Source organism: Protopterus annectens, chromosome 2.part0, assembly GCF_019279795.1.
Source record: "Protopterus annectens isolate FY-2018-M chromosome 2.part0, PAN1.0, whole genome shotgun sequence".
Classification (NCBI taxonomy): domain Eukaryota; kingdom Metazoa; phylum Chordata; order Ceratodontiformes; family Protopteridae; genus Protopterus; species Protopterus annectens.
In genome coordinates, this window is record NC_056728.1 from 496567811 (window position 1) to 496639899 (window position 72089).

Sequence of the window (72089 nt, forward strand, 5' to 3'; positions counted from 1 at the left end):
AAAAAGATATTCTGACACAGGAAGTGTGGACCAATAATGGAATGTATACACTTAGATTAAAGTGTGAATTACAGTGTAGGAAGGTATGGACCACAAACAAGGTAGGATCTGGATAGAGCAGGTGAGGAATAAACCGAAGGGGAGACTATAAGTCAGGATATGAAAATATAGACGTATACTCACAGAATTGGTAAACAGCAAGTATCTAAGTTCTGAAATGTGTACAAGCAGTCATCTTAGTTGGTAAAGTTGGTGTTTATGTTTCATAGTGTGCTGGAAGCTGTTAATGTTTTACTGCAGCACATCTCCTGGGCAATGGCCAGATAGAAGCAATTTTGTGAAGGATGCATGGGGATATGTAGCTTCATGCCCCCCTTCTCAATGCCCACAGTATTGGGAGAGGTTACAGCAGTTGCCTCATTTTGCTTGTCACAATGGTGCAACTAGAGAGCTGTGAGTGGTGTTATAAGTGCAGGATGAGACTGATATGGGTACAGGAAGAGACTGACACAGGTACAGGATGAGCGTGACATGGGTACAGGAATTCTAAAGACATATATACGTACAAGTGCAGTATATTCAAGCAGAGCTGCAAATTGTAGCATTGAATCATGGTCAACTTACTACATCATAATTTCTGCAGACTAATAGTGCACCATAGAATACCACCGCTGTATTAGTAGGTAGGCAGTTCAATCAAATACCTCTACACACAATCGTACAGATTCATTATATCAAGGCAACAGTTACAACTGCAGAAGTTGGCTATGAAGATATGATTACAGCATGTTTTAACAACTTCACTTATAAAACAGTGACTGTGCAGCATTAAATATCTATCTATCTATCTATCTATCTATCTATCTATCTATCTATCTATCTATCTATCTATCTATCTTGTTACATTTCATTCTTCTTCTTCTTTTTCTTTCGGCTGTTCCCGTTAGGGGTCGCCACAGCAGATCATCTGTTTCCATTTCTTCCTGTCCTCTGCATCTTGCTCTGTCACACCAACCACCTGCATGTCTTCTCTCACCACATCCATAAACCTTATCTTAGGTCTTCCTCTTTTCCTCTTACCTGGCAGCTCCATCCTTAGCATCCTTTTCCCAATGTACCCAGCATCTTTCCTCAGCACATGTCCAAACCACCGCAATCTTTCCTCTCTGGCTTTGTCTCTAAACAGTCCAACCTAGGCTGACCCTCTAGTATACTTATTCCTAATCCTGTCCACCCTTGTCACACCCAATGCAAATCCAGCTCAAACTCCTGCCTTTTTGTCAATGCCACTGTCTCCAACCCATATAACATAGCTGGCTTCACTACTGTCTTGTAGACCTTCCCTGTCACTCTTACTGGTACTTGTCTGTCACAAATCACTCCTGACACTCTTCTCCACCAACTCCACCCTGCCTGTACTCTTTTCTTCACCTCTCTTCCACACTCTCCATTACTCTGAACTGGTGATCCCAAGTATTTAAACTCATCCACCTTCATACCTCTACTCCTTGTATCCTCACCATTCCTCTATACTCTCTCTCATTCACACACATATATTCTGTCATAGTCCTACTGATCTTCATTCCTTTCCTCTCTAAAGCATATCTCCACCTCTCCAGGGTCTCCTCAACCTGTACCCTACTCTCACTACAGATCACAATGTCATCTGCAAACATCATAGTCCATGGGGACTCCTGTCTGATCTTGTCTGTCAACCTGTCCATCACCATTGCAAATAAGAAAGGGCTCAGAGCTGATTCTTGATGTAATCCCACCTCCACCTTAAATACATCTGTCACTCCCACTGCAGACCTCACCATTGTCACATTACCCTTGTACATATTCTGTACCACTCTTACATACTTCTCTGCCACTCCCGACTTCCTCATACAATAATACAACTCCTCTCTAGGCACCCTGTCATATGCTTTCTCTAAGTCCACAAAGATACAATGCAACTCCTTCTGACCTTCTCTGTGCTTCTCCATCAGTACTCTCAGAGCAAACATCGCATCTGTAGTACTCTTTCCTGGCATGAAACCTTACTGCTGATCACTAATCATTACCTCCCTTCTTAACCTAGCTTCCACTACTTTTTCCCATAACTTCAAGATGTGGCTGATCAATGTTATCCCTCTGCAGTTACTACAGATATGCACATCACCCTTATTCTTAAAAATCAGTACCAAAACACTTTTTCTCCACTCCTCAGGCATCCTCTCACTTTCCAAGATTTCATTAAACAATCTGGTTAAAAACTACACTGCCATTTTGCCTAAACACCTCCTTGCTTCCACAGGTATGTCATCTGGACCAACAGCCTTTCCAGTCTTCATCCTCTCCATAGCTATCCTTACTTCCTCCTTGCTAATCTGTTGCACTTCCTGATTCACTATTCCCACATCATCCAACCTTCTCTTTCTTTCAGTCTCTTCATTCATCAGCCCCTCAAAGTACTCTTTCCATCTCCTCAACACACTCTCCTCACTTGTGAGTATATTTCCCTCATTATCCTTTATCACCCTTACCTGCTGCATATCTTTCCTAGCTTGGTCCATCTGTCTAGCCAATCGGTACAGGTCCTTTTCTCCCTCCTTAGTGTCCAACCTTTCATACAAGTCTCCATATGCCTTATCCTTAGCCTTTGCCACCTCTCACTTTGCCATGCACCTCATCTCCTTATACTCCTGTCTACTTTCTTCATCTCTCTGACAATCCCACTTCTTCTTTGCCTACCTCTTTCTCTGTATACTCTCCTGTACTTCCTCATTCAACCACCAGGACTCCTTGTCCTCCTTCCTCTGTCCAGATGTCACACCAAGCACCTTTCTAGCCATCTCCCTTACTTGATCTGCTGTAGTTACCCAGCTATTCGGTAACTCTTCACTGCCACCCAGTGCCTGTCTTAACTCTTCCCTGAACTCCACCTCAGAATCACCCTTTTTTAATTTACACCATTTGATCCTTGGTGCTGCCCTCACACTCCTCCTCCTCTTCTTGATCACCAATGTCATCATACAGACCAACATTCTATGCTGCCTAACTACACTTTCACCTGTCGCCACTTTACAGTCTCCAGTCTCCTTCAAACTGGTCCTCCTGCATAGGATATAATTCACCTGTGTGCATCTTCCTCCACTCTTGTATGTCGCCATATGTTCCTCCCTCTTGTTAAAATACATATTCACCACAGCCATGTCCATCCTTTTCATAAAAATCCATTACCATACCATCTGACCTTCTGCATTCCTCTCCTTAACACCATATCTACCCATCACATCCTCATCCCCTCTGTTCCCTTCACTAACATGCCCATTCTATCTATAAACTAAAAAATCATGCAGCTTTATCTGTAGCTATACATGGCTACACTGGATATCTGTTTAATGTACACATAATCAGAAATCAGACATCACTGAAGGAAATGTTAGTTACTTTGGTCACTACAAATCTAATGTAATATGTGAGTACAAAAGGGGGAGTTCCCAGAAGCCAGATATCAAATACTATGAATTATTGATTAAATTCAGTGGCAGCACACTGTATTCAAACATAATCACTTCTCTAATCCACAGCAGGTTCCCATTATCACTTCTCATTGTCATGTTTGAGGTATTGTTCATTGTGTGAAAGTAACTCATAACAAGAAAGAAGTTAACAGTAAGTAAGATTTTCATTATAAAGATCACTGCTGCAGTATTAATTATAATGTATGAGACTTGAGCTGCAGTGGGATATCTGATCATCTAGCCTATCTTCCAGACCTTTTGGATGTCCGTTGCATAGAACTACCTTTTCCTGCAACTTAGAAGATATAAGTTTAGTCTGGGTATGGAAAGTATAAAGCAAAATCCCAAAAAAGTATACTCCTTGTAGCTGCAGGATGATAAAAAGGACTGATGTCTGAATGCTTTTGTGGCAATAAATATATAAATAAACAAATAAATGAATAATAAAGGTGGTGTGGATGCCTTACTCCTCTGCATCGTACTTTTAGCAGATTGCTTGATTTTACTAATTTGAATATTATATCTATGAGTTGCAAATCTTTCCAAGGCTGATGTCATCACCAACAAGAGTACTTGTGGCTAGCAGATACCATGGAAGGATTTTCACCTTCAGTGCTGTATCCTACCTTGGGCATTCACGTCAAATATCCAAGTATAAGTTCTGTGCTTCTGTCAATAAAAAGAATGTTTTCAAAGAACTTGAACTTTCAGTGATTTTATAGAGCATAAAAAAGCTTTTTGCCTTAAGACAAAAAGCAACCATCCCTGAAGCAGAGGGGTAGCTGCCTTCTGCTAGAGTAAGCAGAGATTCTAAGCCAACAAAGAAAGTGAATTAAAAGAGCAGTATTTTACAGTACGTCATTCTGTAGTAAATAAAAGCCATTGTCTTATTCCTGTTTGTTGATGTTCCTTCAGAGGTCATCAGCTGGATACAAGCATCTCAGTTGCACCTACTTCCTACAGAAAATGGTGCTGTCTCACAGCTAGACAGGTATTCCCAGACATCAGCAGGACAGTATGCTCTCTGTGCTTTGAGGAATCACTTTCTCTCAGTAGATATCCTTATTATTTTTGTACAGGAAACTTACAGCCCAGGTGGAAAAATTATTTTTCTTTTCTTTTCTACAAAGAAAATCTAAACAGGTCGATCTTCCCAAGTTGCATCTTGCAGGCTTGATGCCTGCAGTGCCTGTCCTCCTGATGCCTGCAATGTCTTTCCTCCTGATGCCTGCATTGTCTAGCCTCCTAATACCTGCAGTGCCAATATTCCTGATGCCTGCAATGCCAATACTTCTGACATTTGCAGTGCCCGTCTTCCTGATACCTGCAATGCTTGTCCTTCTGATGCCTGCCTTGCCCTTGTCTGTTTTGTTATAATTATTTCATTGAGGTGTATGTGGTGGCATGGCAGAGTATTCCTGCTTCCTCCTCTACTGTTGGGTGATCCTTCTTCTTCTGGAGTGGCAACCCCCCTTAAAAGAGAAAGGAAAAACTATCACCTGACTATGACAAATACCAGGAGGAAGACTTTGCCTATTTAACACAGATCACTTCATTACATTGATGGTGATGAACCCTTATCCTTAGGCTCCCCAGAGTGGATGTCTCTTTTATAGAAATCCTGAATTTAATGTAGTTTGATTTTGGGGGACAAGGAAATTTTTGATTGTCACAAGCACTTCTTGGGCTTACTGAGTTTTAATGAACCTAGGCTGATTTACCCTAGTATTCTCCAATGATCCTATGGAATATCTATCTAACTATCTGAAATAACTTGACTGCTCTGAGTTGTTGAAAGGCTGAATATCTTTATAATATATGTTTATTGATCTACCATTATTTATTCATATTTGTTAATTTGTTAACAATGGTACAGGGTCGACTCAACAAAGGAGCGCTGTCTGATTAAGCGACTTGCTCAGATTCACACAATAGGAGCATGGAGGATAAGGAAATAATGCTGTGGACTCCAAGAAGCATCTTGTGAACAGCTCATTGTGTTAAACCTCTGTGGTAACTGCAGACCAAGTTTTATGAGTAGATGTGTCTTTTTTCTCTTTTTAATGTGGGTGGTATTCATAGTCCCATGGTTTATAGCTGTACAATTCATATCTGCCAAAAGCATGACTATACCTATATGCAAATACACTGAGTGCCAGCTGAGTGTGGTGACTAAGACAAAGTGAAAGACTGCACAGAGAGCACTCATGTTTTATAACAGCTTAAAATGGGAAAAAATGGTTTAGTTATGTATAATCCATCCATTAAAGTGTAAAGGTTTAACTGATTTCTGCTATTTTTGGAAGTTGTGGGCAACAGCAGGAATGCGAAATTCCAGTTGAACCAATTGTCAAGTAGTTAAGGCAAATGACACTCATTGCAGCAATGCAGAATGAATTAAAAAAGATAAAGGGATATATATGGGTGTCTTTATATGGACACCTTGATTGTTTATAAGGTTTGAAAAGGGAAGACAGGACAGCTAGAAAATGGGGACATAGTACATAAGGGACACACAGAAGGAAGACATTAAGAGGGTTGTACTGCCAGGATGTGAGAGAGCAGGGGTACTATGTTTTTGTAAGGGGTCTCCCCCTCTCCATTTTTCAAATTTGTTTGCATGTGAGAGGGAAGTTGGTGAAGGAAGGAAGTAGGGAAGAGAGTGTAGGAGAGAGGATTAGGGAAGGAGGGAGGTGAAGAGGAGTGGAACAATCCTTACCCTGGTTTGGAGGACATTTAATATTTCCACTACCTAATGGACATGCACTGGAATTCCTCAGTGATGTGGAGGCAGAGGCCTTCTGTGGCTTGGTGGTTGGAACCAACTGGGGTCTTGAACTCATTGAAGGAGGGCCTACATGGGCTGAATGCACCTCTCCACTGTCCGCTCAACCACATCCTTGACCAGGTCTTGAAGTTCAGATCTTTCATGGCTTTCCAAGCTGTGCTGCATCAAGATGCCTACAGGACTGGAGCCATTACTTTGATCCTGTGAGGAAATCTCTGGATAGCAGAAAGTGATGGAGAATGTTCCCTGATCTGGGGGTATATGGTCCAGCTGCTCCTGGAATCTCTGGACCTGTGGAAAAGGGAACATAAAAAGGAGAGAAAGAAAACAATAAATGGAAAATAACACATAAATTAAAAAGAAGAGATAAAGACACAGAAAATGGAGACAATAAATGCACTCACAATTTGTTATTACATCAGTATATCTTTTATTTTATTACCTATATATCTAAATGTATATGTTATTGACAGTGCCTACTAGGCATCTAATAAGCATCTAATAAGCAGGTATAATAAATGTAACGTTAACATATTTTACACTGAGTAAAGATTCTGTAAAATGATATTTGCATTGACTGCACTGAAAAGGCAATTGCTTTTACAGTATTTCAGCAATTCTACTTTTTTTTTTATAACAGAATGACTTTTGTTTAAAAAGGACAGGCTACCTTAATTTTATTTGCTACAGAATGGAACTCAAAATGCATTGCATAATCCTACATAATGATTTTATAAGCAGTAATAACTTTTACATACTCATGAACACTATTAGTGAACCTAGAAAGACTCTTTCGGGCTTGTGCATGATAGCAGGCTATCTCCTCTTCAGCTATAGAAAGAAGAAGAAAGGGGATCCATAGCTGTTTCCTTATCATATATCTGTGTGCATAGCTGTTTAAGACAATTTTTTATTGTTTGTTTTCAATCAGATATGATAAGTTTAGTAAACAGCACAGCAGGCCTTGATACAACAAATGCAAAGTGCTGTCAGTGATAAGTGATTTCTATGTATTCATTGACAATATTTTTATTTCCTAAAACTGTAAAAGATGTGTTCAGTCTATATAAATATGTTAAATCTTAAGCTTCAATGGTATGTTACTAGTAAATGTTAAATTTGGTACTATCTATGTAAATTTGCATTATGCCTGAATGCTATGTTACTAGTCAATGTTAAGTTTAGTACTATCTATGTAAATTTGAATGCTTCTGTATACACCTTATATTTTGCTTAAAATTTAACTGTGGCGTTTTTCTCCCCTGGGCCTCTGCTGAAAATGGACATGCATCCAGTCAGACTTTCCTGGTCAACAAATGCAAAATAAATAAATATAAATAAATATTACTTCTTCTTAAGTTTGTTTTATACAACTAAATGCTGCAGAACGCAAAGAATGCTTATGGTTGATACATATTCTACTGACTCCAGATCATCTGATGGGGTGGGGTAAAAGCTTACCTGGTGTTGTATTGCTATATATTTTGATACAAGCATCAAAATTTAACAAGAAGCTAGTTACTTTAACTGTTGTAATCTGCACCATGCCTTGTGGAGATTGCCTAAATGTTCCTGATTTAATATCACCAACATTAGCAGTAAGACAGAAAGTTCCTGCTTTGTGCTAAAATTATTTGGACAGTTCAGAATGCAAAATTTGTATGCAGGTCATCCATTTGATGGTTTGTCCCCTACCACCACTCTGCCTAGGGTTTGGTGCAAGGAATACAACTTCATTTAGCCCTAGAGGACTAGTGGCATTAACTCTAAGTTGCCACATTAGTTCCTTGTACTCAAGGAACAACTCACATGGGCCACCTCTCTCATTAACTTCAACCTGTTCAAGTACAGTAAACTTAAAACTATGGTTAAGAAAGTTAAGGTGTTTAACAAGGGCATTGTTGATGTTATCTTTGTTAATGTCATATACGTGCTGGTATATATGTGACCTAAAGGCATTCTTGGTTTTACCTATATAATATCTATGACATTCCTGGCACAAAGCAATATACACCACGAGTTCATATTAAAAACACGAATGCTTACTTACCCGAACACCTAAACGCTGACACATATTTCGCGAACCGCAAATACACACCACAAAATTCAAAAACTCGAAATATCATACTTGTACCATCCCACCACCTGCTACATACTACCTTCACAAAAAAACTAAATAAACCACATACATACACTTACCAAAACCCTACTTCTAACCCTAAACTAAACCCTACTTCTAACCCTACACTAAATCTTACATATACCACCATGCATACAATTAACTTAACCCGCACCTTAACCCTAAGGTCCGTAACTATCGCACAATTACCTTAAAAAGCTATACCCAAACAAACTAAATAATCCACACACAAAAAAATGTACTATAGTGCATACTAAAATGTGCTTACTTGATAATTGCTTAAAAGTAAGTTGATAAGTTACTATAGTCCCGGAACCCAAAGCATAAAAAGAGTATACTGTAATGGATGTAAAACAATTGTACAATATAATTTAATAAATATCCATGTATCACTACATAAAACAAGTAAGAATTAAAAAACATAATAGTTGCATAGTACTAAGGATGTTATGCTGCAACCACAATAAGTAATTAATAAAACTAGCCACAAAAAATGTGTTCATCTATCTTAGTAGGCTCTTCAACTTTAAAATACACTTTATTGAATAATTTTTGTTTAAGCCAGGTTGGTGGCAAGCTTTTGTACGAAGTTGCCACACCAATTCTAGCCTCTCCAATAAAAGTGCATCTGGGCCTCCCCTTACATCGAGAGGAATGCCATCAATAACCCTGAATTTAAAGGTATGGTTTGTATATACTCCAATATGTCTAGCCAATGCATTCACTTGGTTGTTTCTTCTGATGTTATACAAGTGTTCGTATATTCTCTCCTGCAATTTTCTATCAGTTTTTCCTATATAGAACGTGGAGCATGCCTGACATTGTGCTAGATAAACTACCCCTTTCGAGTTACAATTATATTTGTTCTTTATACAATCATTTTTTCCTTTTATAGAAAAGTTTTGGCCTACCTCTATATATGTGCAATAGTTGCACATGCCACATTTATGCATTCCCTGGCTTCTTAAACTGTGCTTTCGGTTAGTTACCTCCAACATAGTTTTAAGATTCCTTCCTCTTTTAAAAACTACTTTGGGTGTACATTTTAATTTGCTTGATATAGTTGTGTCTAAACTAATAAACTCCCAGTTTAATAATCTCTATAATGCTGTAAATGTCAATACTGTATGTTGTAATGAATCTAATTATGTCCCCCTGCTTGTTTAACTTAGGTTCCATTCCATTAGACAAATTTTTTGAGGTTTGTCTACTATCTATACTCAATATAGGTTTGTAAATACCTCTCAATCTTTTTCGTGCACTAATTCCCTGACCATACTTCTAGGATATCCTCTTTTTATAAACATACTTTCCAACGTTTCACATTCTAGTATGAATTCACTATTACGGGATACCATCCTTGCAGCTCGTACCAGCTGTCCCTTGACTACAGATCGTTTTTGTGAAGGAGGATGCCAACTAGTATAGTACAAAAATGAATTAGAATATGTGTCCTTTCTAAAAATTGAAGCTGAAAAACAGTGATTTTCATAATCCTTTCTCAGGTCAACATCCAAATATGATATCCTTTTAGAACTGAAACAGTAAGTAAATTTCAAAAAAATAGTCATGCTGTTCAAGTACTCAATCAAGTTTAATGCTTCAACCTCACCCCCTTTAAGCAAGACAAAAATGTCATCCAAAAAATGAGTGTAGAAAAGGATGGCATCATTAAATTGTGAATTTTTATACACATACTCCTTCTCCCAATAGGCCAAAACTAAGTTCGAGAAACTAGCTCCAACTGGGGACCCTATAGCTACCCTCACTTTTTGCAAGAAAAACTTCTTGTCAAAAGTTATGTAATTATTTGATAATATAATATCCAGAAGTTCACCAATCAGGTGTATTTCAGTCTGGGGCCCCAAGTTCCTTCAATAAGAAGCTAACCCATTCGATCCCCTCTATGTGGGGAATAGAAGTATACAAATCTTGTTCATTTTTAGTTAAAAAATTCAATTCTTCCTGGAATTCCAACTTTTGGATGTTTGCCAAAAAACTCCAGGAGTTCTTGCAGACCTGTGGTTGTTTAACCGCATATTTTTAGTATGCTATCCACGTATTTAGCGCAAGCATACGTTATGCTGCCTCTCGCATCTACAAGTGGTTGCATGGGGGGTTAAGGCACATTTGTGTATTTGGTATTCTGGGGGCTGGCATACTTAAATAATTGAAGGTAGGCAAATCAGTTCTTGCTTCAATGAACCATTTATCTACGATAGATTTCAATCTATTGTATGCACTGTTTAATTCATTCACTGACACTTCCTCATATGTTGTACTGTCAAGTACCCTACCCATTCTTAAGCTGTAATCATCTATATCCATTATTACTAGTCCCCCTCTCTTGTCTGGCTGCATTACTCTAACAGCAGCCCCCTCTAAAAGTGCACGGGCCTATCTTTCACTTTTAGTCACATTAAATTGATTCGGTTGCTAATAAGTCTTTACATGATTGTATATGTCTAATTCACATACACGCTCAAAAATTGCTAAAGTTGGACATAAAGGTGGGTTATATGTACTGGCAATGTAGAATGTGTAAGGTTCTTGTGGTCTATCGCTAAAAAGTATTTGTAAATTAAGTTTTCGTACAAACAAATTTAAATCTATCAAAATGTCCTCAGCAACTGCTTTTCTAGTCAGAACAAATGTTAGTCCTTTGGCTAGGACATCTGCCAATGTTGTACCAAATGTCAATGCTAGAAAAATTAAATATTTTAAAGTCACCTTCACTGTTGTACATTATTCTCTGTTTTCCTGTAATCGTTCTCCTCATTTCCCTCGTGGGGCTCGACCGTTCCTGTTGTAATTGTTGTAGTATACACATGGTAAACCCTGCCTCAGATTGCACCCTGAGGCCTGATTCTGAAAATTTACTTCCGATTGTAGGTTAGCCATTACTCTTGGTTGTTCCACATTCCCTCGACCTGCATGATTTGATGTACTGTTTGATATGCTGCTCCCCCCAGTACTCATCTGACTGTTGTTTCTGCGTCTTCCCTGTCCACATAGCACTCGCTAGTGATATTGGTTTGTTGTGGTAAAAGCAGTCCTCCCCTTCCATGGTCTCCATCAGTCACTGCTCCTGTTTGAGATCCAGGTGGTTTAGGATAGGCAAGACTAGCAGCATACACATCCCTATCCCGTGTTGTGTTTTATGTAGTGATACATGGATTTTTATTAAATTATATTGTACAATTGTTTTGCATCCCTTACAGTATACTCTTTTTATGCTTTGGGGTCCAAGACTATAGCAACTTATTAACTTACTTTTTTAAGAGTTATATTTGAGCCCCCGTAGCGTTGTTATTTTCCCATTTCTTTGTTTGTATGTATATGTCTGTCTCCCAGATTGGAACAGTATTGCAGGTGCATTTATAGGGCATTTTAAGCAATTATCAAGTAAGCACATTTTAGTATACTCTATAGTACATTTTTTAAAACATTCAATTTAATGTCCTTTTTGTTGTACAATTCTATATTTATATACAACTTGATAGTTTGTACAACACCGAGTTTACATGGCGCTGTACGCTTTACTTCTTATTATCGAGTTTAAGCATATATGCTGTTTTAGAATTTGTGGAATAATATTGAAGCATATGGGTAATATTCATCGTTAGAATATGGAAGTTTTGCTTTTAATTGAAAACAAACCTGTCAATGAGGTTTTTAACCCTTTGGAATTATTGTGTTGATTGGGTTGGTGATTGGGAGTCACGTGTGTTTAAAGTTTGATTTAAATACTCCGGAGTCTTTTTTAGATTTATCTGAGGAAGTCTTTGTATGAACGGAGATGAAAAGCACTTTACAATAAACTTGTGTCTTTTTTACAAAGTTTGGAGTGGTGTTTGAAGGTCCATACTACATCTGTGGTTGTACCTATCACTTGTAGGTAAGTACAGAACTACCTACAACAAGTGGTGCATCTACACAATTGCTACTGAGAGTGCCTTTATAACAGGCATATAGTAGAAAATTACTGCTGTATGGTGTAAGCAACAACCAGGTCAGACAGTGGAAACACACAGTGTTTCATTTTTTATTAAGTGTAGTGCACAGATGGTGCAGTGTTCCATGACAGCATGTATTCTGTATATATGTGTGTAATTAATACCTGTACGAATGTCCTGTGACAATCAGAGTACATGGTCATAGTGTGGTTATACACTGCACTAGTATCTCACAAACTATATTTACCCGGCTGTTGTTATCAGCATACATATGTAAAACACACAGTGATGCCTTTGAGGTAATCTGGGCAGTCTCCTATGTTTTCCACCGGTTCTTTCATGGATTGGGCTGGTGACAGCAAATGGAGAGAATACAACTTTGGTGAGGAAGAGGAGAATGCCATTTTCGTCCAGGAACTGTGACAGCATGACATGAGATGACACCTGAGGGCAAAAATGGAAGCAAAACAGAGCGTGACAGAGAGGGTTTAGGAAAATGTCTCAAGATGCACTCTACCAAGGCTGCATATTCTTTCAATTCTTGCTCATAATTTTCATGGATGGGCTATTTTGAGATATAGCTAAGGCTGGGAGGATGCTTAAACTGATAAGTCTAAAGACTGCATCTGTATTTTCTGCAGCTAATATTCTTCTTCTGGGTTCATCTGATTGATCACCAATGTGCATTTAAGCAGTTCACTGATGAGTCTGAATTAGGCAAGATGAAAAATCATCATCACCAAATCAAAAACCATAGTCATAAAATTTACATTATTCTCCAAAAAAAAAAGGGGATTGTCCCATTGATGTAGGGGAACCAGCTGTAGTACCTTGGGTTGTTGTTCACTAGTGATGATAAAGGAGACTATCAGAGTGGCAAGCAGGGTGGGGCACCAGCTGTAGTCTTATGAACACTGACCTGAGCTATGGTGGCAAATAGCAAACTGAGTTTTTGTACAAAGGTCTTGCTTTACTAATCATTTTGCATCTTCATTCCCATCTATGTTAACAATAAGCTTTAGGAAATAAATAGAAAAAAAAACAAGATTGTTAGAATAAGTGACAGAAAACATGGTTTCTCTGCAGGATCAATTGACAACATCTATGACAGTGAGAGAGAGAGAGCAATGGAGTAAAGCTGCAAGAAGTGACAACTGGGCTGGTTTGGGCATCTTATAGGGGTATCGTTTGGGAAATTTTCATTGGAATTGTTCTGGACATGGTCCAGTTAGAAGAGACCCTGAGTCAAACCCAGGATGTTTATGAAGGACTGTATCTATTGAATGGCTGGGAACATAGAAGGACCTCCCCAGATGAGTTGCAGTCTGTGACAAGGAAAGGACGTTTGATCTATCTTGCTTTATCTGCTGCCATGGGATGTGATGGGGAAATAAATGAGATTGTGAAATATGCTTTTCAATTTACCAGCTAATAAACTAGGAATTGTTGTCATTCTGCTTTTGCACCAGTTTAAAAAGTGAAACTGAGCAACAATCATATCTTTAAAAGAGAAAAAGTACATTAATGTTTTAGTGAAACAAAAGTTCATTGTTATTGGGTATATTAAAAAATCTTTAACAAACTGTGCCGTGCCCTGAAATTTAAAGAATAAATATCTAAAATTAAGATACAAAAGCTTCCTATGCAGCTCAGTTTAAGAATCATAGCACATATATTTTTACTGATCTGCATAAGATTGTTTCTAAGATATGCTAAGCTGTATTTTGCATGACATAAAGGACTTTGCTGCAATAGGCTACAGTATATGCATCGACAAATCATGATAATGTACGTATTTTAAGTTGGTAAGAACTCGGAGTACCTGTTCTCGTTATTTTCTGCAGTTTGCCCCGTGTTTTGTACTCTGCACATATTCTGCACACTTGACTAACTTCTTGTTATAGTGTGCTCTTCAAGAATTTAAAGTGCGTATTATCAACACTGAATTACTTTCAGGGGCACTTGTGTGGTCATTCCGGGTATTTGAAACATCCAAAGCATTTGTAAGTTTGCCATCTTTTTTATTTATGATGCCGATGAATAAAGAATGCATTATCTGTATGCAGCTATTGCTACCCTTATTACTGTAGCAATTTATATTTGAACAGTCTGTTCCTAAGAAGAGCTTTTCATTGTGGCTTTCATGTTTAGGCTTTTAAAGTGAATAGCAGTAGTTTCCTCGATTTATATGAGTCTTTTGAGTAACTGTATTTTCAGCATTTTATTAGTCATTGATGCAGCAAAGTATATCACTGCTATTATGGCAGTGATTCCTACAGTATACATTTTATAGGGGCTTATTTCTTCAGGATATTAGGGATTTTTGCAATTAATGTTTCACATGCTTCATAGATACTAGAATTCAGTTTTTTTGTGATCTGTCATACCTATATTACTAAGAGGTTGTATATTATGATGATCAAAGTCTGAAGGTCAAAGGCTGAATATGTAAGATTCTTTAAGTAATCAGATGCAGCCTCATATAACTTTTTTATCTGTATGCTACAAACGTAATGAACTAAATACATTAACCTTTAAAATGTTTGGGGTATTTTCAACATCACAATTATTAAGTTACTAAGCCTTAAATATTTTTATTCTAGTTACTCTATGGTAGTCAAACTAAAGCAAGTGGCACCAAATTTAAAGTAACGGTGTATGTCTTAAATGTTATTGTTTTTTTTTTTAAATATCAAATTAATATTTATATAAACTATGGTAGTTACATACCATAGGAATAAAATTTAGCAATATTAAAAATATGAAAGAAGACGCTTAAAATAAGCTAACAATTGGAGACAGGTAGCAAATTCACGCAGACTGGTCGAACAGAAACTATACAGCACTTTTCTTTTGTGCCATTATTTAAAAGTTAGTGTTTTGCAGCTTTATAGTTATGCCAGTAGTACAGTTACCTTCACAGTCTTGATCCCAAGTAGTAAGTCAAACTTGTTTTATTATATGTGGACTTAGGTTCATAGGTTCAAAGGTTGTTACTAAGCTTATGGACAGTGGGCCATTGAGAATATTAACCAATTCACCCAACTAGTGGCATGAGTATGCCGGTTATCCTGGTTAAAAGATCATTATTGCAAACTCCAAGAATAAATTTAAAGGTAGACATCCAAACATCTCCGCTTGTTGTGAAATAACCTGTTCAGAATTAAAGAAGACATGGATGTACATCTTATAACTATATGTTTCAAGATTAACCCTTTTATTACTGAATGTTTCCAAGCTACTATTTTTTGTTATTTTTGATCCCTATATATATATATATATATATATATATATATATATATATATATATAAGGTACTGAATCTTCAAAATAGCTTGCTGTACTCACATGAAATTTTCAGAGAATGATTCAAGGGCATGATCTCTCATTAAATTGTGCTGCTAACTTCAGTGTCAAAGAAAACATGAATATGAATATAGTTATGTGCATAATAATTACACTGGAAAGTCCAGTAGAGGACGTGTCTGTGTTTCATCTGAACCAACACCAGAGTTCTGTTCTAGATTTTTTCACTGTCAGGCAATAGAGAGAAATGTCTTTTCTGGCATTAGGAGTCATGGTCTTCTATAAGTATTTCAATTGGTTCCTTTCACCCCAATGCTGCTTCTAAATGCAAAACAGACAAAGGCAAGTTTTGTTTTAATAGTATCACATCAGCCATTGTAAATGTGGTTCAGTATTTTGAGAAAAATATCAGTGATACAACCGATTCCACTACATCTGTACAGTAAGTTATTAACACAACACAAGGGCACAATCCTTTATTCAATCTTACATCTCTCAGTTCAACAGCTCTGGGGACCACAAACTATTTTATCATAAGTATATAATTTCTACTGAGATATTTTTTCTATATTTAAAAGGAGCTGAGAGGCCTAATACCCAAAAATCATACTGTCTCAAGTGGACACAATTCTCCCATTGATTTCACAAGGAAACAATTGATTTAGCTTCCAGCTTAATACTGTTTAAGTACATACTCCAACCATTTGTGCTTATTTGCTTAGCAGACTGCCAATAGTCACTAATGCATCTGTGAAACAGTTTTTCAAATATTTTTTGTATTTTTGACCACCAAGCCATCCAGTGGCTCCTGTGTGTGACTTTAAATTTGTCACTGAGTGCTTAGGGTTCATTCCACTGGGTCAGCAGCTAAGATTATAGCCTTATTCAAGAATGTAACCATGCAAAGTATTAGTAGGCCTGCTACCTGAACATGTGTTCACACAATCTCTCCATATTATAAAAATGCTGTGCAGTCTAGAGGTAACGCAGGATTTGTTTGTACATCTTTATATACATATATACACATATACATACACACACACACACACACACACACACACACACACACACACACACACACACACACACACACACACACACACACATATATATATATATATATATATATATATATATATATATATATATGTATATATATATGGGTCTACTTGAAAACACCGACACTCCAAAACACCGACAACGAGAACACCGAGACCGGAAGATCGACAACTGAGACGACCGACAGTTTAAAAGCCCGACGCTGAGAAAACCGACATGTTAAGGTAAGTGTGCGATAGTGACAGACTTTAGGGTTAGGGGTGGGTTAAGTGAGTTAGGTTTAGGGTGCGGGTAAGGTAAGTGTACAATAGTGACAGACTTTAGGGTTAGGGGTGGGCTAAGTAAGTTAGGGTTAGAGCGCGGGTTAGGTGAGTGTGCGATAGTGACGGACCTTAGGGTTAGTGTTTGGGTTAAGGTTAGTGCATAGATAGTTGTGTATGTAAGGTTTAGTGTAGGTTTGTAAGGTTTTTGGTCTGCTTGTGTTGTGTGTGTGTTTTTCGGAAAAGGTATTTGTTTTATTTTGTTGATTGTCAGGATTGTGGTTTGTCGGTCATGTGAAGTTTCGTGCTTTTAAACTGTCGGTCATCTCAGTTGTCGATATTCCGGTCTCGGTGTTCTCGTTGTTGGTGCTTTGGCATGTCGGTGTTTTCAAGTAGACCTATATATATATATATATATATATATATATATATATATATATGAATATCTGGTTTCATAGATGTCATTCTACATCAGAATTTCCATTCTGTTCTATAGCTACATATGTGTGCACCTAGTAAATAGCACAAATGCACGTCTGCACATCACCTATGTTTGTCCCAACAATGATGTGACAATTACATTTCCTCCACTCCATTCCTCAAAGATGGAAATAAAAAAAACAGCTGAATATAATCCTAGGGTAATTGATTTAACAAGTAAGCAGTTGAAAATCTGGCAGGAGCACATGAGAATAAATAGAGACTAACCATGGCTTAAGAAATTCACTGCAGGGTAAGTAGATTTTTAATAGCATCATAGTAGATTACTATGCTATCAACCCAAGGGGCCATTTTGAGACTAGCCAATCTTCCCAAATAAAGTTGGATAGGAAATGGTTCCCAAATGCTTTGTGAGGAATGAATATACTTGGGCAGGGGTAGTCATACATTTACAAGGGTCCTCTCTTTAGTAGACACATGAGTGGCAGACCGGGGGTATATTTGCTGTTCCCCATCCACTGGCTTAGGTTCTGCTTGAATACATGCAGGCAAGAACTGTGCTTCACTTAGAAGGGAAGCCTTTTCCAAAAAAGGGTGAGCCTCTAGGACACATACCTGGCCATTCAGCATGCCTTGTTTATGTCGCTGGCGAGGTTTAGATCCCTAGACTGGGTGTTTCTGAAAGTAGGTGTTTTATGGATGTGCAAGTGGTCTATTAGGACTGGATCTGAGGAAGCTTTGTGGGCTAGACATAGGTCACCTCTCAGTAGCCTGTAGGAGACTGAACATAGGGACAGTGCTTTGAGATGGTTTGCAGAGAAATTGTTTTCTGCCCCTTTAATTATTTTTGTGAGAAGTCTCTGTGGATGCTCACTTATTACATATGTCCAGTGAGGTAGATACAGAAGTGGATGTTGTACTCAGTGAGAGGTCTTATGATGGCAGAGTACAATGGGACAATGACTTGTTTGAATCTATATGCTATACCTTTACTTATTAGTCATGCAACCTGCAATGATTTTTTTTTACCATACTATAAACATGGTGGTCAAATGCCAATTCACTGTCTACATGCATTGTCAAGTCCCTGACTATTGGCTCTACTCTCAGGAGTGTATTATCAATGTGGTAGTTTACAGGGGTGGCTATCTTACTGAATGATACCATGATTCACTTCTTGGCAAAGGCATTAGGGTAGAGGGTCAGGATATGTTTAATAGGACTTGATATTGGATTCAAGTTGATTGACTGACGTGCATAATCTAAGTAAGGAAACTTTTGTGTTTAAATAGCATATGAACAGCAAGTAGTATAAATGCATATGTTATCCCAGCTGTTTGACTACTGTTGTCATTTATGCAGCTGTTTAGGACTGATTTTGACTTGAAAAATCATGGAAATACATTGTTATTCACATGTATCTTTAAAACAGTTCCATGCAGTGCACTAAAGTCCTCTTTAAATATTCTAGTATGCTTTTTGGAAACCATCAATAAAACATTTTGTTTGGTCATAGACAACCAATTTACCCCTGCACCACCTTACTAGTAGTGTTAACCCTAACCCTGTTCCTGCCCCTAACCCCGCACCTTACCTTAGAAAAATCTCTTTCCATAACACTACCACTACACAAGACAATCTCATACACAGACAGAGGCATCAGTAAGCATGATTAGCACTAAAATGATCCCTTTACTTAACCCTTACTCTAACCCTAACCTGCCAACACTTGCACAAACACACTCCCAGCTTTAATGCCAATCTTTTACCTCTTTCTACATTCTTAATTGTCTACAATTTGACCTGTCTACATTCTGATGCTGCCCTTCTAAGTGTCAACATTCTGAACTGTCTGCATCCTGAATGGTAGCCAGATGCATGCACACACACACACACACACACACACACACACACACACACACACACACACACACACACACACACACACACACACGCACATGCATATATATATATATGTATAGGGCACTGGATTGACTTGTACACCTACATTGACACCTGTTTGTTCGATAACATTTGATCAACATACACCGATGGTTGGCATGGTTGTGACCTCAACAATTCCTGTGTAGGGGAATTTTCCTTTTCCCTAGGGACTGTATATTCTTGGAGTTAGTATATATAATTAGGGGGTGTGGGGGTGCAGGGGGCTTGCCTCCCTGTAAAAAAACTTGTAGTTGGTTTGCTCTGCTCAGGGTTAATCTCTGAAGTATGTGCAGAATGTGTTGGCATTTGTTGTTTTTTTTTTCTCATTTTTTTTTATTTTTCAAATACATTTGAATAAATTCCATAGTATTTATACATAACATCTTAAATAACTATGTACATTATTTACATTAGCCTGACACTATAGCAGATCTTAATGTATGCAGTTACTTTATAAGTATGTCCAATCCATTGTCAGAGTGTCTGATCAATTATTGTATAGTATCAATCAACGATAACACTTTTCCCCAAGGGTTGTTGATAAATGGCTTTGGATAAATTTAGTTCTTTAATTTTAATTTCCAATAATGCTGTGGTCTTCAGTAGCCTGTAGAAGTCTTCCAAAGTTGGCATTGTGTTTGTATTCCATCTTCTTGTTATACACTTCCTTGAAATTGCAAGTATAGTCCATACTAGATACATGTTTGACCTCTTCAAATAAGGACCTTCATTCACATTTAATAATACAAGAGCTTTAGTTAAATAAAATGGTTCATTAAATAAAGTTTGTAGAAAGTTATTAATACCATTCCAAAATGCCTTAATTTTAACACAATCAAAGAAAATGTGGTTCCAATCTGCATTGTGTATATGCTCACATCTCCAACATATTCCTTTTATGGAAGAACTAATTTTACTGATTCTGTCTGGGGTTAAGAATGCTCTGTGCAAGCACTTCCAATTAAAAACTTTCCAGTATTGTGTAAAGGATGTATATTTTATCGATAATAAGATATTTGTTTTAATATCTTCATTTAACTTTATTGAGTGTCCTTTTGCTATATATTTCCAATATGAGGTTTTGGGTGTTGTTTTATAGTTTATCAATATTTTGTAAAATTTTGAAATACTGTTTCCCGTGTCAAAGTCATTATATATGATTTCATATATGTATTTCGTACATTTAGGTATTTCTTTAAATGAAGAATTGTTAATTATTCTACTTAAATCTTGTGAATATGACAGAATACTCTATAAAGTTAGCCAGTCATGTTGTGGAATTTTGTATGTTGTTTTTATTACTTGCATATCTAAAACTTTTAGTTATTTGATATATTGGAGCCAACAAACAATCCTTTCTGTTCCCAGGAATTAATAATTTCTCTATATATTTTATTTGGAAAGTTTTTTGTGACTATAAATGGTGTTAAAAGATCAAACCAGATTTTTAAATCTATATTTGCATTAGTAATTTTACTAAATGAGCCAATTTAATAATTAATCATACAAGTTTTAGTGGGTTTAGTTATGTTATATTGCATGCTAATACATAATATGTGCCATGGCAAATTGTTTTTATCTATTTGAAATTTTTTTGCAAATCAAATTCATTTATTGATATTGCAGTTAATAATTCTTTCCAATTTGTAGAGTAATTTGGACTTATCCAATCTGAGATTGTTTTACGTATTGATGCTTTTATATATGTTTCTATATCAGGAAAGTTTAATCCTCCCTGTTTCCATGGTCTGATATGATGTATTAAAGCTATTCTGTTTCTTTTGGGAAACCATAAAAATTTTATTAGGCATGGATTTATTTCTTTAAGTATAGTCCTTTCTGGTAACAGTTGTATTTCCAAGGCTATATATAGGATCTTGGGCAGTAAAACCATTTTTATTAACTGTAGTCTATCTTCAAATGTTAATATTATTTTTCCAAAGAGATTTTAATTGCAGTGATGATATTATTGTAGTTTTTTAGACTAATTCATTATTATCCTTGCATAACTAAATTCCTAGATATTTTAAAGTAGATTCTTGTTTCCTTGATTTTTTTTCTTGATTCTTGTTTTGATGTGATCCTCTTTAGTCTGCAGTTCTTTTTTTTATTTAAAAATAAAAATTTTGATTTTGATTTATTGAAATGGAGTCCTGAAATCATGTGAAATTTGTCAATTAATATATCAAATTTTTCTAATGTCTCTTTTGTGTTAGATGTTAGTAATATGTCATCAGCAAATAGCATTACTTTAGAATTGTATTGTTCATAAACATCTATTCCTTTGATTTTTATATTGTTATGAATTAAATCTGCCAATATTTCAATAGTCAGAGCAAATAGAATCGGTGACATGGGACATCCTTGTTTAGTGCCTTTTGTTATATATATATATATATATATATATATATATATATATATATATATATATATATATATATATATATATATATATAGATTCAGAGGTAAAAGGACCTAACTTGACATATGCTAAATTATTTGTATATATATTCTTTAGGAGATGAAAAAGGATGCAGGAAATTGAAATAGCATTAAGATTTTGAATAAATAGTCCCAATTTAGGAAATCAAAGGCTTTCTCTATATCTAAGCCAGTTATGAGTGTTTCTTTATTTTCTTTATTAACATAATCTATAAGAGAAATATCCTTTTAATTTTGTCATGTGTGTATATGATATATAAATCCAGTTTTATCATTATTTATTGTTTTGGATAGTGGCATTTTCATTCTGTTAGTAAACATTGTCATAAATATCTTATAGTCATTATTTAATAATGATATAGGTCTATATGAGGTACAGAGGTTTGGGGATTTGTTTTCCTTTAGGATTGGTGTGATTAAGGAATATCTCCAAGAGGGTGGTATTAAAGCTTGTGACTGAATTTATAATAGAGTTTTATGGAAGAGGGATAGTATCTTTGAAGGAAAAAGTTTATATATTTCCATAATTATGCCATCTATACCTAGAGCTTTATTATTTTTACCCTCTTTTATTGTATCTGTAATTTCTTTGTAGGATATGGGTGCTTGGAGATCTAGTACTAATTTTTCTGGTATTTTTTTATATAAGAACATTTTTCATCTAGATTTAATTGATCGGTATTTATATTTTCTTTTTGGAAATGTTCCATATAGTGATTTCTATAGGCATGAAGAATGTCACCTATATCTGAGACATTTTTCCCTTTCTTTTCATGGAAAGGGAATACTTTTAATATTATTAGCTTTTGATTGTATTTTTATTCTTGTGAATAAATTATGTAGATATCTGGGAGAAGTGGCCAAGGTATTAACTTTTAGTTTTTCTAAAGCTAAACTAGTTTTATGTGTTAGAATTTCATTGTATTTATTGTTTAGTACTTCTGCTTTCTTTTTCATCTCCAAGTGATTTTGATTTTTGTCAGCTTTTACTGACAAAAGTTTGGATTGTAGATCTAATAATTCAGAATCCCATGCTCTGATTTTTTATACCAAGTTAGGGTTTTACCATACATGTAAGCTTTTAATGAGTCCCATATCATTATTTTATTTATCTCTGTGGAGTAATTAATGTCTAAAAAGAACTGAAATTCAGATAATAACCAGGGTTTGAACTCTTTAATTTTAGTTATATATGCTGGAATTCTGGAGTTAAAGATTAATAGTTTGTACCCATTTTGAAGTTTTAATATCAATGAATTGTGGTCTGAAAAGGGGCAGGGAGTGATTGAGCAATTAATGTTTTTAGAGTGTAAGTCATGGGCAGCAAATATTTTATCTATTCTAGTTTGGGTACCAAATCTGTGATCTTGATGGCAAAACAACAAAGATTTATCTTCTTTAAACCTGAAAATATCTACAAGATGAAATGATTCTACCCTCTTGATTAAAGCTTTTGATACAACAGATGTATGCAGCAGTCTTTTAGTTGTAGTTTCAGAAATATCAAATACACAGTTAAATCTCCTCCTAATATTAAGTTGCCTTTATAATTATTGGAAATGAAATCCAAGTGTTTTTAACAGTTCCTGTTCGAATGCCAGGGGAACCAGTATAGATTGGTTAGGGTCCATATTCTGTTATTATATTTAACTATTACTAATGTCATAAGGCCTTCTTTATCTTCATACTTATAAATGATTTCTGGGTTAATCACATTTGTTTTCCATAAAATTGTTACCCCTTTTGTCTTTGTCTTATAAGTATATTGCACCAATATCATATATTCCTTAGGATTCCATTTGTAATTGTCATTTGTTTTGAAATGAGTTTCTTGAAGGAAGACAATTAGTGCTTTGTTCAGTTTTAAATATTTCAGTAGATTTGATCTTTTGCTAAGATTGTTTAAACTATTAGTATTTAAAGACAATAAAGTTAAATCCATCTTAGGTTATTTAGACTATGTTTTTTTATTGTGACTATTAAACATTCTCCACTGATAACTATAAAATATATTTGAGCTTTTAAAGGAAATGATCAGTTTTATATTTTGAGTGTATACCAATAAAATAATGTTTTGGTCAGGTATACTAAAAATGTTTTTGTGAAATAAAAATTTAAATTAATAAATCTTCACAAAACTAAGATCCACACTAGCCATGGAATGAAAATCATGCCTAATCTGATGGATAAACTTAAATCCATCAGATTATCACTCATACCTTGATAATCTAGAACATCTGAGCTCCATAAATTGAATTATCATATGGAAAAAATTTGCAATAGGAATAAGCAATATTTATAATATTTTGAACAGATATAGTACTGTTTTAGATTAAACTTGGAAGTAATGGCAACAAATAAACACAAGTCTCCAAAACAGACAGACCCCACAACAAGTCAGACATAGTCCAGAAGTAAAACAAATATTCCAAATGTTAAAACACGATCCAGATATAAAAACCAACAACACTTTATTACTATTAAGCGCTTTTCATCTCACTTGTAGCGAGACTTCTTCAGATCACATATAGTTACATCACACTGTATTTTAAATCCTGCTCTACTCCCAACTTTCCATTAATTCATTACACCAATAAACTATATTGGTTAATTAGTAGTTAATAGGTACTGCATCAATTAATCTAATGTTTCACTTTATCCTAACATCCAGTGGGTAAAACTACCATTAAAATATAATGTAATATATTGCTTGCATTAAATATAATACGTATAAACTTTTACTAAAATATATACATACTTACATCATACAATGATTGAATGAATTTGTGTTTAAAATAAATATATGTTTAAAATAAATCACTTCTTCCAAGTCTATTTACTTAAAACATATATATTTATTTAAATAAACATCTAAACTATCTTATCTAAAATGCCTTATCTTAAATACATTTCCTAAAGTCTATTAACAAACAGGACTCGTCCCTTATTAAACCAGCCTGGTTATATACTTTGAAACCTGAACAAAAAAGGGGGTGTTTTTACATGTTTAAAAGTTCTAGGGAATTTTCTTTTGTACCTCTAAGGTACACATATGGATTTATAAATACATGCATGAATTATCTTAAAAGACTCTTTAATTTAATTTAAACATTGCATGTTTTAAGTAAATAGACTTGGTAGAAGTGATTTATTTTAAACATATATTTATTTTAAACACAAATTCATTCAATCATTGTATGATGTAAGTATGTATATATTTTAGTAAAAGTTTATACATATATTTAATGCAAGCAATATAGTACATTATATTTTAATGGTAGTTTTACCCACTGGATGTTAGGATAAAGTGAAACATTAGATTAATTGATGCATTAGCTATTAACTACTAATTAACCAATATAGTTTATTGGTGTAATGAATTAATGGGAAGTTGGGAGTGGAACAGGATTTAAAATACAGTGTGATGTAACTACATGTGATCTGAAGAAGTCTTGCTACAAGCGAGACGAAAAGCGCTTAATAGTAATAAAGTGTTGTTGGTTTTATATCTGGATCGTGTTTTAACATTTGGAATATTTGTTTTACTTCTGGACTACGTCTGGCTTGTTGTGGACTCTGTCTGTTTTGGAGACTTGTGTTTATTTGTTGCCGTTACTTCCGAGTTTGTTCAGTGTGAGGCATGGAGAGTACCCCAAACACCACCCAGTCAGTTCCTGAGACAGACAAAATGGATGAAATAGGAATACTAACAGTCCTGGTCGGGTGTTTATCACAGCAAATAGAGGTATTTGCCGTGAGAGTGGATTCCCTGTCTAATAACATAGTAACTTCTCAACTTCCAGAGAATACACAACCTGCTACGGTAACAACTAGTCATTTCTGTTGTACTGGCAGCAATTCAGAATCTTTGCTGAACTTGAGCACCCACACACAGCTTGTGGACATTGTAAATGCTGAAGTTAACCTGTGACAGGACAACAGGAATCCTGTTGATTTGAGTAACGAACCCTTGGGGCTTATTGGAGCTCCGTCTATGGGCTTGAATGCCTGGTTCACAGATGTTCCGACGTTCCAAGAGCCCTCAAGCAGTAGACAATCGGATACAGAACAACTGGCTGAAGGGTTACCGAATATCACAGTCAACCTTAAATTATTGGACTCCAAGTTGCTAAAATACAAAAAGCTGCAACTGGAAGTTGCATACTTTAAGGAGTGTGTAAGTGAGGGTATAGTCACTGAGGGGCTCAGATCGTGGCAATACCCGACTGGGCTGGTGGATGGTTCCAGTTTTCATAAAGATCTAATAACGCTTTTCAACAAACATGGAATAGAATTACTTGAATTAATGAGCAAACACTATCAACAGACAGCCAAGGAACTAATGAAGGAAGTCACCATTTTGGATGAAATCATTAAAAAGGATTTGGATTTTGCTCGTTATAAATTCGAGTATGAAAGATGCTTTTCAAACATTGACCAGTATTTGGGAAAACTGAAAGAAACAAAATTAAAAAAACTGAAAAGGGACAGGGAAGCGTATGGACTTGGCAAAGCCTACCCAAAACCTCCCACTTCACAATCTGGTCCAATGACGAATGGTCTTACAATAGAGGCTGGCTTTTCAACACATAATCAACAGAACACTAGGGCTAGTAACAATGAAAGTGGCGTTCCACATAGGGGTCTTCCTGGGACAACACTGAATGGGGCTGTCTTGGACTATAATACCACTACGAAGAGGAATATGCAACAGGGGGGATTCTCATCTATCCTAGAAGGAGAGGGAAATTTTTGGAAACAGGCCTCAAGCTACAACCTGAGACAGGGTCTACCTCGTGTTGTGTACAATTCAATGAACAACCAGTACTCACGACGGAGGTGATGGAAATACCTTTGAATAATTGCGAAATGATACATAACACTGAAGGTGACTTTAAAATTTTTAACTTCTCTTGTCTTGAAGTAGATGTTGTTTTAGCTAACTTACTTGCAAAAGGACAGACCTTTGTACCAACTAGAAAAGCTGAAATTTCTGAGACTGTTATAAATTTAAAGTTATTTATCCGGAAACTGAATCTAAAATTTTTATTTGGTAATGAAAGTCATGGAAAGAAAATGTTTCATATTGCTAGTACTTACTGCCCACCCCTGCACCCCACTTTAGCTACATTTGAGCAGGTATGTGAGTTGGATTTGTACAATCTGATCAACCAGCATAAACGTACTAAGGGTAGCTCCCATAACATAACAATTGAGGAGAAAAAAGCCCACAAACTGTTACAACAGACAGAAGTCAGAGTGATGCAACCTGACAAGGGTGGGGGGGGGGTTGTGATAATGGACAAGCATGAATACCAGCAAAAAATGGGGAAAGTCCTTGATAGTGAGGTATACTCTGAAGTATCACAGAATGAGTTAAACATCGCTTATATGAGAATATGTTCACTACTGGAAGAAATGTTTATAGAGGCTAGGATAGATGTAGACTCCTTTAACTTTTTGAACAAGCCAACTCCCAAGATTCCTATTTTATTCGGCATACCAAAAATACATAAGTCCATCTCTGATCCACCTATGAGACCTTTAGTTGATGCGAGAAATAGCATCACTTATGCATGTCCAAAGTATGTAGACCGTATTTTGAAAAAATATCTAGGGCAACAGGAACAAATTTGTAAAGACACATGGTCTTCTTTGGCCAATATTAAAAACCTTCAGTTCAACAACAACTTGAATTTGTTAACGATTGATGTCAAGGACCTGTACTCATCAATCCCCCATATGGAAGGTATTGAATGGGTAAGCCTGTTGCTGCACAGTTTAGGGGCACCTAGGGCTGAAATAGGACTAGTGGAGGAATTGTTGGACATTATCTTGTTCAACAATTTTATTACCTTTAACAATAGGTATTACATACAAAAAATAGGTATGGAAATGGGCTCCCTGTGTGGGGCCAGTTTCGCCAACCTGGTGATGGCATACTGGGAAAGGGAGTTTGTGAGAAATGTTACCCACATTGCAAGCATTGCAAGGCAGATACTTTTTTATACACGATTTCTGGATGACATTTTTATGCTAATTGAAGGAGATGAGAATAATGCCATCCAGTTAGTGTCATGCTTGAATAATACAACAAGCTTTTTGAAGTTTACCTATACCTTCAATATGGATAGAATAGCCTACTTGGACATTGACTTGAAGAAGGACTTGAAATATAGCTGTTATACAGCTAGAATATTTAGAAAGGACACTTATTCTAATGTGTTCCTACACCTTAGCAGCTGTCATCCTCTACCCCAGAAACGATCGGTGGTGAAGGGGCAACTGGTGAGGGCAGCTCGTATGGTCTCAAATGAGGAGGACTTTTTAACAGAGTGTGAGAACCATGGAGAAATGTTCTACAAGAGAGGATACCCTGAACGACTGGTAAAGGACCTAACAGTGGAAGTTGTGAATAAAAGACAGACGGGGTTCTACCAACCCATTTTGGGGGTGAATGAGATAGCCCAGCCAATCACATTAGATGGATATAGTAATGTAAGAAACCCAATAGGTCCGTCTGACTTTATCATTTCATACAGCCTGGATGGGTATTCTATAATGAACATTATAAATAAAAATTGGGACCTAATTAGGTCCGACAATGTTTTATTTGGTAAATTACAAGGTCCACCAAGAACAGTTTTTTGAAAAGGAAAAAATCTAAAGAACCTGTTAGAAGGAAACAAGGGAAGAACACACTTTGTTAATACCAAAGGAATGTGTAAATGTCAGATGTGCCCTTATTGCCCCTACATTGACACAGGTCAGAATTTTTCTATACGTGGGCAGGAGTATATTACCAAATGCAAATTTAATTGCAACTTCAAGAGTGTAGTATACTTAGCATCATGTAAATCATGTCCTGCATTCTATATTGGTAAAACCAACAGGAAACTCAAGGAGAGGGTTTATGAACATCTTTATGGTATTAGAAAGTGTAAATTGGAAAATGCATTAGCTAGACATGTAGGTGAACACCCGAACCATTCATTTGGGTTTAGAGTAATAGACAGTGTTGCAGAGGACGGGAGAGGTGGTCCAATTGCCCTACTTTTGGAAAAGCTGGAATTGTCCTGGCAACTTTGAACTCGTGCCTGCCATGCACCCGTTTTGAACGAAATTTATTCAATAGCTTAATTAAAGAGTCATTTAAGATAATTCATCCATGCATTTATAAATTCAGACGTGTATCTTAGAGGTACAAAAGAAAATCCCCTAGAACTTTTAAACATGTAAAAACACCCTCCTTTTTTGTTCAGGTTTCAAAGTATATAACCAGGCTAGTTTAATACGGGACTAGTCCTGTTTGTTAATAGACTTTAGGAAATGTATTTAAGATAAGGCATTTTAGATAAGATATTTTAGATATTTATTTAAATAAATATATTTATTTAAATAAATGTATTTAAACATTGCATGTTTTAAGTAAATAGACTTGGTAGAAGTGATTTATTTTAAACATATATTTATTTTAAACGTAAATTCATTCAATCATTGTATGATGTAAGTATGTATATATTTTAGTAAAAGTTTATACATATATTTAATGCAAGCAATGTATTACATTATGTTTTAATGGTAGTTTTACCCACTGGCTGTTAGGATAAGGTGAAACATTAGATTAATTGATATATTACCTATTAACTACTAATTAACCAATATAGTTTATTGGTGTAATGAATTAATGGGAAGTTGGGAGTAGAACAGGATTTAAAATACAGTGTGATGTAACTACATGTGATCTGAAGAAGTCTCACTACAAGCAAGACGAAAAGTGCTTAATAGTAATAAAGTGTTGTTTTTTTATATCTGAATCATGTTTTAACATTTGGAATATTTGTTTCACTTCTGGACTTCTGGCTTGTTGTGGGGTCTGTCTGTTCTGGAGACTTAACTATTGTAGATTAGACAGAATTCTAATGCAATATAAATGTCTACTTATTGTATAAGCAGTTAATATTTACATGAAGTAGGGCTTGTTGTGGGGTCTGTCTGTTCTGGAGACTTAACTATTGTAGATTAGACAGAATTCTAATGCAATATAAATGTCTACTTATTGTATAAGCAGTTAATATTTACATGAAAGATAGATGGCAATTCAATCATAGTAAAGTTGGATGTATCATATATAAAACCTCCGTAAAAGATTATAGCACAGTTATTTAACATATTCTCCCTTATTGATGAAGTCTTTCAAAACTTAGTACTTAATATAAATAGATGGTAATAGTATGTATACCTAATGTTTATAATACAATGTATTTTACTGGATATATCAGAAGTTATATTTCATTGTTTGCCAGCATTTAAGTAATCACTTTGTGGCTAAGTTACTTAAACCATCAAGTTTGTTTTATGTGAACATTGATGTAAGTTAGTGCATTTTAATCATAGGTGTATCCCTCTTCCCCCATTTCCTACACATAAGGATTTTCATATCTGTCATTTCTTATTAGAAAATGAGTGAAATTATAGGTTGCAAACAACAAATTCACTTATTGTGATTAATGACTAGAAGTTCCCTTTCCATATTCATAAATTGCTATTTTATGGCATATACTGAAAATTTTTAGATTTAAATGGCAACATTCTATTTTGTATAATCAGCAAAGGTTAAACTGAGTGATTATTGTCAATTTAATACTATTTGTTCAGAATGTGATTTTTACATTCTGTGACATGCCTAGTAAAGGCTTCTATTGTTTCCGTTGAACAACTTTGTCAGTTTGATGTCATGTATAAAACATTAGTTAACTTGGCAACAGCTTACGTATTACGTATGGTCAAGATGGGTTACAAAACCGCAATTCAAGTTAAAGCAATTATATGACTTGTTTGCACATTTAGTTATATGAGAAAATCATCATGCTTCCCCTTGATGTTCAATATAGTGTATGTCATTTATGACAAGTTAAAACAGTAGTGTTATTATACAGAAGCCCATTTTATTAAACTGAGTATCTATTGATCTATTGTCAATTTAATACTATTTGTTCAGAATATGATTGTTACATTCTGTGACATTTCAAGTTCAGGCTTCTATTGTTTCTCTTGAACAACTTTGTCAGTTTGATGTCATGTGTAAAACATTAGTTACTTTGGTAACTACTTAAGTATTATATATGGTCAAGATGGGTTACAAAACCTACAATTCAAGTTAAAGCAAGTACATGACTTATTATGCATATTTACTTATATAAGAAAATCATCATGCTTCCCCTTGATGTTCAATGTAGTGTATGTCATTTATGATAAGTTAAGGCAGTAGTGTTATTATACACAAACCCATGTTATTAAATCCTGTCTTTAATATCTAAATTCAGCAGATTGCTTCATCTTATATGATGATTATATATTTAATGTCTAGATTTACTAAAATCATACATTATATAACTATTGTGTGTTGCTTAGTTATTTGAGAGACCACAAGCTGTAATGCTTATTCTTATTAGCTCCTTCCAAGCATGTTTATACAGTCCACAGACTTTAAATTATGAGACCCTTCTAGTTTCTTATTCGTTATAAGTATATTTCCATCCTTACATACACACATATCATTACTTCAAGCACGAGCAACAATGCCCATCCAGTTTTGCCAGAATACAATTCACTAGTTCATGTTGTGTGTTTCCAGGCTGTTCTTAAAATATCCAAACCAACATTTGTCCTGTTCCATTTTACCAGCCTGTCCCATGCAGGTGCTACTCTACCAGTGAACCATTCAACACAACTTCCATTCCCACAGATATTTCCATGAAGGAAATATGATGACTCTCTAACACTTCCCAGCAACCCCAAACACCCCTAGAATCAGCTATCCTCATATGCCCAACATGTCCGAGCAAGCTCACCTCCCAGACCACTGCCGAGGATACTGCACAAGACCAATTGCTCTTAGTCTTTCACAATAACTCAGACTTCCACTCTTATGTAAGTCCTTAAAGTGTTTGGACCAAAATATATTTAAATAAAAATAATAATAAATAATAAGTGCAATTTTATATCAAGAATCAACTTAGTGAGCTAAACAAAGTTTTGGGAGACCATCAATATGTGTACATGTGGTTTAAAACAGCCCTTCTATTATCTATCTATATATTTTTTTAAAAGCAAAAAATAAGCATTATCGTCACTCTGTCTCCATTACAATAGCAACCTGGGAGCATCTGTTTCTATTAGTGTGCCTGTGTATTGTATACTAGAGGCTCGCAATGCACCTGAAGGAAAGCTTCTCTTCACTGCAACTTCAAGCCTAAATTCCCTCCCTTTCAGTGAGGCAGCAGTCATAAAAGAACGGAGAGCAAACAGATAAAAAAAAATACTCCCAATAAATCGCCACAACAAAAGATAGCACATTCTTCCAGCTTTCCCACCTCTCACTCAGCAGATGTATAAACAAACTATTTTCTGCCAAAATATCCCAAATCACAGTTTTATTCAACCCCCTTCCCCTGGATCCAGGCTAAAACACCAAATATCTCTTCCTAATACACAAGCATCAGTAAACCTTGATCACAAGCCACAACCCACAGCTTCCCAGACATGAAAACGGCAACATACAAAAGCTGCCAGACACAGCTGCATCCACATACACCATGTCAGGCTTAATCAAACAGCACTCAAAGCTATGATACCTGCCATAATTGATATTAACTATGTTTAGATGAAATAATAATGCCATTTGTACTTGATTCCAGACAGAGCTGCATCCACACACACCATATCAGGATTGATCAAACAGCACTTGTAGCTGTGATACCTGCCATAATTGATATTAACTATATTTAGACAGAATAATGATAACATTTGTACTAAGAGTTTGCTACTATTATTTAGCCAGGATATACATGACATTTCTAAATCATTCTTTAAGTGAAGAAGGCATTAATCTCCATGACAGCATTTTTTTCCAAAACACTCTACTGTTACTGCTATAATATATGATCTTAATTTGTTGCATTTGAGTCTGAACTCTGATGAATGGTACCTTGTTGAATTAATTAATTAATTACTTAAATTATTATAATTAAAATCAATGAAAATGAAGAAGATAAGTATTCATTAAGTTCAAGTAGGGGAATAGAAATTTCTATGTTAATATTATATGTTGCTTTGTTTGGCTTATATATAATGCAAATAGTAACCCATCTTGACTTACCTTTGTTTGTGAAGAATTATTGGACTCTTTGAACATTCTGAATAAATCATTACTGTTTCTCAGTTGTTTAAGAAACCCTCCTTTTTAAATAAAAACAGATGACAAGTGATGTACCATATACTTTGAGAGAAGTAGTACGCCTCCCCTATCCTATCTTTCCTCAATAAGCGTGAACTCAACATGCTCACCGTTGCCTATAATCACATAGCAAGATTTGTAACTGGAACCCCATACCGTACCCATCATTGCCTTAACCTAAAGAAACTTGGCTGGCTTGAACTGCCCAATCTTCTCAAATTCACTCAACTTACGGAAGTATTTAAAATAATTAACCAGCCTGACAGAGTCCCTGCTCTGGCCAAAGTATTTCCACCCTATTCAAACCTGAATTTCCTCCGTTCAGTGCATAGTGTTCAAATTAAAACTATCATATCCAAGAACTCTGGCGGGGATGCCATCTATGCCAACTCCATAGGGAAAACCTGGAACGCACTTCCCAACAATTTAAGATGCTTAACCTCGCTTAATGTCTTCAAAATTAACCTCAGCCAATTTCTGAAATCACACTGGTTATGCCCTTGCTCTAAACCAGACTAAACCTAGCCAACAACCACTTCGCTAGACTCCTTAATCCATGGTAGACTAGTTGACTATCATCCCCTCATCTAGTATCTCCTCCCCACCTCACCTCCACTGTGAAGGTATTGTGAATTAATTACTAGTTGTTATTTTTGTTCTCATTTATATATATGTTATATATGTTTTTTTCTGTTCTCTACCTGTATTTATCTCCTTGAATATTATGTATGTTGCTTACTTTCTTAGTACATTGTAGTGGAGCTTTTCTCCCCGGGCCTCTGCTGAAAATGGACATGTATCCAGCTAGACCAGCCCGGTCAACAAATGTAAAATAAAATAAATAAATAAATAAAAGTAGTTGTAAGAGTTATTCTTTTGGGACAGCTATCTTGGAATCATTTTTTTTTTTTTTCTTTCTAGCATCAGTCCGAGGATTTGTTTATTTTATTCTTTTAAGAGTAGGGGCCATCCATTCCATTTCTTCTGGGATAGACACTATGTTGTTGTTTTTGATGAATATAGTAGCTTCTTCTAAGTCATTAAAGGTTCTCATCTCATTGGCAAAAAGTATTTTTATCTTGGCTGGAAAGGCCAGCTATGCTCTAATGTTGTTTTGTTTCAACAGTTTTATTATTGGCCAGACTTTGTTTCTTTGTTATAGTATTCTGGAAGAATAATCATTGTCAAACCTTATCATGCTTTGATTATATTTTAAGGGTAACTTTCTGTAAGCAGATGTTAATATTGGTTCCTTGTCCAGAAATGAAATAAATTTTATAACTATGGATCTAGGTGGAGTATTTGTTGAGTTAAAAGCAGGTTTCCTCAGTGCTCTATGCACCCTTTCAATTCCAAATGAAAGTCCCTCTTTCAAGTCTAAAAATTCAGGAATCCAGGTCATTAAGAATGAAATAATGTCTTCTTCAGTGTTTTCAGGCAGACCAAAGGTCCTTATGTTGTTTCTCCTTTCCCTGTTTTCTAAGTCATCTATTTTGTTAAGCAGCCATGTATTCTGTTTAAGCAGAAATTTTTTTTGGAATTATTCCTCTTTGAGTCTCCCTTCAATGTCATTTGTTATTTTTGTATGGTGTTGCTGTAATAGTTCCTTAAGAGTATCAGTCTGTTTTTGAGAATTTAATTTGAGGTTTTCTAAATCATTTTTAAAGCCATCCATCTTCAAAAATAGTTTTTGTAAGGTAGATGTCATCAACTGCAGTTCTTTTTTCAAAGCAACATCTGCATGAGAATTCCTTGAGTTGTTCATATTCAGTGACTCAATATCTCTCCAAGTTACTTGACAGGAACATTTTTGTATATCTGCACCAAAATTGATATTTATGTAGTTTAGTAGTTTATCTATAGAGTTCTGACATTTTAAACTTGAAAAATAATAAAATTATCCTATATTATTATACTAGTTTATGGAGCTCTCAAAATTCACTGCTCTGAGTTGGCCATCTAGGGTCCGCCCCCTGGCATTTGTTGTTTTGATGTAGTCACATCAGGATTGTGTGTGTCAGTGTAGGTGCACAGTCAATTCAGTGACCTATACCCATATACCTATATATATATAAATATATATATATATATATATATATATATATATATATATATATATATATATATATATATCTTTATTGACATTTGATTACCAGGAAAGTCTAATTGGGTAGGGGCCCATTTTCAGAGGAGGCCTTGGGTGAAAATTTCCAAAGTATTACAAAACATTTTAAGGGCAATAATTTTACAATCTTCAAAAATAATAGAAAATACAAATTTTAAATAATTATAACAAATCAGACATGATATGAAAACACTAGTTAAGAACAGATGGAAGTTATATGAGAATGATTTAATATTTAGAGATAATTTTGCCGGTTTATACAGAAATTAAAGGTATGTTAGTATGATACAAACAGAAATTGCAATATGAACTGAGAGAAAAGCAGGTTTATGATATATTTAGAGAGAAAGCCAGGGCAGAGAAATTGAATGAAGTAAGGAAGTGAGTTGGAAAGGGACAATAAGAAGGTATAAGGTATGAACGGATACTTGTTGATGTTTAGGGATATAATTTTCCTGATGTTGAGCAAGCACAGAGCCAGAGTTTGGCTAGGAAGTCTTTCCAAATTGTTTTGAAGAATGGAAGAGAGGGAGGGTATTGACCTGTTCAATACAGGTAAGGAGTTCCAGGCCTCAGCAACATGGTGCAAGTACAGACAATGCCCAGCAGATTTTATAGGTTTGTGGACCGACAGGGGTTTATATATAGATACACACTCTCTCAGACAGACACACACACACACACACACACACACACACACACACACACACACACACACACACACACACACACACACACACATTTCCATGCAAAAACATGATGAAATAAAATAATTGTCTTTTTGGTGGAACCTAATATTATGGTCTTATCCATTTCATAAGAACTGGATAATTAATTTGATTTAGATAATTCTAATATGAATGTGGTTGATAATATTAGTTTTTATAACTGAGATAAAACTGGATTCATTTGATAATTTAGATTTTATGAAGTTCAACAGCATTAGATAACTCTTTACCTCTATTTCTGTTATATTTTGTACCTTTGTAAGGATAGGCTGTCTGATACTTTGAACAAATAATTATTCTTCAGACTATAGTCCATATGTGTGCATGCTGCTGTTTGCTCCCAAGTTGTTGTTCTTGATAGCTCTGCTGGTGTATAGAGAGTAAAGCCCTGACTATGACCCAGGTGAACCAACTTTGATTAGTGCTGTAGGCATCTGGTAAAGCTGGTGCGGGTGGACAAGGAAAGACGAGGCATTATCTCCTTGACTTTTTGGGTAGGGTGTGTGGAGATGTGATGGGTGCATGGGTACATCATGATCCTCAGTAGTGAGACCAGTTTTGTGATAACAAAGCTGCTGCTTTGGCACAGTGACAAGAAGGGGAAGGCATTTGCCTTGTGACACCAATGCATGCTCATTAAGTGATATAAGCCTAGCAGGCCTGATGGAGGTAGGACTTAAGCAAGAAAACCCCACTGCAAATCATAGTATGATGACTTCACCATCCACTCAGGGGTGTGTAGTTAATAGTTACCCAGAGAAACTCCCCATGGGAAGTTGTGTGCAGGGCTTTCCCAGAAGTAGCATCCCTTTCCCAGTGTACCAAACTCATGATGCTGCCATATTGTAGAAACCTTCACGGAAGTGAGTAAAGGAATCTGGCTATAGAGGAGGTTGATGTCTGCTGTACATGAGTGGCATTTATATATTTTGAGTTTGTAGGACAAGAATATAGACATGAATAGATTTTAGGTGTAACTAGGTTAATGACCAACATGACCTTTCTAAGCCTTGCCATGCAACCCAACCCATTTATATCTTTATTTATCACAGGCATTTACTAAGAAGGGGTATGGCAGTTAAGAAGTTTGTAAAGGTTATGTGGTGGGTATGTTAATTTGGGTATAGTTAAAGTCTGCCTTTGTCTGTCAGAGACATGGGGCCAGACTTGGGGTGAATTTCCAATTTCCAGTCCATTGTTCAATTTCCAATTTCCCACCCACGTGTAATTATTTAATATACATAGCATTTTATTGACTATAAGAGTCAACAATTAGGTAGAAATTTTAAATAACTTATCATTACACAAGTCTTTATTTATTTATTTCCTTTTTACAGCACATATTGCATATGCCCAATAAACTATCATTTTAAAGATAGATGCTACAGTTTAGGAGTGAACATTTTTATGTCCTAAGTCCCTCTTTTTCCATGCCCAGTTATGGTGATTGAAGGCAACTCAAGGTTTATTCAGGTAGCAGAGAAAAGCTAAAAGTAATCATTTAATTAGTCAATACAAGTTTTACTAGGTTTTTTGAAAGTCAGTTGTATTATGTATAAAAAAGTTTAGCTATAGTATCATTTTAATTAAATTTAATCTGTCTTCATGTAAAAAAATGTATCCGTCTTTAATGTTGAGTGTTTAATATCTTTGATAATATCATCACAATTAATTTGATTAATTTCTTCTAGCCTTCAAGATCATATAAGGCAAAATGCATAAATCTTTCACAACCTAAATTATATTTATAGATGTACAACATAGATAGATCTGTATTTTTATTTAGTAATATGTTAGTCATTAAATTTAAGCTTGCATATTCTTTCAATACCCTATGATATATATTCTAATTGTACTACAGATGAGTTGATTTTTGTTAAAGTCAATAATTATTAACTTCAAAATCTTTGACATTTCCATCCTAACATTTATTAATAGTTGCTTAGCTAAAGCACATTGAAGAGATGAGAGAGGATAACCCTGCTTAGTTCCTTTCAGTATGTTGATTGAATGACATACATAAACCCTTATTTTTCTATATAAGATAAAGAACTAATATATATATATATATATATATATATATATATATATATATATATATATATATATATATATATATATATCGATCTCATTAGAAGTGTATAAAAACCTTTCTCAATATCTAAACCAAAAACAGCAAAATTTAATTTATTATGATGTGCATTATTTTAATGTTATCTAGTTTGTTCTTCATCTATTAGAGTATGTAGTCCTAATTAATTTTAATTGCTTGGACAAAGTTGACACAGGTGTCTTATATTGTGTATTTAATAATGAAATTGGGCTACGAAAATTGGGTTAGATGTTTACCTTGTTCCAATGTAAGAGCTGTTAGCATATATTTCCAAGAAGGACGTATGTTAGTTTCACTCTGCTCTTTAATAAATATTTTACATGTGGATAATGTTTTGTGAAAATATATTATACATTTCAACAATTATCCCATCTGTCCCTGTAGTTCTGTTTTCTTTTCTTTTCTTTCTGTTTTGTTCATTTAATTCTGAATTGGTAATAGGCTTTAAAAACATTTAACATTTACTTGCAAAATTTATTTTTATATTGCTATATGAAAATGAAAAAATGTTTAATCCAAATACCCTTTTGGTTATACTAAATGTGATAAACTGAAAGGCTGCCAGCCTAGCTAGATAGAATTTTGTAGATAATTCTATTTCATTGTAAATATTAATGTAATCCACAGGCTTGTTTTACAAATGTAAGAAAACTGTGTTATATGCTGAACTTCAAAAATGTAACCAAAGTGCACCCTGCTGGAAGAAAGCTGTTAAGTAAATAATTACAACTGTGTTTGCTCTCTAGCTCAGAGACAGGATGTCTGAGCTAGCAAATTCTTTCTATTGTTATTAAGACAGAGATAATTAATAGATTTTACATGTAAAAGTATCTTTTATTGCTGTGGCTTCCTGGCCAGGTGTAGCTTACAAAGAAATGTAAATTTTGAGTTTCTGTTAGCCTGGGAACTAAAGGAGAATTGATACAAATTATATAATGTGAAATGAGTCAGCAGTACTGGGTATTATCAATTTAAGACTTTCTCAAAGAGAAAGATTGAGCATTGTGTATCTTGTTCTAGATTTAACAACAACTCACTAGGCACTTGCTTTGTTCTGTAAGTAAAGTTATTTAGAACTTAACATTTCTCTTAGTGATAGATAGAATATAGCCAGGTTAGTCTAGCTGTTTTCTATATTTATGTCAGACTATCCTACAATATTGTTTTAAAGTTCCTGTGATTTCTGAACTCTTGACTATCACTGCGTGGAATTGATGAGATTTGTCTTGTGCTTTTATTATTAAATATTTTTAAACCTTTCAGCTGTGGCTGTTTTGTGTAGAGATAATTTAAGCTCTTAGAGGGTACTTGCATGTATTTGGTGATACTGTCCAAACCACTCCAATAGTCTTGCTGTTCAGCACACTGACTATTTGGATAACAGTAATATTACACAGTGAAATTGGTCACCCTTTGGAAAGGGCCTTATACTAGCTGATATTAGTGGTTGGTGGCAGTCAGTACTACCTTATAGTCCAGGCAGAAAGGGGGCATAACTGGAGAAATTGTGCCAGCTTTCCCCAGGAGTGTCTGTGTGTTTGTATATAAATGAAATCTTAAAGTGTGTGTGTGTGTGTCAGCTACTTGGACAGGGACACAAAGCATTGGTTGGACAGAGAGGGTGCTGGAGGATTTAGCTTGACCACTAGACTGAGATCTGGACCCTACAGCTGTGCCACTGGGGAGTTTTATTGAAGATCTGGAGAGAAATGGAGAAAGCAGCCGCAGACTGACTGTGGTCTCTGTGTGCTCTTAAGGGAAATTGTACTTTACTGTGTGTGTACTTGTTATCCTCCAAATGTGCATGCCCCTCACTGGTCCTAGTGATGAGGATTGAGGCTACTTGATTACTGGGCCAGTGCACAGGTATCACACTAATAATATCACAGCATTTTGAAATCTCAACTGAATAGCTTCAATGTGTATAATTTATTCAGTCCTGGAGTATGAATACACTTTATTTGATTTGATTGAGTTAAAATCTTAGATCTGATTTCTAACTGTGTAAACCCTTTTGAGTTAAGGGTAGTGCAGTTTTATGATTTAATATTAATTGGTATGTTTTTATTTAAATATTTATCTGTGCCTAAAAAATAGATTCACCTTTTTGAAAATTTAAGTTGTCAGCATTTAAATCATCTTGTATTTCAATTAAATCATTATACCATTCCTTTATTTTATTATAACATCAAAAAAAGTGTTATGAGACAGATGCTGTTTAGGAGAATACCATATGATGTTATGATTTACTCTTATCATTAACTCTGTTTTTGCTTAAGCAATCATTAATTTCTTTAATGTATCATATAGGAGGGAATTCTATTATTTGTTGTTAATTTGTTGTAATTGACAGCATCATGGTCACATAAAAGACATAAAATTGCCTTAACTGACTCATACTTTGACTTGAATCATTAGAGAGAGAAATTCTATACATTTTTGTTTGTGCCCAAAAATATAAGGCTGTTATGTGAAGAACAATTAGTTGGGTTCAACAATATTATTTAATTCTTTTAGGTTCAAAAGAATAATCCTATTTCTTTGCACTTTAGCAGAGGCTAGAAATCTGAGTTCATTATTTATACTAAAATAGCTGTTATCAAAAATAAAATTAAAATCACTCTGAGAACTAAGACATCTTGTAAATTATTAGTTAATGTTTCTAGATTTTTTGCAAATTTCACTCCAAATCTTGGTATCCCATACATATTCAGTGTAAGAAGTCCATTTTGCTATTAGCTGTTACCATTTTAAACATTTCTTTGACATCATTCTATGAGTTCGTAATTTTCAGCATGATAGCTGAATTTGTTTTATAAAAGTGTACAGCCACTTTTTTCTTTGAAAGAAAAAAAATAATAACACTGTATAATTTTAAATCCATTTTTTTGTATAGCTTCCTCTAATAGATGTGTTTCTTTGTAAGAGTTGTTAGTGTATATTTCCATAAGGAGGTATGCTAGTTCCATTTTATGCTTAATATTTATTTTAACAATTAAAAAGCAATCCACAGGCAACCTTGTAACCAGCAAGCAAACTTGAAACCAGCAAGCAGACCAAGTTGAATATCCTTAACGCAAGAATTTATTTCAAAAGAAACAAGCGTTTTCGCTGTAACTCCTGTCACAGCTTCATCAGAGGTACAAAGAGACAGTTTCAAAATGCTCGTATTATATGTTAAAAACAGGAAGTGACCAAATAGTCATCATTTCCTGATAAGTATATGTGTTTTTTAATAAATTCGTTTTTAAAAAAATTTTTTACAAACACTCTAACACATAAAATAACTGCAGTGTCAAAACCTACTACATCAATAATGAAATATATTAATAATTCATGTCTAAGTGTAAGCAAATATTTTTTTTAAAAAAACTCATTAGTATATTTAAAATTATACAGTGAAAAAAAATACTCAATAATCAATAATTTTTTCACTGTATAATTTTAAATATACTAATGAGTTTTTTTAAAAAAATATTTGCTTACACTTAGACATGAATTATTAATATTCCTGTGTTTCTGTTTTCTTCTAGTATTTTTATTAATCTGTTTCCAACTTGATAATAGGCTTTGAAAGACTTTCAATATTTTCTTGCAGTAATTTTACTTTTATATTTCTAAGTGAAAAGGAAAAATCCTTTATCCAAATACCCTTTTGTTTATACTAATAACTTTATAGTGTTTCAAAATCCCATCTGGATATCTTCAGTGTCTATAGCTTATTCCTTGCTGGAGTCTAAATACATTTTTATTTAATTTGATCTAGCTAAAATCTTAGATCAAGTTCCTAATTGTATCATCCTTTAGGAGTTAAGAGTACTGTTATCTTATTATTTAATATTCAATGGTATTTTTATTTAAGGCTTTAGCTATGTTTAAAAAGACGGTTAAACATTTATAAGCTTTTTCATTTGGAGAATTTAAATCAACTTTTATTTCAATAAAATCATTAGGCCATTTCCTTATTTTATTATAACATAAAAAGTATTATTATATAAATACTATTTAAAAGAATACCATATGATGCCATCTATGATTTACTGTTATTATTAAGTCCATTGTTTTGCTTAAGCAATCACTACATTTTTAATTCAATATACTATAAGAGTAAGTGTTATCATGGTCCAAATGCTCCTGTTACTAATAAAATAAATAAATGATCCAAAAGAAAAGCACAGGAGCAAACCAAGGCTGACAACAAAAATCAGCATAAATCTAGCAGTCACTGAGGCTTATTCAAGCAGCAGAAATAAATGCTAGTTCAAACAATGACTGAATCTGTGCCAAAGACAAGTAAAATCCAAGCTGTTTTATTGGTAAGCGCTTTCACCCTGTAAGGGCTTTGTCAAACCATAAGAAACAAACAGTGAATAAAATCAAGTCACATTTTATAAGGAAATAGGGCTGACATCACTTCCTGTTCCTGATTAAAACTTTTCAGTATGCAAAAGGTACATAAAAATCCCCGAGACCCACCTATGAGACCAATAGCGGCAGGGAGAGGTTGGGCAACAGAGCCTCTATCCATCTACCTTGAGAAACACCTAAGACCCTTGGTGAATGAATCATTACCACTAGTGGTATAGCTGGAGGCCCTCCTATGAGTCATGGCATTAGACAGAAGGTATAGTAGATGCTGGATAGTGCATAATATATAAAACAGGTTCCTTCCATCCCCCATAGTCACACAGACATTTTTTTCTTTTTTGTGGAACAGAATAATAAAACCCATTCTTCATAACACTGCACATACAGTAGACTTCCTTCCTGATCATAGTATGGTTAATGAACCCACTTCCTAGCATACACTTGGGCCTGCAATGTCACAGTATTGAATGAAAATATGTTTCATTACAACCTGATGAACCTGTCTCCAGCAGTTTCACAAAATTAAATACAGTATTATTTCCCTACCAGCACATATTCTTGCAACCAAAAAAATGTCCCCAGCCATGGATAATTCCAAATTACCCATACCCTACTTTTATAATTACTACCACACAATGGCACAATGGCATTATTTAATAAAGAAATGTTACATTTTTTTTTAAATATACCACTGCATAAGTTGAACTGCTTGGTGTTTCTTTCCTTCTTTCCTTCTTAGTTGGAATCAAATGAAATTGGTTTTGGATAGAATAGGCAGTATGGGGTGGTATCTAACAACATGCTGTTTGATGTTTGTACTTTTTTGACTCTTGAGTGATTCTTTCTCTGATGTAAAGCAGAATATGGGTGTCTGTGATGTCAGTCATTAATATCTGGGAAGTTACTAAAGACTACGGCTATGCTTAGCACAAGTGTACTTGAAATACATACACACACACACACACACACACACACACACACACACACACACACACACACACACACACACGCACACATACACACACTCACACACACATACATATATGCCACTGTTTGATTACTGGTGTGCAGGAATCTGTAATCTGAAACTAACTCTGCATCATGGTTTGCTACTTAGAATAATATCATATGACTACAATGGGCACTCAGGATATTTTTACCTAAATTTGTGTATGTTCCAGATCAGTATGCACCATGAAATATGGTTTGACCATGAAATGAATGTCATGTGAAGACTGGGATGGCAACTGGAGTATAAGAGCCAGAGGACAAGCTTGGCTTAGATGGTCATTTGTCAGCACACTAGCAATCTTACTTAAATAGCAATTTTTCTGTCCAGTGAAATCTCCATAGCATCTGTCAGGCAGCATTCTTTCAAGTGGTGGACAGGTTATGCAGTCCATCTTGCTTTGCTGTTCAAAGAGTTTTTTCATCCTCACAATGTGAGGCACCTGCAAACCTTTGCAGATAAGATTGACAAGGTTAGTCCTTCTGCCATGATGCTTCCATTGTGCATTGGGATATGGTTTATGCAAATAATGCAAATTATTTCTAAGCTGCCATATAATAACATTTCTGCTTCAGAACAAGCATTTGGTGCCACTGACTTCCACATCAGTTTTTAATATTTGTGTCCATACCTTTTGGACCCTACACATCATGGATCTGTCTTATTTGAAAGAGCTTCTGTTGTCTTATGTCCTGCATAGTTCCCTCATTTTGTTAGGAGAGATACTCCTGTGTGTTCCAATGACCCATTTCGAAACCTCAGGTAGATTGTCTTTTGCATATCTTGCACCAGTCATTGGAATCAGCTATCTTCCCTGAGACAGGCATAAGTGCAATCATAAGAACATCTAGAATTTAAATGCAGTGACAGCAGAAAATATATATTAACTCTGAAATTGCTTTATCTCAGAGAATTTGTTCTTCTCTAAGGCATAGCAATCTCAGAGTTAGTTATGTGTAAGTAGTGGGGTGTGAGGGTACAGCTTCCACATTAGGAGATGCAGGTGTTTTACTCCCTGTAAAAATGCTTTTAAGATGTAACAACGAGCTTCACACTCTGCTATTATATTCCAAGGTTCCCATTTAGTTTTTCCAAGTTACAGGATTTGCACTGGACAGTCTCAAAATTTTGATAGGGTGTGTTAAGGTACCAAATAACTTTCACATGACACAGTTCAGAAGAAAAATAACAATCTCCTTTATTGTACAGAAAGACACACAAGGGGGAGACTCAGAAATCAAGATCATGTAATCACAAACTACAGGAATCATCATACTTTATACTCTTTTTAAATTACAAGCAATATTATTGTATCAATTATAGAACAACCACTGACCAATTAGAAATAAACACTACAGCACTGATTTTGCTAACTAAGATCACCTGACTGCTTATGACATTCCATACTAGGCATGAATTCCAAAGCCATGATAGAACTTTCTGCTCAGAACAAATCTTATACTTTTCTAATACCTGTCAGCACTTACTAATATTAGACAGGAAGCAAATTAATAGATATATATACTGAAGGACATTCAAGATTTCATTTTGGATATACTGGGGGGTGGAGCCCTGATGGCCAACTGAGAGCAGTGAATTTTGAGAGCTCCATAAACTAGTATAGTAATATAGGAAAATTGTATTATTTTCAAGTTTAAAACATCAGAAATCTATAGATAAACTACTAAACTACATGTTTGTCTTTTGGCTTTTTCCCGGTAAGGAGGCGCCAGAACGGAACTCCCATCTGCTAATGATTGGCAGTAGATTTTTATGTAACGCTGAGGTGCCAGCTCGATGCCAAACCTTCAACAAAGGCATGCCCATTTATGCATGCATGTTTATCAATTTTGGTGGCGATATACAAAAATGTTCCTGTCAAGTACCTTAGAGATATATTGAGTCACTGAATATGAACAACTCAAGGAATTCTCATCCAGATACTGCTTTGAAAAAAGAACTGCAATTGATGACATCTACCTTATAGGAACTATCCTTGAGGATGGATGGCTTTAAAATGACTTAGAAAACAAATTTAATTCTCAAAAACAGACTGATACTCTTAAGGAACTATTACAGCAACACCATACAAAAATAACAAACATAGAGACTTCTCTAAATGGCATTGAAGGGAGACTCAAAGAGAAATAATTCAAAAAATAATTTCTGCTTAAACAGAATACATGGCTGCTTAACAAAATAGATGACTTAGAAAACAGGGAAAGGAGAAACAACATAAGGTCTTTGGTCTGCCTAAAACACTGAAGGCGAAGACATCATTTCATCCTTAACAACCTGGATTCCTGAAGTTTTGGACTTGAAAGAGGGACTTTCATTTGGAATTGAAAGGGAGTATAGAGCAATGAGGAAACCTGCTTCGAACTTAACAAATACTCCACCCAGATCCATAGTTATAAAATGTCTTTCATTTCTGGACAAGGAACTAATATTAAAATCTGCTTGGAGAAAATCACCCTTAAAATACAATCAAAGCCTGATAAGGTTTGACAATGATTATTTTTCCAGAATACTAAAACAAAGGAATAAAGTCTGGCTAATAATAAAACAGTTGAAACAAAAAAACAATAAAGCACAGCTGACCTTTCCACCCAAGATAAAAATACTTTTTGCCAATCAGATGAGAACCTTTAATGACTTAGAAGAAGCTACTATATTCATCAAAAACAACAACATAGTGTCTATCCCTGAAGAAATGGAATGGATGGCCCCTATTATTAAAAGAATAAAAGAAACAAATCCTTGGACTGATGCTAGAAAGAAGAAATGCAATGATTCCAAGACAACTGTCCCAAAAATAACTCTTATAACTACATCTCTCAAAGTATCAACTGATATGGTACATTACTTGTCATCTGTTTTTATTTAAAAAAGGAGGGTTTCTTAAACAACTGAGATACAGTAATGATTTATTCAGAATGTTCAAAGAGTCCAATAATTCTTCACAAACAAAGGTAGGTCAAGATGGGTTAATATTTACATTATATATAAGCCAAACAAAGCAACATATAATACAAACATATAAGTTTCTATTCCCCATACTTGAACTTAATGAATATTTCTCTTGTTCATTTTTCATTTTTTTTTTTGTTTTTACTTATAACAATTTAAGTAAATAATTCAACAAGGTACCATTCATCAGGGTTCAGACTCAAATGTAACAAATTAACATCATATATAATAGTAGTAAGAGTAAAGTGTTTTGAAAAAAATGCTTTCATGGAGACTAATGCCTTCTTCAGTTAAAGTATGATTTAGAAAAGTCATGTATATTCTGGTTAAATAATAATAGCAAGCTCTTAGTACAAATGTCATCATTATTCTGTATAAATATAGTTAATATCAATTATGGCAGGTATCACAGCTACGAGTGCTGTTGAATCCTGATATGGCATGCCTGGATGCAGCTGTGTCTGGCAGCTAGTACAAATGTTATTATTATTCTGTCTAAACATAGTTAATATCAATTATGGCAGGTATCACAGCTTTGAGTGCTGTTTGATTAAGTCTGACTTGGTGTGTGTGGATGCAGCTGTGTCTGGCAGCTGTTCTATGTTCCTGTTTTCATCTCCAGGAAGCTGTGGGTTGCCGCTTGTAATCAAGGTTTACTAATGCTTGTGTAGTAGGAAGAGACATTTGGTGTTTTAGCTAGATCCAGGGGAAGGGGGTGGATAAAACTGTGATTTGGAATATTTTGGCAGAGAATAGCTTGTTTATACATCTGCTGAGTGAAAGGTGGGAAAGCTGAAAGAATGTGTTATCTCTTGTTGTGGCAGCTTGCTGGGAGTTTTTTTTTTTTTTTTATCTGTTTGCTCTCCGTTCTTTTCCTGGCTGCTGCCTCACTGAAAGGGAAGGAATTTAGTCTTGAAGGTTCAGTGAAGTGAAGCTTTCCTTCAGGTGCATCACAAGCCTCTGGTATGCAGTACACAGACACACTAACAGAAACAGATGCTCTCAGGTTGCTCTGTTATAGGAGACAGAGTGACAATAATGCTTAATGGCTCTGAGGAGCCTCCAAAATGATTCTCAGCAATGAAGTTTTTGGTTTAAAAAAACTATAAATAATAAAAGGGCTGTTTTAAACCACATGTACACATATTGATTGCCTCCCACCACTTTGTTTAGCTCATTAAGTTGATTCTTAAAAAAATAATAATAAGCACAATTTTATATTTAAAATGTATTTTGGTTCAAACACATTAAGGACTTACATAAGAGTGGAATTCTGAGTTATTATGAAAGATTAAGAGCACTTGGTCTTGTGCAGTACCCTTTGCAGTGATCTAGAAGTTGAGCTTGCTCGGACGTTTTGGGCATATCGGGATAGCTGATTCTAGGGGTGTTTGGGGGTGCCAGGAAGTGTTAGAGAGTCATCTGATTTCCTTTCTGGAAATATCTGTGGGAATGGAAGGTGTGTTGAGTGGTTTACTGGCAGAGTGGCCACTGCATTGAACAAGCTGGTAAAATGGAACAGGACAAATATTGGTTTGGATATTTTAAGAACAGCCTGGAAATGCATCACATGAACTAGTGAATGGTATTCTGGTAAAACTGGATGGGAATTGTTGCCCATGCTTGAAGTACTGATATGTCTGTATGTAGGATGGAAATATACTTATAACAAATAAGAAACTAGAAGGGTCTCATAATTTAAAGATGATGGAAGGTATAAACATGCTTGGAAGGAGATAATAATAAGAATAAGCATTACAGCTTGTGATCTCTCAAGTAACTAAGCAACAGACAAAAAACAAACAAAACACACAGACAATAGTTATGTAATGTATGATTTTAGTAAATCTAGACATAAAATATATAATCGTCATATAAGATGAAGCAGTCTGCTGAATTTAGATATTAAAGAGAGGATTTAATAACATGGGCTTGTGTATAACACTACTGTCTTAACTTGTCATAAATGACATACACTACATTGAATATCAAGGGGAAGCCTGATTATTTTATTATATAAATAAATATGCATAACAAGTCATGTAATTGTTTTAACATGAATTGTAGTTTTTGTAACCCATCTTGACCATATATAATACTTAAGCAGTTACCAAGGTAACTAATGTTTTATACATGACATCAAACTGACAAAGTTGTTCAAGAGAAACAATATAAGCCTGAACTTGATATGTCACAGAATGTAACAATCATATTCTGAACAAATAGTATTAAATTGTCAAAAGACACTCAGTTTAGTAACACAGGCTTGTGTATAATAACACTACTGTTTTAACTTGTCATAAATGACATGAACATCAAGGGGAAGCACAATGATTTTCTCATGTAAGTAAATGTGCATGACAAGTCATATAATTGCTTTAACTTGAATTGTGGTTTTGTAACCAATCTTGGCCATACGTAATACTTAAGCTGTTACCAAGGTAACTAATGTTTTATACATGACATCAAGCTGACAAAGATGTTCAAGGGAAACAATAGAAGGCTGAACTAGGAATGTCACAGAAAGTAACAATCACATTCTAAACAAATAGTATTAAATTGATAATAATCACTCAGTTTAACCTTTGCTGATTATACAAAATAGAATGTTGCCATTTAAATCTAAAAACTTTCAGTATATGCCATAAAATGGCAATTTATGAATATGAAAAGGGAACTTGTAATCATTAATCCCAATAAGTTAATTTGTTGTTTTTAGCCTATAATTTCACTCATTTTATAATAAGAAAAGGCAGATATGAAAATCCTTATGTGTAGGAAATATGGGAAGAGGGCTGCACTGATAATTAAAATGCACTAACTTACATCAATGTTCACATAAAACAAATTTGATGCTTTAAGTAAGTTAGCAACAAACAAAGTGATTACTTAAATGCTGACAAACAATGAAATATAACTTCTGATATATCCAGTAAAATACATTGTATTATAAACAGTAGGTATAAATATTATTACCATCTATTTATATTAATTTATAAGTTTTGAAAGACTTCAATAAGGGTGAATATTTTAAATAACTGTGTGCTATAATCTTTTACTGAGGTTTTATCTCCTACTTTACTATGATTGAATTGCTTGTCATCTATCTTTCATGTAAATAATTGTTTATACAATAAGCAGACATTTATATTGTATTAGAATTCTGTCTAATCTATAATAGTACGATATCTGTTCAAAATAATATAAATATTGCTTATTCCTATTACAAATATTCTCCATATGATAATTCAATTTCTAGAGCTCAGATGTTCCGGATTGTCAAGGTATGACTGATAATCTGATGGACTTAGGTTTTTCCATCAGATTAGGGATGATTTTCATTCCATGGCTAGTGTGGATCTTAGTTTTGTTAACATTTATTAATTTAAATTCATTTCACAAAAACATTTTTAGTATGCCTGACCAAAACACTACTTTACTGGTAAACACTCGAAGTATAAAACTGATAATTTCTTTTAAAAGCTCAAACATATACTTTATAGTTATCAGAGGAAAATGTTTAATAGTCACAATAAAACAGAAAATACATAGTCTAAATAACCTAAGATGGATTTAACTTTATTATCTTTAAATACCAGTGGCTTAAACAATTCTAGCAAGAGATCAAATCTACTGAAATATTTAAAACTGAACAAAGCACAAATTGTCTTTCTTCATGAAACTCATTTCAAAACAAATGGAATCCTAAGGAATATATGATAGTGACACAATCCACTTATAAGACAAATACAAAAGGGGTAACAATTTTATTGAAAACAAATATTATTAACCTAGAAATCATTTATAAGTATGAAGATAAAGAAGGCCTTATGGGATTAGTAATAGTTAAATATAATAACAGAATATGGACCCTAGCCAATCTATACTGGTTCCCAGGCATTGGAACAGGAATTGTTAAAAAAATACTTGGATTTCATTTCCAATAATTATAAAGGCAACTTAATATTAGGAGATTTTAACTGTATATTTGATATTTCTGAAACTACAAATAAAAGACCACTGCATATATCTGCCTTATCAAAAGCTTTAGACAAGTGTGTAGAATCATTTCATTTTGTAGATACTTACAAATTTAAAGAAGATAAATCTTTGTTGTTTTCCCATCAAGGTCACAGATTTGGTACGCAAACTAGAATAGATAAAATATTTGCTGCCCATGACTTACACTCTAAAATCATTAATTTCTCAATCACTCCTTGCCCCTTTTCAGACTACAATAATTGATACTAAAACTTCAAAATGGGTACAAACTATTAATCTTTAACTCCAGAATTCCAGCATATATAACTAAAATTAAAGAGTTCAAACACTGATTATTATCTGAATTACAGTTCTTCTTAGATATTAATTGTACCACAGAGAGAAATGAAATAATGATATGGGACTCATTAAAAGCTTACATATCTAGTAAAACCCTAACTTGGTATAAAAAAATCAAAGAATGGGATTCTGAATTATTAGAGCTACAATCCAAACGTTTGTCAGTAAAAGCTGAAAAAAATCAAAATCATTTGGAGATGAAACAGAAAGTAAAAGTATTAAACAATAAATGCAACACAATTCTAACACATAAAACTAGTTTAGCTTTAGAAAAACTAAAAATTAATACCTTGGCCACTTCTCCCAAATATATACATAATGTATCCACAAGAATCAAAATACAATCAAAAGTTAATAACATTAAATGTATTGTCCATGAAAAGAGAGGAAAAATTGTCTTGGATATAGGTGACATTCTTGATGCCTATAGAAATCACCATATGGAACATTTCCAAAAAGAAAATATACATATCGATCAATTAAATCTAGATGAAAAACATTCTAATATAAAAAAACTAGAAAAATGAAAACTAGATCTGCAAGCACCCATATTGTACAAAGGAATTACAGATACAATAAAAGAGGGTAAAAATAATAAAGCTCTAGGTATAGATGGCATAATTATGGAAATATATAAAATTTTTCCTTGAGAGATACTATCCCTCTTCCATAAAACTTAATTAGAAATTCAGTCACAAGCTTTAATACCACCCTTTTGGAGATATTCCTTAATCACACCAATCCTAAAGGAAAACAAATCCCTAAACCTCTGTACCTCATATAGACCTATATCATTATTAAATAATGACTATATTTATGATGACGTTAACTAACAAAATGCAAATACCACTATCCAAAACAAGAAATAATTATCAAACTTGATTTATATAGCATAGACATACACATGACAATATTAAAAGGATCATTTCTCTTATAGATTATGTTAATAAAGAAAATAAAGAAACACTCATAATTGGCTTAGATATAGAGAAAGCCTTAGATTCCATAAATTGGGACTATTCATTCAAAATCCTAATGCTATTTGAACATATATACAAATAATTTAGCATACGTCAAGTTAGGTTCTTTTACTTCTGAATCTATACATATAACAAAGGGCACTAACAAGGATGTCCCATGTCACCAATTCTATTTGAACTGGCTATTGAAATATTGGCAGATTCAATTTGTAACAATATAAAAATCAAATGAATAGATGTTTATGAGGAATACAATTCTAATGTAATGCTATTTGCTGATGACATATAACTAACATTATCTAATACAAAAGAGATATTAGAAGAATTAGATATATTAATTGACAATTTTCACATGACTTCAGGACTCCATTTCAATAAATCAAAATCAAAAGTTTTATTTTTAAATAAAAAAAAGAACTGCAGACTAAGGGGGATCACACCTAGGGAAACAAGAATCTTCCTTAAAATATCTAGGAGTTGAGTTATGCAATGATAATAATGAATTAGTCACAAAAACTACAATAATATCATCAATACAATTAAAATCTCTGTGGAAAAATGGAACAAAATAATATTAACTTTTGAAGATAGACTACATTTAATAAAAATGGTTTTACTGCCCAAGATACTATATATAGCCTTAGCAATACCAGAAAGGAATATACTTAAAGAAATAAATTCATGCCTAATAAAATTTTTATAGTTTCCCAAAAGAAACAGAATGTATCATATCAGACCATGGAAATGGGGAGGATTAAACTTTCCTGATATAGAAACATATATAAAAGCATTAATATCTAAAACAATCTCAGATTGGATAAGTCCAAATTACTCTGCAGATTGGAAATAATTACTAACTGTAATATCAATAAATGAAATTGATTTACAAAAAAAAAAAATTCAAATAGATAAAAACTATTTACCATGGCACATATGCATTAGTATGCAATATAACTTAATTAAACCCACTAAAACTTGTATGATTAATTATTACATTGACTCATTTAGGAAAATTATTAATGCAAATATAGGTTTAAAAATCTGATTTGATCTTTTAACACCATTTATAATCACAAAGAACTTTCCACATAAAATATATAGAGAAATTATTAATTCCTGGGAACAGAAAGGATTTGTTTGTTGGCTCCAATGTATCAACAAACTAAAAGTTTTAGATATGCAAGTAATAAAAACAACATACAAAATTCCACAACAGGACTTGCTAACTTTACAGAGTATTCTATCATATTCACAAGATTTAAGTAGATTAATTAACAATTATTCATTTAAAGAAATACCTAAATTTACAAAATACATATATAAAATCATATATAATGACTTTGACATGGGAAACAGTATTTCAAAATTTTACAAAATATTGATAAACTATAAAACAACACCCAAAACCTCATATTGGAAATATATAGCAAAAGAACACTTAATACAGTTAAATGAAGATATTAAAACAAATATCTTATTATCGATAAAATATATATCCTTTATACAATACTGGAAAGTTTTTAATTGGAAATGCTTGCACAGAGCATTCTTAACTCCAGACAGAATCAGTAAAATTAGTTCTTCCATAAAAGGAATATGTTGGAGATGTGAGCAAATACACAATGCAGATTGGAACCACATTTTCTTTGATTGTGTTAAAATTAAGCCATTTTGGAATGGTATTAATAACTTTCTACAAGCTTTAGTTAATAAATCATTTTATTTAACTGAAGCTCTTGTATTATTAAATGTAACTGAAGGTCCCATTTGAATAGGTCAAACATGTATCGAGTATGGACTATACTTGCAATTTCAAAGAAGTGTATAAAAAGAAGATGGAATACAAACACAATACCAACTTTGGAAGACTTCTACTCCCTACTAAAGACCACAGCATTATTGGAAATTAAAATTAAAGAACAAAAAATGTTTCCAAAGCCATTTATCAACAACCCTTGGGGAAAAGTCTTATTGTTGATTGACACTATACAATAATTGATCAGACACTCTGACAATGGATTGGACATACTTATAAAGTAACTGCATACATTAAGATCTGTTATAGTGTCAGGCTACTGTAAATAGTGTACATAGTTATTTAAGATGTTATGTATAAATACTATGGAATTCATTCAAATATATTTGAAAAATAAAAAAAAAATTGAGAAAAAAAAGATTTCATTCTGCTATGAAAGCATATTAGAAATGAAATGCTCTCACTAACATCTTCCTTTTTCTGTACTTCTCACCATTCATAGGTGCCTCTTCTGAGGATTCCTTGAGGAGATCTCTAAAGTATCACCTGTTTAGGAGAGTGCTGTTTTTAATTTGCATAATTTTATTTTTTTAACATTCTTACCATAGTTATTTTTTTTATTTGATTTAATCACACAGTTATTTTTCTTTCATTATTGACGAACCAAGATGCACAGGAAAACTGTAGAGAATGCCACCAATCACTCAAGGATTGCTAGTCGCAAATGTATATTACATTAAAAGTCCAAAAATCTTGGTAATTAGGTAGTTGTCATCAGTGCCATTACCAAACAGAAAAAAAGCCAGTAGAAAAAGTCGAAAATGCTTTAATTTGATAGACCACAATAAAAACGAGCGCTTTCGCCTGGTGTGTCCCAGGCTTTATCAAGTTACAAATATAATGTGGCCATCCCCTTTATTTATATACTGGGATAGGCCAGTCAATTAATTAATTAACCATTTCAAGCCTTGTTTAACAAGAAAAACATTTTGTAATATCTTAAGGTGTTAAAATATATGTACCATATTTAAAATGTAATATATAAAATGCACAAGAATAAATGGTCTGTACAAATTGTATGCTGGTTAATAAATAATAAAAACATATGTATCTAAGTTATGTATCATAGTACTTGAGTATAACATTTATATTTACTGTGTACCAGTTAAAAAACTCTAATACACACAGTGTTAGATTAGTTAACTAGTCAATAAGACATTATTTTGTCAAAAAATTATATAAAAATCATGTAAAAATCATATAATAGACCATGACTCAACCAATATATTCCACATTGTCTACCAAAAAACATATCCTTCCTGTTCAATATAGTCACATGATAATAGTAAGTAAGTACTCGTTGCAACAGTAAATCAGTGTACAAACTAGTTAAGCCCTAGGTGCTAATTTGTTTTTACCCAAAAGAATGATGTCAACTCTGTCAAAAAATAAAAATAATAAAACTCCATATTTATAGTCCTATAATTGTTTATTTCTAATTTTAAGTACACTTTTTAGACTGACCACATCATTAAGGCCTGGGAATCTGGTAGCATCCAACTGTAATTGCCACATCAATTCACGATGCTCCAGGAAATTCTCCCAGTCTCCCCCTCTGGGGTCAGAGCTGACCCTCTCCAGAATAAAGAATTTTATCACCATGTTGCTACACTTTAAAGCATGCCTAAAAAAGGCATTACTTTCCTTTTTCTTTTCTATCTCGTATGTATGTTCATAGATTCTTTTTCTAATAGTTCTAGTTGTCTTTCCTACATAAAATGCGGAACATGTAATACACGTCCCCAGGTAAACCACTCCAAAAGAGTTGCAGTTAAAATGTTCCCGTGCCCTCAATGTACGGCCTCTAGATGGAATGTGTATTTGGCCTTCATTTAGTAAGTAAGGGCATTGTTTACATTATTGTTTTCATTATTGTATAACACTTAGGTTTCAGTATTTTGAAATCCTAATAAATAAATAATAACTATCTGTTTTGGATGTCTTTTGAGATTTAATTAAAAAAATGAAATACTCTTTTACAAACTTTCCATGTTCCTGAATCCTGAATTTGACATATGATTAAATCCATGTTTGAATGACAGAAAGGAGTTATTTTTGCGATGAATTTACAAGTAAACAAAATACTTCAGTAACATCCTTTATGCTTGTCTGAAAACAAGTACCAGGGGAAATGATGTGTGCTGGGCTTGGAGTACAAAGCATGCTTATTTACCTACTTGTACAAGTGTGCTGTCATGTGTATAAAATCCTGTATGATACTGTAATCACACTATGCTCCAGTATGTATTTCCGGTATTGCTCTCTATATACTGTAAGGAGGGTTTGGTCTTCACACACCCCTGCCACATTAATAAATGCATTGCTTATTGTACACTGCATTTTTCTGCTACTCATGTGCCCACCTGGCATCTTGCTGCTGATGCCTGCCTTACTGTTTGTTGTCCATAGGTGTTTGGGGGGCATGGACATTCTATCCCAGCACTTGGTTATTGCACCTGTGGGCTTGGTGCTGCTTGCTTCTCTGTACCCACATTGAATTTACCACAGCCACATGTCTTTGCAGATTAATGTCACTTCAGCCATATACACCTATCTGGATGACCTATATCAAAATGTCCAGCAGCCTACAAGTCTGAATTTTGCTTAAGGGCTGGGGGAGAAACAGAAGAAGGGAAAACATGGAATAAGGTTATAGCTAACAAATGGGAATTATGTCTGTGTTAAGAAAGGGGCAACATGAATTGTGGAAAGTAAGACAGGTGCAGATGTTAACAATTGCAGGACAGTTCCAGAATTCCATTGCCAATATCTGTAAAGAAATAAAACTCAGAAAAGAATATGGATAATATAGATGAAATAAATATTATCACAATTATGAAAGTAATTCAGGAAGTACAGATGAAACAAGTATGGGACATGGCTTAATGACTGACAAAAGGTAGAGGATTTAGGAAAAATAGGACAAATAAGGGTTAAGGTAAATACGTAATTCCAAAAAAAGGGGGGAATGACAGAAAGTAATTGAAGAGTTAGATAAAATGATTGAATAATGATTACAGAATAAGCAGAGAAGGAGGGTTGAATAGACATATGGATAATGGAATGAGCAGGTATGAAGCCAAGGGGAAAACACAAAGAAAAGGTTTCTGATGGTGGGAGCCTGGAGATAGTGCAAGGAAGGGTGGAGGGGAGCACACCAGTGCACAAAATGAGTGCAGTTATTCTGTAAGTAATATCATGGCATTTTCTTATTTTGTACGATAATTAAATCTGTTTTGATTGTCAGAACCAAAAGGCATACCAGATTCAGAGTACTTATGTATTTAAATTCTTATTACATATACAAGAAGATAAAAATCTTACATATTCAAAACATGAATTATGTCATCTTTCATAGGTCAGGTTGCAGTACTGTAATACACAAGTTTCAAGTAAAACTGATCACTCCAGATGTTTTTGGCTTATGAAAACACAGCCTTACAGAATTAGTTGCAAGTAAGTGGATCTGGGCAGTACATGATGGGGTACAGAATCTTGGCTTAGATAACAATTTGTTATTTTAAGGTATATGTTGGCATTTAAGTTATGTATCAGTTCTAAAAAGATTCAGGAGAAACTAATTTGTAAATGCGGATGTAACTCAGATGTGAATGTTTGCAATAGTGATTCCTTCAATATTTATAATTTGTCTGACACTACTATTTCTGCAGGATGTGTGTCTGAAGAAGGGATTCAGTTTTATTCCTAATTTTAAATCAGATATAGTCTATATGTTGCTTCAGCTGAAATTGTTTGTTAGAAGTTTTAACTTTAAAATATTTTTTGCAGACAAAGTCAGAAAACCTGTTGAACTAGGTCAACCTAAAAGAAAAAGTAACTTTAACCCCCCCCCCCCCACAATTCATGCTTTTCTGTTTTTTTGATAACATCTGTGAACAAGAATTTAGGAAGATTTTTTGTCACAAGAGACCCTTCTATGATAATTTAACTTACGAGGAGAGAAAATGTCTATAAACTGTTATGAGTGACAAAAGTTTGGACATTATGAAACCCGACAAGGAGTGGGGTTGTGGTCATAAATAATTTTGATTATTATTCTAAAATGTTCATTACTATCTAATGGTGATATGTCTACTAGGATGTTGTTTAATGAAATGTCTATTGCATATGCAAAGTTGGATTTTACTTTACTAGATTTGGCTATGCAGGGGGATATTACCCATGAAGAGTGGGAATATTTTAATATTAGTAAGCCAAAGACAGCATCCATATCTGGTATTCCAAAAATCTATAAATGTATTGCCAATCCCCCATTGAGACCCACTTTGTCAGCTAAGGGGTCTAAGACAATGATGGTGGTGAAATCTGTGGACTATAAATGTAAATCCATTTTAGAATCTGAGACGTACATTTAAAGGACTCTTTCCATCTTTTGCAAATATTAGACACACTGCAATACAATGATGATATCATCTTTATCACTGTAGATGCTGGGCACCTCTTCTCTGTTAACCCTCATGATGTTGGAATAGAATGTTTTTTTGACTTCCTTTCCAAATACACACACTTGTCCACTCTGGATGTACAGTATGTGTGGTTACTCCTCTCCTTGAATTGGTGTTAAACAGTAATTTTATATACTGTGAAGGAGAGTATTAACACCAGACGTCCAGTGTTGCCATGGGAGTAGAGTGTGACCCACTGTATGCCAACATGCTGTTGGCTATGTGGGAGAAAAAAGTAGTGTTCACCCCCATTTCCATTCATTGGTCCATAGTTATTTTAGGTTTCTTGATGATGAACTTATCCTTTGGAAAGGCACAATAGAACAATGGCAGTAAACCCGTACCCTCTGGCAAAATTCTACATGTTTTCTTAAGTTTACCTACTCTCATTCTGTTAACAGGATTAAGTATTTGGACATTTTATTAGAAAAGAAACCTGTTAAGGAGTGTCATTCCTCTAGCATTTTTAGGAAGGAGACATTCTCTAATGCTTATTTACATTTTGACAGGTTCCATCCCTTTCACCAAATAAGGTCAGTCGTTAAGGGCCAGATGGTTATTCTCTCTCGAGAATAATATCTGATGACAGTAATTTTTATAATAAAATTAGACATTTGATTGGAATGTTTATTGAAAGGGGTTACCCTTTACAGCTGCTGAATAAAATAAAAAAATGAAGTGGTTAAACATCGCATTGACCGCTTTTCACCTATTTTGTGAATCAGGCCAGCTCTTTCTGATGTTATTGTGGACTTTACTGAAGGTACTAATATTATCAGTTTTGACAGGTCTACCCCTATTTTTTCTATCCCATACAGTACATGTGTCTTTTTCTACACATTATATTATTAGATTATTCTGGGATGTAGTTTTTCCTAGTGAAGTTAAAAAAACTCTTAGGTACTACTTCAGTGATTGTTTTTTTTTTCCAAGGGTAGAAATGGAAAATCTCTTTTGGAAGTGCCAGGTAGTAGAAATATTTTAAAGAAGGCACATGGATCAATGCACAAATGTGGAGCCTGCAACTTTGCAGGTTTATAAATGAGGGTCTTTATGTTTTAGTGGAGAATTTTGCAAGAACTATCCCTCGTCGTGGGAGGTGTGACTGCAATACCTTATTTATAGTTTATGTTGCCACATGCAGTTCTTGCAGCAGTTTCTATATTAGGAAAACAATTAGAAAGCTGAAAGAAATAATTTGGGAGCATGTCTAGGACATTAAACATAGGAAAACAATGAATGCATTATACAGGCATACTATTGACTGCCCCAGTTTTCAAACGTTTACATGTTTTTATCATTTGTAGGGCAACAGCTGCCAGTTTTAGTGCAGATGTTAACAATCTAATTGAATGTAAAAAACTATACTGGCAACTAAGCCTTAATGCTTCATCAGCACCGGGTATGAATGATAACATTTCCATTGCTTATGTATTAAAGAAAATAACTGCAGTGATGGAATTAAAGCAGCACCAATCTATTTTACTTGACTAATTTATTTGACTCATTTATTTATTTATTTTAATTAACTTTCTAAGTATTTATAAACACTATTAGTGGAATAGTCCAATAATACCAGTGTGTGCTGAATAAATGCTTCTTGAACCAAAAAATAAATCCAACAAGTAGAAGTAAGATGAAGCAACACCAGGCTCTCATAAAACCAGCAACAGTTTATTCAGGAAATAGGCACAGGCAAAGGCATAAGCACTTTTGCGGTATTACAGCTGCTTCATCAGATGCATAAAATCTAACTAATTCAATGCCCATTAAATAACAAGGTGAAAAAATCACATGACATCCTAATAAAACTCTTAAAGAGATAACATTTTAAATATATACAATACTAATATAGTAAACATGCATAAAAAAGAGTGAATGTGTATAAAAGGTGGAGGGTTAAAAGGGAGTTTATTAAAACTCCCTTCTTATTTAAAAAGAGGATGTGTTTCAACATTGGTTTCAATGGTACTTTGTCATTAAGTCCTGACCCTGTATCTGCTCTTAGTCTAATAATCCATTTGCTTTCTAAACACTCTATTTCATTTCCAATATCACCTCCCCTGAGAATTTTCTGCACCATATCTATAACTTGAAACCTAAATGCATGCTCTGGGGATGTGTCTGCTACATGTTTAGCTAATGCATTCCTAACCGTAGTATTTCTTATATTATTCCGAAGTTCTCTTACCCTTTCTTTCAGTCTTCCATCCATTTTACCTACATAATATTTACTGCAGGTTTTACACACTACTAGATAAACCACATGATTGCTGTTACAAGTTGCCTCCACTGAAAATGTATAGATCTTGTTCTGGTCTGGGTGAAAAAATTCACCTGCTTGATCTATATAATTGCAAAAACTACAGTTATAACAAGGTCTAGTATTATTTTTACTTTTATGAGAATCATGTTGTTGTTTCCTGTTATCATACCCCATAAGACACTTGGGTAACATAGCAGCTGACCTAAAGATTTATTTTTCTTATAAACTATGCTGGGACATTCACCTATTATAGCTTTCAATTCTGTACTTGTGGTCATGACACCTCAATGTTTTTTAATAATGTCAACTACACCTTTAGAGTCCTTAGAATATGTTACTGATACCCTGCATCTAAGCTCATCTACCTTATTCACACATGCAGGTGGATCTGAGGAACAATAAGATCTTCCTTCATTCCCTCTTCCTTGTATTACTTCAAATAACTTATCAGATACTTCCTGTTATCATACTTCCTTGCTGCAAACCTTTCTTCTAGATCTCTCAGCTCTTTCTTAAAATTTTACTCACTAGCATTAACTTGTGATGTTCTAGCTTGCCTCTTCACCACATTATTAAAAGTAAAACATGGGTGCATACTACTTCAATGCAAGTAAGTATTCTTGTAACAGGGTTTTCTATATGTCATAGTATCTATTGCCCCATCTTCCTTTACCTTCACTAACACATCCAGAAAACTAACCTCTTGACCTGAACAAGTCATCACAAACTTTAAAAAGCTTGTACTTGTATTAATATAATTATGAAAAAAACTGACAATTCCTTAGTAGTGCCTTCCCATGTGAAAAACAGGTCATCCACAAATCTTCTTTAGAAAATGACATGTTTGCCTAACATGCTACCTAATACATGTTCCATCTCCCATACTACCATGATAAGATTGGCGTAGTTATGGGCACATACACCATCTATCTGCAGGTAGTAATTCTTATCAAAAAGGAAGACATTAGTATATAAAATCATCTTAACCAAAGCACATAGCATTTCAACCTTCTCAGTCAAGAAACAGTTCTGTTTGTGTAAACATTTTTTAACCCAATCTATACCTATAGTATTTGGTATTACAGTGAATAAGGACTGTACATCGAGTGTAACCAAATACCATTCACCTTTTTTCAAAATAGCCTTAGTAAAATCATATAAATCACATAAAAATTGTCTAGAGTCTTGCAAGATGTGAGTGTTACAGTTAATAAGTGATCTTAAATTTTTCTCCACAAAAATAGACATTGGTTCTGTACACCACTTTGGTCCTGCCACTATGGGCCTCATCTGTGGACAAGTAGGATTCTTGTGTAGTTTTGGAAGACCCTGTATAACTGGTATTTTAGAATGTTCCATATACAAATAGTCAAATAACCCTTGATCCAACATTTTATTTCTTAACATATTCCTCAGCTCAGTTTTCAGTGCATCAACCATCCTTAATATATCAAACATTCTAACCTTTCTATAAAACTTAACATTATTTAACATCTGTTTCATCTTATCTTTGTACCAGTCAGAACCCATTAACACTATGGGTTCCCACTTTTCTGCAGGATGAATTACTAGATGTGTCTTTCTAGTATTTGTTTAAAACCCTGGTTTTGCGAAACACTACTTTAGGAAAGTTACCGAAAATGTTAACCAAATCTATTGTTGTTGAAATCAAAAGTCAATTGTTTTTGATAATATGCACAACATAATAAGCATTAGAACCATCTGTCTTGATACATGCTTTATCATAACCTATTACGACCCGCTTGTGGGCCACATCATCATGTATCATCACTCAATCAAATATACAGAACTTATGGTAATCATCCTAGAGGTATGTTCAAATGTAGACACTGTAATCAATGCCAACAGGTTTTAGAATGTGACTCCTTCATTATTAATAACTGGAAGTTTGCTGTGAGCAGACACTTTAATTGTGAGTCAAGTTGGGCAGTGTATGCTGCTTTGTGTGGCTCATGTAACACTTTCTATATAGGAAAAACTTCTTGCAAGTTGAGAAACAGAATGTATGAACATGCCAATGATATTGTGAAAGCTAAAACTCCCAATACACTCTACAGACACATTTTGCATGCCCCAGACCACAAATTTAATTTTGTGGTCCTGGATAATATTAAGAAAGACCCTAGAGGGTTTATTGTACATGAACATCTTTACAAGAGAGAATTTGTATGTATTTTTAGACTTAATGCAATGAGTTTCCCTGATCTCAGTGAAGCTTGTTCCATTGCACCACTTTTGAAGCTTAAGAGCTTAGAAGGGTAAACTCAGATATATGGTTGTAATTTACATCTACTAAACCATTTATATTCAATAATCCTTTATTTTTTATGGTAAAAATTGTTTTTGTTTTTAGTTAATTTATATGTACTTGGTGTAGGCTAATTAAGAGAGTTATGCATTTATTGTTTTATACGTTTAAATATTCAAATATTTAAATTTTAACTAATTCTGTTGGTCAATGACATCACAGGATTTTTGAATATATGTACTTAAGTGTTGGTTTGTGGTTACTGTGGCAGTTCTGAAGGGGCCTTTTACTAGACGAAAGTGCTTGACTGCTTTCTATGCAATAAAGTGGTTGCTGATCTTATTACCGTCTTTCTGGGTTCATCCATTTTCTTATTGGTGTTTGCTGTTTTTCTGGTTACTGGTTAAATCTATGTATATTTGAATGTAGATGAAAGCGCTCAGTTTTTATTTCTTTTATTTCATTTATTCTATTAAAAGGTTGGTTGCAGTGTTGGTTTGGTCCTTTTTCTGTTTTGTTTTTTAAGTACTGCTTACTCTTGTGTTCATGTTTTACTTATCAGTTCTAAAATGACACTGTAAAAATTATGGTTACTCTGAATATGAGAAGACACTATGCAAATTGGTATCATCCCCAACAATGACATCTATTGCACTGAGGCAAAAGCCTTTTATCTCAGCAGATAAATTAGGGCAGATTTCTTAATTACTTTGTCAAGATAAATATTCTAAGTAAAGTTATGCAGAAACCTGAACAAATAAGAATTATGTAAATATCCTCATCAGTGTTTGATTCTTCAGTTTACATAAATACAGCTGTTTGAAGCATTTAACATTGCTATTGCATGGTTCCAAAGTTATTGATGATTGCTTTTGATATTTTTTAATATGCATCAGCCTTTTATTCAAAGAGGTGGATCTTCAGGTATCCAAGCTACAGTTTAACTTCATTCTGCTGTACAACCAGTCCATTTCAAAATGGAAAATACTTATCTTCAGCTCTATAAAAAATAAACTGCTTCATCGAATGTTGCAAGTGCTTGCTTCTGCTGGACTGTAGATTTCAGGAGTTTCTGGACACTGCAAAGTTTGCAGTATCTTTCTGCTTTACTGCAGTGGGTCACTAGATTAATTTCTGTTAAACCTTTTTTGGGAGATAATGTATTGTAATGTGTCATTTAAACAATAGTGATTAGTCTAAACAATGCACAAGGAAAAAACAGTAGTAACATAAAACACAAATCAATGCATTAAAACCTGCAAATTAAAACCTAAATCTTGAAATATAAAGGAAAACAGGCAATTAAATCAGACATGGAGACAGCATATACAGTTCAAGGTTAAAGTCAGATAGAAAGGTTAACCTGAGCTGTAGCTGGGATCCAGCTAGGAATTGCTCTATGGTAGAGTATCAGTGGGACTGGCTTGAATTTATGGACAAGGGTTACAAGGTCTAAGCAAGTATGCTAAAGGTTCACAACTAGCAATCTGGTATCAGTGGCAACTGGCTGATTTAATTATGCCTTGGAAGGTGATGGCACTGGAGTTGTCCCCACTGGCATGGTTGGTAGGAACCTCATTGACAAGGAGTATCATGGGAAGGTATTGCACAGGCCCAAAGTGATTATATACTGGCAATTAGGGAAACAACTGGCACTTGGGTATAGAGTTCCCAATATTTTTGTTGTCTGAAGAATTTACTGCTAACTTTTTTTTTTCCAAAACTGAAGGGCATTTGTGTTTTAGTCCTCAAAGGGCCTACAGAAGGGGATTCAGTTACTTGGGCACAAGGACTTGAAAAGTTTCCAAGAGCTCCAGAAAAAAATTCAATAATTATCAAGTGACTTTTATACAGTTACAGGTGGGTTTGAAAAGGCTCAAACCAATCTAGCTACCTGGATAAATATATTCTAGTGGAGGTGGTCAGAAGGGGGATGTTAGCACATTTAGTTGGTTATAGAGGATTACTGGCCACCTGCTTTTTCTGGCAATTTTGAGAAAATAAAACAGGGAGAGATACAGGAGGTAATGATAAACATCAAATGTTAGAGGCATTTATGGAAATGTGGTGGTTGTATCAAGTGGTCTATCTACAGGTAGAAGATATTTCACATACCTTTACCCTCCACAAATTGGTGTGCATGTTCCCAAGAGTATCACAAGAATACTGGGGATATATAAATAATGCAACTATCATGTAGGAAACATGTTTGGTCTTGTAAATCACTCCATCTGTTCTGGTAGGGGCTAGAGAACACATTGCAAAATAAAAAAAAAGCAGGGGTGATTGTTCTGTACCAAACAAAAAATCTATCATTATGTAGATTAGGTTTTCATATTTCACTTTTGAAACTGGATAGATTGTAGATCTCTTTCTTGCCATTGCTAGCTCCGAAGTGTTTAACTTGCAGATAGAAGTCAGCTACTCCTTGATCAGTTCAAGACTAGAAAAGTAGTGCTCAGTTGGAAAGTCATGCCCTGGGATTGAATAAAGTAATTTCTCCATGCAGGAACAATGTAGCCACTCCTGCACAGAATATGGCTGCGAGGGATCCAGTAAACTACTGTTTTGACGTGCAAGAGCCTGCCTACACTATTCCTGCACAGACACTACTGCCTAATGCTATTTACTTTATTTGCTGGTGAAAAACATGCAAATGAGGTGAATTAGTGATTCAACAAGCAGGCAAGCATCCTTGCAAGAATAGTGTTAGTTGCAGAAATGTATTCGGTTACTAGCCGAATACATTTCTGCAAAAATGAAAATGGAGGCATGACAGCTCAAAAAGAAAAGCATGTATGATAATCTTTAGGCATGCCAATGGCCAAGTATATGGCCATTGGCATGGAAAAGTGTTTCATTTTTATAAAAATAAAAGTTGTTTGTGGCCGATCCCGGCTGTTTAAGCATAGGACAATGGCGGGCAAACAGGATTGTGCCGAAAATAAAAAAAAATGTGAAAACTCAATTTTAAGAGAAATCTGCATTTTGCCATTATACTTTATGGCATGATGAATCAAAACAATAGCAGGGAACAGTGGTTGTCAAGGGGAAAGGCTCTGGGGTAGTGCAGTAACTATGGACTAAGAAAGTGGGGTATGCAAATAAGGGGAAATTTACTGAACCACAAAAATATTCTAAGTGCCAAACTGCACCTAACCATGTAGGTGCTATAGCATGATCGTGTAAGTAGGAGGAGCAACAGACATGAAAAGGGTGTGTGTCATGCATGGTGTAAACACATTGGAGCCCTGTGGCGCACAGATAAGCTTAGCTAAGCACAGCTAAACAAGGGTGTATGTCTGAGGCTGTACTGACGTATTACATAAAATGAAGAGCATGTTCGCATCCAGGGAGGGTAATTTCTTCGTGTTTACATTAGCTAAATGGGTTTGCGTGGTGCACAACTGGTCTAAAAAAAATAAAAACAGAAATAGCAGGATTGTTTACATTTGACCAACGGGTTTGTGCAGTGCATCTCAGAGCTTAAAAGGGAAGGAAATGGGAAGGGAAAACAAGGAAAAAAAGAAAAGTAGTAGAATAAAAGCAATCAAGTGCAAATTACATAGCTAGCAGGTGGAATGCATCATAGTCAGTCAATCATACAGGCAGAACCTGCAGCACAACAGTATAAACTATGGAAACACCTTACAGTCTGGTTTTTCCCACAAACTCTGCACCATTGGTGTATACATGCTGGGGAATTTTAACTGGAAAAATGTTAGGGGATGCCATTACTTTGATCCATCAGTATGTGCTAGAGGCTGTGGGTGGAGAGGATGATAATTCTAACAACTGCCACAGATTGAGGAGGAGGAGAAGTGTGTTCAGACCCAGGGTAACTTACCAGGGACTACATGATCTGGAGATAATAGAGCGCTACAGGGTGGGCAGAGACATACTTCAGCAAATCACTGAGCTATGCTGGTCTCAAGTCAGACCTAGAACCAACAAGGGGGAACCTTCACAGTAGATACCAAGGTATGTGTAGCCTTAAGAATTCTAGCTACAGGTACTTTCCAAAGACCTACTAGGAACATCATGGGGGTCTCACAGGCATCTGCATCCAGGATACTCCACCAGTTCCTGGATGCCATGCTACCACATGCCGGTGAGCACATTTACTTCCCCAACACCCATAAGGAGAGGACCAGCAATATGCGTCTCTTCCACCATGTAGCAGAATACCCAGAGGTACTGGGTGCCATAGACTGCATGCACATCCACATCAAAGCACCACCCGGTGAACAGGGTAGGGTCTACATAAACTGCAAGGGATTCCACTCCATCAAGTGCCAGGTCATGTGAAATGCCCAGGGAATTATCATGAATGTGTGTGCTGGCAGCCCTGGAAGCTATCATGACTCCCACATCTGGCATTTGTCACAGCTGTACCAGGCATTTGCCAGTGGGGGGCATCCTGTATGGCCATCTGGTGGGGGATGCTGGCTATGCACTGGAGCCATGGATGATGACACCCATCAGAAATGCACACACACCCACACCAGAATGCCATAATGAGGCATACGCACAAACCAGGATCATTATAGAGCGTGTGTTTCTGATGCTCAAGTCACGGTTCCTCTGCCTTGACATAGCTGCTGGAGCCTTGCAGTACTCTCCAGCCACATGTGCACACATGTTCATAGTATGTACCATGCTACACAATATGATCCTGTGGAAACAGCTGCAGCAGGAACAACACAGAGAAAGGCCACACAGCCCACCACCATTGCCAAGGTCCCCACAGGCACAGTGGGACTCGGAGGCACTATAGGAACCCCGGGACTGACACCTCTCTCTGACTCATACACATAGTAAAATGGATGACACACACATCATCTTAACTGTAACTTACCATGTATAGGCAGTGTACTGTGTGCATCCAACATAGGCGGCCCTCAAGCACCATCCTCACAATTGCTGCAGGCACAAAGTAAGTCAGTCTTCTTAACAATAAATTAATGGATTAGTATGTTTCACTAGCATATCTATGGTAATGCTGCATGCATGCAAGGGAATGGGGAGCCCTACTGGGATAGCAGCACACAACTAACAGTTATGTGGGACACCAGGAAATGTCTAGACAAAACTGGCCTCTATACACTATGCAGTAGTACCCAAGGTGGGAAATCCCACTGCACTATATGTATGAGGACAACTAACTGGAGGGTCATAGGTCACAGGCATGGATGTCAGTGTGGGGGTCCCATACCCACCCCTCACACCCACACAGCAAGTCAGCTATAGAAAACCATCGAGAAATGTCTGGTAAAGGCACACACATGGTGACAATGTTGAATTACCCCCTACAGACTCACACAGAGATAGCACAGTAAGACTTGCAGTTGCAGTAAGGCTATGAATGGTAAAAAGTCTGAAACTCAAATGTATGCCATTAAAATCTGACCTGTGCTCTTTACTGATATGCTTCTAGTCCCCAAGTCAGGGCACAATAGTATGGTAAATGGAACCAAAATGTTAAGCAAATATTAGCACAGTCTGTGCAAATGTGTACAGTTGACACGTGTGCCCTCCCATATACCTACAGAAATGCAGTAACATGTATGTTTGAAGGGAAATAGCAGCATAGCACACATTGGCAGGGTTGTACCAATACATATGAAAACATGTTGCCTGCCCACAATATGCAGGGGTCAATGAGCTATGTGTATGTGTGGTTAATACTGTCAGGATCTGACCATCATGTTCTCCTGGCAGTCGTCTTGCAGTGCCCTAGGTACAGTGCTGCCTTTGACAAGGCCATGTGCAGATAACTGCCATGCCAACTGTTGTACATGTCAGAGGCACACACTGCTCTGCACTGACATACCTGGAAGTCACAGTGCTATGTGAAATATACTACACATATAATGGACATCTTGAAGGATGTGTAGCCGAGGTGCCAAGGCTTTTGTGAATATAAGTGCTTTGTGGTACTGTTGCCAGTGGTTATTCTCAATAATCCTTTTTCTTATGTTTGCTTTTACATATAATGGACATGCCTGCACAGTAGAATGCACTCTGTACTCACACCCATAACTCCCAACATCTGACAGTAAGATGTTTGGACAAAGGCAGAAATAAAAATGGAACAAAGACACAATGATAAGCATATGTTGTAAATATCGCCCTTACATACTGAGAAAGTTGGTAGGTTGAGGGGTTTACAGTAGCAGGAATTGGCTGAAGGTTATGTAGTCTGAAACAGTAATGTCTATCATTATTTTGTAACATCACTCTTCAATTATGTGTAACTAACTTGCCATAAAAAACACAAGTTTGCATAGAAATGATGAAACCTCTAGCCAAACACCTGGACAACCTGCCAAAAAATGTACAGGTGAGAGGTGTGCCCACACAAGGATATGACATCTCAGGTTAGAAAGATACCACACAAGCAGGGGATCCCCAGCCAGTATATCACCAGGTTGCTGGACTGTTTACACAGCATGTCATCACTCAACTGGCTGTAGCCACACCTCACAGATGGTCTTATTGGGCAAGAATGTATATAGCTACCATTATAATATTGGTCTATGCATCATACAACTAGTATTCCTCTGGTAAAGCACTGTGATGATCTGAGGATGTCTGGCACTAGGTAATGACACAATACATTGCAGTGTCAGACTACAGATATGTCAGAAAATGTCTTCTAAACAAACCCAGTACCCTGAGGAAAGTCCTGTGTACTCCTGAGCAGTATGGCTGCAGCACACAAAACCCTGGACTAGAGTACACCTATCTCTGGAATGGAGTCCCACTCTAACTATAGAAGGTCACACTGGGCATGCTCCTACATGTAGAGAATCACAGAACATGTTGAACCCACATCGGAATATATGACTGTATTGTGTATATATGTCTGTGCATACAGACAGCTATGTACACCTTAACTGTCACCACACACACACATCAGATAGGATTACCATCAGTTAGCTGTAGTTGGCCCATATGTGATATATTTTCATCTGTTGCATGAGATATACACACACACACACACACACACACACACACACACACACACACACACACACACACACACACACACATATATATATATATATGCGCAACAGATAACACGTCAAGCATACACACACATAGATGTGGGGAAGTGAGAGACAAACAGTGATAGAGAGAGAGAGACGCACAGGGGGACACAGACAGAGTGAGTCACACACACAGATACCCTGAATGGCATGCAGTGATGTCCTGGTGTGGACAGTAGCATACCAGTTGTAAATGGTTGCACGTGCCTGTATAAAAGGTGAGCCCCACTGTGTAATAGTACTGAGGTTGGTTCTATAATATCACATCATCTGCCTGTGTGTGTGTGTGTGTGTGTGTGTGTGTGTGTGTGTGTGTGTGTGTGTGTGTGTGTCTGTAGGTCTAAGTACTAGGAGACTGTTCCCACTCAGTACACTTCATGTTGCCCTACTTCACAAGATTTGCTGCTGTCATTCACCTTAGAAGTAACATTGGACACCTATAAACTCTATAAGCTCTGTAGTACATGCGATAACTGTGTAAAACTGCAATACAAATAACTAGATAGGTAGGAGTTCTAATCTCAATACTGGCAAGTAAGTGTGTGTGTGTGTGTGTGTGTGTGTGTGTGTGTGTGTGTGTGTGTGTGTGTGTGTGTGTGTGTGTGTGTGTGTGTGTGTGTGTGTGTGTGTGTGTGTGTATGTGTGTGTGTGTGTGTGTGTGTGTGTGTGTGTGTGTGTTTGTGTGACAGTTGTGTGTGCGAGAGTGAGGGAGTGTGTGTTTGTTTGCAGGTAGAACAGTTTTAGGCCATTCCCACCCACAACACTTCCCAGTGCCCCACTTTATCAGCCCTGCTGATGTCATTCCCCTTATCAGCACCTTTAGCCAATTGTCAGTCCAGTAAGCTCCATAGTGCATGTGATAACTGCATAACACTATACTACAAATCACTAGATAGGCAGGGGTTCTAATCTCAGATCCAGCAAATGTGTGTGTGGGATTGTAAGTGTATATGTTTGTAAGAAGTATTTTGATAAGTTTCTCACCCAGTGCCCTACTTTATCAGGACTGCTGATGTCATTCCCCTTATCAGCTTCTTTGGCCAGTTGTTAGCCCAGTAAGCTCTGTAGTGCATGTGATAACTATGTAGCACTATAGTACAAATCACTAGATAGGCAGGGGATTCTAATCTCAAATCTGACAAATGTGTGTGTGGGTGTGTAAGTATATATGTTTGTAAGAAGAAGTATTTTGATAAGTTTCCCACCCAGTGCCCTACTTTATCAGTCCTGCTGATGCCTTTCCCCTTATCAGCACCTTTGGCCAGTTGTCAGCCCAGTAACCTCTGTAGCTCATGCAATAACTGTGTAACACTATAGTACAAATCACTAGATAGGCAAGGGTTCTAATCTCAATACTAGCAAGTGTTTTTGTGTGAGTGTGTGTGTGTGTGTGTGTCTGTGTGTGTGTGTGTATCATATTGTGGGTTGTACCATTTTGAGTTGTGTTCCACCATGTACACTTCCCATCACCCTACTTTACAAGACCTGCTGATGTCATTCACCGTAGAAATACCTTGGGACAAGGTTAATTAATATAATCTCCGTGGCATGTCTGATAACTGCATAACACTATAGTAGAAATAATTAGATAGTTAAGGGTTTTAATATCAATACTGCCAACTAGGTATGGGTGTTTGTGTTGAGAATAATATCCTGTATGGGCTATACCATTTTGATGTGTGTACCATCTACGCCTATTTACCATTGCCCAATGGCATTACTTTATATCATGTGTTAATGGCATCTGCCTCACATGCAGCATGTTAAACCATTGTACAGGCCATTCCAGTTATCTGTACAGATGTCTATGGAATATCTGGATGTTTGCAAGCCATATGTGGTCTGCATCCCCTAACAATGACCATGCATGTGATATTTTGCCAAATAGATCACAGTTAGTGTACTGACGCACATGCCAGCATCAGATATCATAACCAACTGAAACATCATGCTGATACGATGTCTGTTACCCTATCACTTGTCCAGGTTTGTAGGAGCAATAGATTACTCCAGTTGCTATTTCTGGTGAGTTATCTCACCATCCATGAAGGAATTCACAACATTACATGTTGTAAGAGGTAGTGGGTTATGTCCCATGCATATAATATATGTGGGGCATATCATGTGTATGTAGCACTATAGTACATTAAAGTGGATATGTAGGTTTACTAGTATGTCTGTTGTCAACTGTGTTTGTGTTACTGTATGCACATCCCCTGTGTCAGTCTTTACTGTGTTTGTGCAAAGGATATACCATTTTGTCTCCCTGTTCCACCATGTGAACTCAGGAATACATACCACAAACCTGTCAGGTACAGTACCATGCATGCCCTCACTAACTGCATCACGGTTGAGTGTATGGGAAAGAAATGGCAGGGGCAACAGGTGCTGACACATGAATCTGCTGTAGTCAATCTAATGGCTAAGCTGGTGAGGGACTTACTGACAGTACTCCAATAATCTGTTCCATATGTATGAGCCTGTGGTACTAGACAACACTGAG